Raw genomic sequence first — 72,089 nt, forward strand, 5'->3', positions numbered from 1 at the left:
GGACACGAACATGGTTGTTGGGTGAAGGATTGTACAAGTGGACGAGATGGTGGAGGACGGCGTTGTTTTGAGAACCTCAAAAGGACTTCGTTCTTTTGAACATTTGAATAGTCCAAACAGGCATTCCGATATGTCACATAAGATTTGGTTTTTGAAAAGTTTAGTTGCGGATAAAATTAGCTGAAATTAGCTGCAATGCCAAATTTCATGAGTTTTTAGTCCACTTTTTAAGTCTACAAGATAAAATATAGTATGACCAATTTTGGTGGCTAGTACACATTTTCCTAGCTTAGTCAAAGAAATATTGGCCCAGAAAATTGTGACTAAGATGTTAAGGGAGTATAATTAGTTGAATTTTTTATTTTGCACCTTGACAAAATACCAAAGTTGTTTGTTTTATGTCCATGTTGTCTAATACTTTTGATACCGACGACTATGAGCTCAATGATATGGAATAGATGACAAGTCGAAGGCAAGAGCAAGATGTCGACTTTTATAGATGGGCCGAAGATTATGACATGCTATGGAAGCACTAGTCTCGGGTGTAGAATGATATGACCCTCTCGGCCAGCGGCAACTACTCGATGAGCAGGAAGGTGCCTCCATCAACATGAACACGATGGGGGAAGAATAGCCGCCCTATAAGGACTAAAGTGAAAAAAAAAAAGCAAGGGAAAAGATTCGAGAATGAGAAGTAATTAAATAATTAAAAATATTCATATACGAGCATTATATTAGTAGAAAATAGTTATGACGGACGAACTATTGGTGTGGCATTGTAGTGATTAAAATGTCATTGTCGCTAGACTTTATAGTTTATACTAACCTCCAAATTCAATTGTTTATAGTTAATGACATGAAACGAATTAAAAAAGAGTTGAACAGAGCCACCCCACCTCTTGAATGCTTTATTTTATTCAGTGCTTGCTTTTTTTGACATAAAATAAAGCTTTGCTTAATTAAAGTATGTGAATTCACATCTCAACGGCTTTAATCACACACAAAAGGAGATGCGATTGATTCCACTCACTCTGTAGAGCACAAGTTCGATTCGCCAAGTTGAAGTCGCTGATTGCATGACAGTGTGATCGACCGAGTTGACCGAATCATGGCGTCGATTTTGGCTAGTAGAACGGTGGCGGCGTTTCCGCTGAGATTGCTGGAACAGGACTCTGCACCGGAGGCTGATCCCACCGCCGCGGTGCTATTCTTCGGGATCAGCTTAGTGTTGGGGATTGCGTGTAGGCACGCTCTCAGAGGGACGCGAGTGCCCTACACCGTCGCTTTGCTTCTTCTCGGCATTGGACTTGGCGCCTTAGGTTGGTTTATTTTATTTTCAGTTGCTACATAATCCAACTCTGCAACATAGGAGTCATTTTTATTTGCATGAATTGGAGTTCCAATGGTTACTCTTCCTGTGTTTATGTTGTTGTGCATATGGAGATTAGTGTGCCTTTTTAATTATCTAGTGCTATTTAGTTCGTGTTGCTCATCGATAGCTTGGAAATCTACTGAAATTTCTGTACTTATAAGAGATTGAGTAGTCTCAATCAGTAATTATAAGGATTTGTTGGTTCTCATTATTTAGGGACAAACTGTTGAAACACAAATTGGTGCAACAGCACTCTCCGAATAAGGACCTTGAATTATTCCAGTTTCAGAAATGCAGCTACTCCTTAAGTACAAAATTCAAGCACTATTCACACTTGACAGTGACAGCAAGGCAGAATCCGTGAATATGTAATAGTTGGCTTCTTTTGTTTGAAAAGGTGATATGGCCTCACCTTAAATTTTCCAACTTTCGGAATATCAAAATCACATTTGTCGTTATACGTCGATGTTGGGCTGCACATATTCATCTACTTGCCCCAGCCGCAGTGATGTTATTTCTTTCAGTAAAAGATGCATATGCTTTATGCTAAAAACAAGTACTCCATCTTTCAAAAAAGAGCCAACTGTTTCACTACTACAATAATTCTATACATATATGTATACTACTTCTTGTATTGGCAATGTGGCCACATGGGGACCAGAATCTGGTAATTAGTGAACTTCACATACGATTTTTTAATTTTGTTTATGTTTACCAAAATCTGATTTTGGGAAGCAAGTTCAAGCAGCTGATTTTTTGTTTTACGTCTATTTGCAGTTATTATACTAGTATATTTTTTTCACTCATGCTTGGGAGGTGGTTTTATGTGAATAAGTGAATTATGGTTCACTGAAAGCTTATATTGTTATGAACTACCAATTGTCCATCAAGGATGGGAGAAGTCAGGTTTTAACCATGCACATTTTTTTGCAGAATATGGAACACACCATAAATTTGGAAAGATTGGCGACGGGATCCGTCTTTGTAAGTGAAATTCTCTGCACCATCATTGAAGTCCCTAAAATGACTGCGGCAAGAAGAAAAACATATTTCTTGCAGTTTTTGGTAAAACATATTTTATGAACATTATAATCTGTCAGCTATTTATGAAATGTTTCTTGTCGCTCCTTGTGTAGGGGCTAATATTAATCCCGAACTTCTCTTGGCTGTATTCCTTCCCGCACTTCTCTTTGAGAGTTCATTTTTAATGGAAGTACACCAGATAAAGGTCTGCAGAAATTCTTCTGTAAATTGTATCTTTGTAGTATTTCGTTAGTAATTTAACAATCTACTACTTTCCTGGTACAATACTCTGGCGCACTAATATTATATCTATATCTGATGCTTTCATGTGTCAAGGCATATATTGTCTTGGAAGGCATTGCCAATACATAGCTGTAAGTCCATAGTTTTTTAAGCTTAAAGTTCTAAAAGTGTGTGGATTGTGATAAAGTGTCTATGTCTAGCAATCTGTATGACATTGACAATTAGGAAAAGTTACAATAGGTGATTTGGTGGTAAGTATTTCTTTTAATCATATGCATAAAAAATCCTTGTCCTCACCTCTTGACATATGATTTTCATTAAACTATGTAAATATTACTAGTAGTCCTGCAGTAGTAATGAACATCTAGAGGTGCTCTAGAAGTTTAAATTATATTTGAGCAATTTAGAATGATAGTATATTACTACTGAAGAATTTAATTTGATGCTAATGGATAAGCTTTCAGATATCAGAGCCAGAACTCTTTCGATCACCTATTTATTGAAGTTTCTTAGTGCAAAGCCTTAACCCAAAGTAACCCGCTTCACATGTGAGAGATTGTTGATAATAATAATTTTAATGTTACAGTTATACCTTCTATACTGTATTTGGTGTATTTGGTCATGTGAAAAGAATCGGCCAGATACAGGAAGGACACTCCATATGAGTAAGAAGAAGAATTAAGATGTTCTTCAGAAAATCAGCTTTGAGGGTGTGAAGAAGTTGTCAGCCATATGCGAAGCCCATGCACAGCAATTCCACCTTGACTGGATTTGCAGGCTCGTCACCCCTTCTGAAGTCCCCCTTCTGCAATTATGATGCACTATAGTTCTCCATAGTTCACCCTTACCACGACATTGACTAGGCAATGGTTTACTTCAGTATCACTCATTACAGCTTTTTGCATAAAACGCTTCCCTAAAAGCTATCTTGAAGTGAGTGATAGTGCCAGGAGGTAATAGCCACATCTGAAGCCTTAGTAATGCAGAACTTAAATAGGACTATAACAGTGATAGAAGTGTAGGTAATGTATTCTGGGTGTTGGGCTGGGGGGGAGGGGTCAGAGGTTTGGTGACTAGAGTAGGTGCTGGCTTGTGGGGAAGGGGCCTGTGGATTCGGCTGCTTGGTGGTTGCTAAAGAAGTAGAGAATAGTTAAGCAGAAAACAGGCCAGAGATCCAAGTTTTTGCTTTCTTTTTCTAAGAGTGGTTTTAGTCTTGTTGCAACAGGGAATGTTATATTAAATGGATTTTAACCATAAGCATGCAAGAGCCCAGTAGTGATCATATAAGGTCATGGTTAGTTACGTAAGATGAGATAGTAGATACAATACTTAATAATCTTAATCCAAATGAGGCTTCTTTTGTTTCCACTTGTGATGTGAATGAGTGTCAGATTCCAGCCTTATATTTATTTCACCATATTTCCAAGTTTCTTTTGAAGTTTTATCCAAGCAGATAAAGAAACCATATCATCTGTTGTATGTCTCAAGCTTAGACTACAAATCCCTTTCCTGGGTTGTTTTCTACTGAAATTCATTTTTTAGAGTTAATTTTCGCCATTTGGATGAGTTTCTAAATTTTCTCATTTATTATTTTCTAGTTATAACCTTACTTATGCTGCCCTCTATCTTTTCTGCATTCAGCTTTAGCTATTTTCAGTGTTTCACTTTTTGGTTGTAATTCAACGTCATTCAATAAAATGGATGTTTTTATGATTAGAATCATAGAATAAATTAACTTCTCTTTGCTTTCTCACTCAAGTGACTCAATACAGAGGTGTATGATGCAAATGTTTCTACTTGCTGTTCCTGGAGTTCTCATTTCAACCTTTTGTCTTGGAGCTGCTCTTAAGGTTTGAAGGTTTTGTTTACTTAATATTAACTTTTCTTAAGTATTCTGAATATTATAAATATGTAGCTTGCTTTCCCGTATGACTGGAGCTGGAAAACATCACTACTGCTTGGTGGTCTCCTCAGTGCTACTGACCCTGTGGCTGTTGTAGCCCTCCTTAAAGAGCTGGGAGCTAGCAAAAAATTGAGTACAATAATTGAAGGAGAGTCTTTGATGAATGATGGGTATATTCTTCAATAAATTTCTTGAGCAATAACTATTGTCAAAAGAGACTTTTGCTTAGGTGTCCTGACACTTCAAGTGGTTAACATATAAATATCGATGATTTGTTTTTCTCTCTTATTTGTCTGCTTATTTAATTTCAGGACAGCAATTGTTGTCTATCAATTGTTTTACCGGATGGTTCTTGGCTGGGATTTCAACTGGGGTGGCTTAGTCAAATTTTTGTCACAAGTCTCTCTTGGAGCGTACGTCCATAAACCTTTAGATTTTTAGACTCAACACTTGATGCAAATAGCTTAATTGTTTTTATCTCATTTGACAGTGTGGCTATGGGTCTTGCTTTTGGAATAGCATCTGTCTTGTGGCTGGGATTTATATTCAATGACACTGTTATTGAGATTTCTCTCACACTGGCCGTGAGCTACCTAGCATTTTTCACTGTATGTACCTTTCTAAACCTGTGTGTTATTATTGCGAGACACTCTGTTGTTGATCTGGGGATTATGTTGCATGAAGGTTCTTTTATCTTGCCCTTATAGATGAATTGTTGGTGTAATGTGCTCAAATGCGCTTTGATTTTGTATATTGTGAGACTATAATTGATTCTACACAATTCAACTCATGTGTTCTTGAATCTGGACTAGTTATTAACTGCTAACTGAAACTGATAAGTGATAACATACTACTGCTGCACATAAAGATCCTTCAGCTCAAGACAGTCATGCATTAACCACTTGGTAATGTTATTTTTAGGTCATTCTGAAACATATATAGAAATGTATGATCTTCAGTCAAAAAATAGACTTTTAGCTCAAAGAGTACAGCCATTTTACACCATCTCATTGTTACTTTTTTCTTATAGCTTACTTTATATAGTCGTTTATCCTGCCAATTCTACTCTCCTTTGAACCAAAACCAGTTTTAAGAGATTTACATATACATCTTTTTGTCCTTTGTCTTGTTCTTATCATGTTATGCGGTGATGCTTTGAGGGTTGAACCAGATTCAGCAAAACATTACTAAAGAAGTGATTGAGAGAAATCCCATAAGTTTTTTCTAACATTAGATAAATCATACTAACATTTTTTTTTGGATTTTGAGTTGCCATCGCGACTAGAGAAGCATGAGACTTAGATATAATTATGTGAAACCGAAAATTTGTTAATTCTAATGGTGAAATGTTAAAAAGGTATAAGGAATCCCCGAATAAGGAACAGGAATCTGAAAGAATTGATTGTTTGAGTAATTCTGAAACGTGTTATCACATTTCTTGTTTCTACAAAAATATCAAACACGCTACATATATCCTCTTAATAAGTTCACCTTTTTCTCTTGAGAATGTCATTAATTTTTGAAATCTCTGGATAACCATATATTCATTTATTTTCTCTCTTTATACTGTATGAGAGCATAAATGAGTACAAATGCTGTTGACAGGCTCAAGAAGGATTTGAAATTTCTGGAGTTTTGGCTGTCATGACTTTGGGGATGTACGTTTTTTTTATTTTCATAATTTAATCATACGACTTTCATAAACAGCTGCTTTAAAGAGAGACGTTGGACAGGTTCTACTCTGCTGTGGCTCGCACTGCCTTTAAGGGGGAAAGCCAGCAAAGTTTACATCATTTTTGGTATCCTGCTCGGTTACTCTAGTTACATATCTTTTCATGTCTAGCATTTTTTGGTACATTAAATATAGTAAGAATTGTTGATGTGATATAGCTGTCTGGATGTAGTATTAAATAATTCAGCCATTGTTAAAGTTTCTATGCATATAACTGGCAACATCTTCAGTGATTCAGTCTTTTCTCTGGCAGAAATGAGAATTTCCAAATTTTTATAAAGCCAGCAAGAAGCTTGAGATAAGCATTAAATGACATATACGTCACTTAGCCTTTTTTATCCCCATCAATCTAACATATTTACAGAATCAAAATAAAAGCCAGTGTGGTCAACTGTGAATATGGTTGCCATCTCAAAGGTCATTCAGTTCAATTAGTTTCTCATTTGACTTTTGTCTTGATGGTTGTGCTTGTTACTTCACAGTTTTTACATTTATAATTTTGAATTACAATATAATGGCTCCTGCTGATTATTCTTTAAAAGTCAAATATATTATTGCAGTTCTGGGATTGCTTTCTTATTTAGTGTAAACTTTGTTTCAGGGAAATGGTTTCTTATATTGCTAATACTCTAATCTTCATCTTAAGGTAAGAATGAATTTTACCATTCTCATGTAATTATTATTCTTGTCCTCTTCTTTTTATTTGTTCAGCTCATGTCCCTCAGGCTTTTTTGACTCCGTCATTTATAAGAAGTCACCTTTCGGGAAATCAATGCTTTCCTTGACAACTATGATTCAGAAGAAATGGAAACTTTTAATTATTGGAAGATGGGTTGATATGTCAAATTGGTTGGGGGGGGGGGCTTAATTTTAAATGAAGGATTTTTCAGATCTGCCAATGAGATTATGAATTTTGACGGGTTTTTGGGGAAGCCCAAAAGTAAAATCACTCAAGCTTGTGCTTCAATCAATTTGGACAATATCATACCAATGTGGAGTCAGCAATTGTTTAAGTGCTTGCGGACTCGTGCAAGGTTCAGAAGAATCAAATAATAAACATGTGGAAGTATATGTTTCTTTGTAGGAGGGGGTAATGCAGTTTTGTTCACGATATTTTAGTTACAACAGAACTCTGGAAAGCGGAAAAGCACAAGGGACTAAACAAACCTTTTTTGGTCCTTTTACATTTATATGAGAAAAATTGTCAGTGCACTCTCTATGATGTCAAAACTTTATTGTCTGCCATATTAGCGGTTTTTTCTGTGTAGCTAATCTTGATTAGACATCTTACTTAGCTTCACTTGCTTTACATCCTAATTTATTGTCATGATCCTAATGGCATTTTACTCTATGCAGTGGTGTAGTTATAGCTGAGAGTGTTCTCAGCAGCGACAACATATTTGAAACCCACGGTAAATATATTCTTTCTTCTACGTTGCAGACAAAGCACATGCATGAATCCATGTTTCACGATTCCTTAGAATTTGAAGTGGAACAAAACAGCTCACAATAAATTTTCTTTTTGTGAAATACATCCAATCCATTTGAGTGTAGATTCTTGATGGTCCATGTCAAAGGAAAAGGAATTAAGATCTTGTATTACTTGAAGGAAACTGCATGCACAGTGGGGATCACCTAATACTTTTCCTACACCATCCCCTACTCCACCCCTCACGTTTAGTAATGGGCCCACCTTGAAGGCATGGTGTGTTTCAGATTTATGTGCTTAATGTTGAAAATTATTTTGGATTGAAGTTCTCCTAATTGACAAAATTTGTGCAATGGATCTAAAACTAACTGGATCATAAGGATCACCCTCTCTTTGAGTAAGTAGAATCAATCTGTGCTTCCAGTTACCCAATCTTCCATCCCTTACTTTTGTCCTTAGTAAATGATTGTTGATGAAAGCAGGACTCTTGGGATCTAAAGTTATTTCATGTTTGGGTAGTAAATTGACAGTTACTTTCTGAACATGTAAATAACTTTAAGGTAGAGTGATATGGAAAGAGTCAATGTAACTCGGACTGGGCAGCTGTTGATGATGACTGAATGCTTGTAAACAGTATCCGGTCCATACTTTCATACTATTACTGAATGTACACAGTCGAAGTTTATTAGTTGAGTTTTCTCGAGTAGCAGTTCCACTTATCATCTTTGTCAAATTTGTTTAGAACGTGAGCATCTGTTCTCTATATTACATAATTTATATTAACTTGTATTATTTTCTCACAGAACATTCTTGGGGTTATCTGGTCCTTCTGTATGTTTTTGTTCAAGCATCTAGAGTGGTTGTGGTTGGAGTATTGTATCCATTTCTGCAATACTTTGGCTATGGTCTGGACTGGAGAGAAGCCATTATTCTTGTCTGGTCTGGCCTGCGTGGGGCTGTAGCACTGTCACTATCACTCTCTGTCAAGGCAAGTTTTTATCATCTTTGTTGCAGTTTCCTACCATGATCAATACTTCTAGCTCACATAATTTACTTTTGGTTCACAAAAATAAGAGCCGGTAAATGGAAAATACTGCAGTAGATTTTTAGGTAAAGGCAGATACAATCTTACTCATCAATATTCCTATTCCTATTTCTAACCAATTTTCCACTGCAATTCGCAATATTATCTGTCATTGTTGCTTATTTTTTTCACAGGCCGATTCTCAACTTCCATATGTTTTATTGCATCCCATATTTGATTGTCATCTAACTTTGAAATTTATTGGTGTTTCAGCGTTCCAGTGACAATTCACCATACATCTCTCCCGATACTGGAGATTTGGTACGTCGTATTAGAATTGTTGCGATTCAGCTGTAAATGCACATAAAGTATCTTTTAGTTGATCTACTAGAACAAGTGAAATATATAGGGATACTTTGAAATAAAAAACCTTGTTATTGTCAGCCCTTCGATTGCGAAGATCTATGGTGGATGCATCTCTTTGTTGGATGAATGCAACACCGGGTTCAAATCCCATTAGGGACAAAAATTCCGTTTTATTGAGCGCAGTTTCACATAAGCACAATAATAAGGTTGCTATTTTAAAGACACCATGAATAAATAAGGAGATGTTAAAACAAATACTCCATTTCTTATTGTGAGAATTGTGTGAACTCGTGCACTGAACCCTATAGAGTAATTGCACTGAATACACCAAAAATATTGTGAATTACCATTAGTTTCAATGACTAAATTATAGGTCTGTGCAATAATTCCCACAGTTTTCACCATAAGAAATTTTTATTTAAACCACTCCCATTATAATAAAGGGACAAGATCAAGTAGAAAACTCCATTCCCGTTACACGGAGCATGTAAAACGTAATTCGGATCATTACTATTTTTAGGATCTACATTTTTCATCAAATGATGCATTGCCATAATAGATAAAATGCATTATGACTAAGATGATAACCCTGGATTACATAAAGATCAGTCCAGGTTGAGTTTTACCTTCTATGGGAGGAAACTTTATATTTGATCCTCTACCTATATATCTATATATAGATTGTATGCAAATTAGTTGAATGTGCACTTATATATTTGCATGTCATATAATCCATCCTACCTTCTCATGCTTTTGCAGTTTGTCTTTTTGACTGGTGGAATCGTCTTTCTTACGCTTATTGTGAATGGGTCTACTACACAGTTTATTTTACATTTTCTGAAGATGGATGATCTTTCGCCAGCAAAGGTACAGTTATCTCATCTGTGTTAATCTGCATCTCTATTCAATGACTTTTGTATACTTAAATGCTATCATAATTGAGGTAAAATGCTATTGAAAATGTATAAGCAGCTTTTACTGACAAATATGATCATTGTCTTCGACATATTTAATATTTATTGATAAATGAAAGACATGATTGCTCTTGTGTGCTTTTTTGGCAGGTAGGTTTATCTAACACTGTAAAATTAAATAAATTATGGCAATAGTGGATCAAGTAAAATCCAAGCAAACTAGTAAACAATTTCTTAAGTCTGACTCCAGCTAAGCAACCAAAATAGGAGTTTTTGAATTATATTATGTAATTGTAGCTCGAAGTAAAATAAAACTATGCATTAACAGAAATAAGAGTGAAAAAATTGCAAATGAGTAGCCTAATCATGCCAAACTCTGGCCAAAGATTTCATCTAATTGTTGACTGGTGATATTAAATAGTATCAATTTTGCAATTCAAGCACTTAACCAATGCCTATTGTGATAGTCATAACTAATGATAACTTAACTCAGTAATCAATCCTAGTATTTGTTTAATTCTTAGCATCTCTTGATTAGGCATTGTTCCATATTTAGTCAGTAATATAAAACAGTTTACATGTAAATAGTTAAGTTAAAGCTTAACTATTTTTAAGTTAAACTCTGATCTTACCTTAGATTACTTATGTGTTGTGTGTTTTAACTTAAAATATAGCCCAATTCCTTCATAGATGAGCATAGGAAAATATATGCCTAATCGATTTGTCGGATTGATCAGATATCAAATTCCTGCTTATAATTCAAGAATATATGTGTACTTCAACACAAAGCAAGAAAAAAACTAAGCTTGTAACTCGAGTGAAATGATGGAGAGATCCTTTTGTTAGAAAATAGAGTTTGTTGTGGCGGTAGTGTTCATGATAACTAAAGCTGAATAAAACATAATTAACTGAAAAAGAACAGGTTCGGCAGCCAATATAAAGTTTTGGCTTCCTACTATGCTCTTCCTGATATGTTTTCAGGATTAACATTTTTTATTTATGTTATTGTTTCAGAAACGGATATTAAGTTACACAAAATATGAAATGTTAAAGAAAGCACTGGAAGCCTTTGGTGATCTTGGGGATGATGAAGAACTGGGACCGGCTGACTGGCCTACTGTTAAAAGATACATAACGAGCCTAAATGATGCGGATGGTGAACAAATACACCCTCATTCTCTATCTGAAAATGATAATAATCCGGACCATATGAATTTGAAAGATATTCGAGTCCGCTTCTTAAATGGTAAGTAATTTGTGTCTTGATCTCCTTAATTCTTAAGTCTACTTGTATTTTACTTTATTAATCTATCTGTTTATGGTTCAAATGGGTTATTTACAATTCTTGTAGCCATTGTCAGCACAACACTTGATATCTTAAGCTCTTTGTGATCTTTTTCTTTAGCTAAAATATAGCTGTTTTAGTTCTTAAGATGTACTTTTGGATTACCCAAGGCTCTGTTCTTGTTGCTCTTTGGCATGGAATCTTAAATTGCCGTACTGTTGCTCTTCAATTACCTTAACTTGTTTATTACTTGAGGAAACAGTTTTCTTGATAATGAACTAATATAACTAGTCGGTGTTGGGAAACATGTGATCAAATTGATAATATGAAATGGCAGCCAAGCAAGGAAAAGTTCAACAACTTTTGATTGACAGAGATGATAAAAGTTATAGATGAATTGACAATCGTTATACTTGTGCTAAAGCTGTGATGCTTGTTAATGTATTATTGGTTGAACTATGTGTGCAACTTTTCATGCGCATAACGTTGCTACCTGGTCTAACTTTAGGAAATTTTGGAATTTTAGGTGTTCAGGCAGCTTACTGGGTCATGCTTGATGAGGGAAGGATTAACCAAACTACCGCGAATCTTCTAATGCGATCTGTTGACGAAGCGCTTGATCTTGTATCTAGTGAAGCTTTGTGTGATTGGAAAGGTCTAAAATCTTATGTGAATATCCCAAATCACTATAAGTTTTTTCAGTCAAGCATTGTCTCTCAAAAGCTTGTTACATACTTTACTGTGGAGAGATTAGAGTCTGCTTGCTATATTTGTGCGGCCTTTCTTCGTGCCCACAGAATTGCAAGGGAGCAACTACATGAATTTATTGGTAAGAACTTCATGTGTTCATTTTCTTCAAATCGTGAGCATCACATGTTTTTATCTTTCGTCATCTTTGTATATAGACAAATAATTCCTGGCCCAGAGGATGTCTTCATAAAATTCGCTACTTGCTCCTTACAGAGTTTAAGCAAAAGAAATTTGTGATCAATGACTAACTTCTCTAATACTGTAGTTTACTTTCTAATATAATTCGAGTACACTTCTGCTTGAGTTCTTTTTTTAACTTTTCTTTTTTTAATTTTTCTCACATAAGCATTGATTTTTTAGGAGACAGTGAGATTGCATCCATGGTTATTAGCGAAAGTGAGCAAGAGGGTGAGGAAGCAAGAAACTTTTTAGAAGATGTTCGTGTTACATTTCCTCAGGTATATAGAAGGTAAATTTATTGCACATGCTGCAAATTATGTTCTGTGATATTTATTTTGACAACACCTTCAGGTGCTACGTGTTGTGAAAACAAGACAAGTTACATATTCAGTGCTGAGTCATTTGATTGAATATGTTAATAATCTTGAGAAGATAGGCTTACTAGAAGAAAAGGAGATGAGCCACCTTCATGATGCTGTCCAGGTAGATTACGATCCCCAAGTTTCTTATGCTTATGATTGTATAATGTTTTTGTTTGAAATCTTGATAAACAACTTTTAATATTCTGTACAGACTGACTTGAAAAAGCTCCTAAGAAATCCACCTATGGTGAAAATTCCCAAAATAAAGGATCTGATATCAGCAAATCCTCTGTTGGGAGCACTGCCAGCCACAGCACGTGAGGCGTTAGCAGGATCTACGAAAGAAATAATGAGACTATCTGGAACCACCCTTTATAAGGAGGGATCAAAGCCAACTGGTATCTGGTTATTGTCAAACGGAGTGGTGAAGGTATATTGCAACTATTTTTGCCCTGCAATTGCTAACTGATTTTCTTGTGTTATCCCTTACACATGGAATACCTGTGCTTGGCAGTGGTCGACTAAAGATACAAGCACTAAGCAGTTCCTGCACCCAACATTTACTCATGGGAGTACTCTGGGATTGTATGAAGTGCTTGCTGAAAAGCCCTACACCTGCGATATTGTGGCTAACTCTGTGGTCATGTGCTTCTTTATCGAGACCGAAAAAATACTCTCTGTATTGAGATCTGATCCCGCAGTAGAAGATTTCTTTTGGCGGGTCGGTATAAGTAGCCTGTTTTTTTCTTTTGTCCTTATTTTCACCTGGCTTCCTTTACTTACTTTACTTGCATTCTTCATCTTCCATCTTAGCAGTAAAGATCTCTTAACAATTAGCATCAAGTGGCAATCCAATTTCTTATGATCTTTCCTTAGCTGAAGTACTAAGGAACCCCTTTTTATGCAGGAAAGTATTATTGCTCTCGCCAAAATCATGCTTCCTCGCGTGTTTGAGAAAATGTCAATGCAAGACCTGCGAACACTTACTGCTGAAAGATCAATAATGAATATTTACATCAGAGGGGAGAGTTTTGAGTTACTCCCTCAATCTGTTGGTTTCCTATTGGAAGGTTTTATAAGAAAGCAGGGTGGACAAGAAGAGATGCTTACAGCTCCCACAGCTATTTTGCCACGTCTAGATCAAAGTTTCTCGCAATCAGAAACATTAGGTACACTGCTTGTCACTTGTCAGATATGCTGCTGTTAGATATGTCACTCTGGTGTGCTGAAAGAAGCAGTTATTTTATTATTAAAAAGTTGAAAAGATCGATTAAGTTGATTCAATATTTTAATTGAAACTTCAGCTAACATTCTATAATTCTCATATCACTACTTATCTGCTTTGTATTTAGCAGGCGCCAGAGCGGGAAGTTTCTATCAGCAAGTTCCGGTGTATCAAGTTGAGACGAGGGCAAGGGTGATCATATTAGACATCGCAGGATTTGAGGCTGGCAAAAGTCTTCAGAAGAGGACGTCTTCTCTGATATCACGTTCGGCTGATCGTCACTCTGGATCTTTCAGTAGAGAGCATAGTGGTCTTATGAATTGGCCTCAACATCTAATGAACTCCAGTCGTCATGATGGGGAAACTTCAGGTGAACAACACAACAATTTGTCTGCAAGGGCAATGCAGCTAGGCATTTATGGCAGCATGGTAGGTTTCTCTCTCTCTCTCTCTCTCTCTCTCTCTCTCTCTCACACACACACACACACACACAAACACTGTTTCTCAGAGTAGCTTGTTGACAAATGACAATGCGGTTTGATCATCAGATAAACCTACGAAGACGGCGCACTCGAAGTTTCCTAAGAAGTTCGAGAGTAAAGCCAGCTCACAGTCTTTCGTATCCCAGAGTTCCTTCGGTTCCTACTCATCGTCCAATGGTTTCAGCTAAATCAGAAGGGTCGACTACATTGAAACAGAAATTTAGAGTTCAAGATTATAAACAAGTAGGCAATGCACTGGAACCCGATGAAAGCCATGCAAGAAGGGACGAATCAAGTGATGATTCCGGTGGTGAGGAAGAACATATTGTCAGGATTGATTCACCAAGCAGACTGTCTTTCCGCCAAGCTCCTTGAATCGTCCCCGTAGCTGCTACTTTGCCTCTGTCTCTGTTTGTAGCATACCATGTACTATATCGCAAGCTATAAGATAAGCAAAGCTACAGTTATCGAGTGCGCTTATCGACTTGACTATATTTAACAACATCATAAAAAGATGTTGGTAGTTTGTGTACAGGGAATCGTTTTCACAATACTGTTGTTGTTTACGATTCACATATATGGTAGCATGGCATAATTTATATATCACTCCTTCCACGAAAAAAGTAGTTCTGTTTTTCATTTTGAGTTTATAATAAAAATAGTTTAGTTTTTTTCTTTCTAACGAGGTTGGTTCGTAATTTTCACGGATAAATTTCAATCATTTTTTCTATCTTTTACTTTACTAATTTTGCATTAAAACATAGTCCACGTTATGCGTATAATATTTCAATCACGTTTCTCTCTCTCTTACTTTACTAATTTTGCATTAAAACATGTGTTATATACAACTAAGACTAATTTTTTTAGACAAGAGGTAGTATCTTCTTTTGGCTCTTATGTTGGTAGACCCTTATTCTCCACATGAATTTTATACTATTACTCTCTATCCCAAGATAATTAAGTCGTATTCTCATTTTTTTGTCGTTCTAAGTTGGTTGTGTTATTTTGTTCCTTTTTTTATTGGCAAGAGACTTTATCAGCACTCCTACTCTCTTTCTCTATCCTATTTCATTATTTCTTCATTCTAACCTTTAAACTTAAATTTCTGAAATCTTGATGCTCAAAAGAAACGTCTCAACTAACTTGGGACGGGTGTAGTACATCGTTTTCAACTTTGAAGTCAGTTCCAAAGACAGTAGGAAGGAGGTGAGTCTGAAAAGGCGAAAAATAACCCAAGTGGGCGAAGAAAGGCGTGAGAAGGAGCACGTACAACATGGTGTGATTTATTGGGGTCTTGTCTTGTTAAAAATTTGTGGGGTTAAGTGAAAGTGTTCCCTCCCCACCATCATATCATATGCTCTGTCTATTCTCCTGTCTCCCTTGAAAGAATGTTCCCTTTCCCTCTCTTCACATACTTCCTCAACTAATTTGTTTTTAATCTATTTTGAATCGCTGGAAAATCGCCTATTATGATGGATGAGTTGTACTAGATGCTTTGTAACATACACAACTCGAAACTCAAAATAGGTATATCAATATGATTAAAGTATATTTAGGGGTTGTTTGACATTAAAAATACTCGTTACATCAGTAGTTATTAATAAAATGTGGGATGTAATTAAATGTAAACTCTAAATATTGAACAAACTCCAAACTATGATCTGAACCGTTAGAAAATCACAATAGACGACAAAATAATATAGTAACAAAAGATGTCAACGACGGGTGTTATATTGATATTTTTTGTTGTTGATATTTTGTCATTTTTTATTATATTTTCAAACAATCCAAATAATAGTTTAGACTTTAGACTTTATACAATATATATAGAGTTTGTACATAAAATATGTTTATTGAAGTTTGATGCCGAAAGAATGAGTTATTGAACATGTTAGATTTAATCATAGTATATTATAAGCATGAGTTGTTACATGATACTAACATAAAAGAAAATGTAAAACCGATAGTTTTTGTTTTTTAAGTCAAAACTAACGTTGTAAACTATCGTGGATCCTAATAATAATTATATCATGTCAGGCTATATGGTACGTGAAAATCCATTAACACGTCCATGATAAAATAAATACAGTATTTGTACACAACGAAATCATGGAAATAACAACTCTACGGAATTATGAGCTGACACAAATCAATTGATTTGCAAATGATACAATATTATTAAAAAAATATAGAAAAAAAACATGTGGGCTGCCACATAAAACGTCATTTAGATTTTCTTGGCCTTCCACCTGCACTGCCAGAATCATTGAGATTTTGTGTCAAACATTTTGAAAATAAATAATTTCAATTTCTAACAGCTGTTTCTCAATAATTCTACTTTCCAAGAGAAGTTGACGGCAACTACCTAATTAATTAAAGTATTAATTAAAGCACTAACATAGTGACCACCTAATGTAAATTTTAATTATAACTCTTTTACTAGCCACTTTCTCTATGCAGACAAATTGTATCCATTTTTTCCTACTTTGTATTCTTTTTAGAAAATATATGGATAAGTTTTTGGAGTTCTCCCTTAATATTATAACACCTAAAAATTAAATACTACTACGATTTTGATAATGTATCAGTCTTTGTTGATTGAACATATACATGACCGTATATATAATGGTTCTTTAACTGTTGATTTTTATAATAAGTAGGAGTATTATGATTATTGGCAAATTGAACTGAAATTAACAAAAGAAGAAATTGGGTCTTTTTTACAGATGAAAGTTGAATAGTGGATAGTTTCAGAAGATATTTAGGTGAAATAATTTTTTTTAGGCAATGGTATAATTAGTTATGACTTTAACAAATTTGACCCTGCGAACAAAACGACATACTACTAACCACTATGACTTTAATGCTTATTCTTAATTGTTGCCAGAATTTAATGACAGATCTGGAGTTTGCCATTCTTTCTTTCTTCATTTTGATTTATTCAACATAGGTGAATGATTGTTCATTGGATACATTTTCCAACGAATGGATTTCGTACATAGAATACAGTGATTAACAGCAGTTGTACCTTTTATATGAACTATAGTGGGTGTTTTAATAGGGATATGGAAATGGAATATATATTACTCCCTCTGTCCCACTTTCACGGTCATAGTTAGAGATTTTGTTATTTCGGTCTATCTTATAATAAGAGTCACATTTCATTCTTACTATAAATGGTAAGTAATCTCAAATGCCACTAACTCACTTCACTCGCATTCTATTATAATATAAATATAAAAAAGTGAACCATATATATTTCACTAACTTTTTCAACTCGCTATTATTTACATTTTTTAAAACCCGTGCCAACACCAAATATGACTCATATTATGGGACAAATGGAGTATTTGATATAAATAGCTTTCGATAGGCCCTCAATCGCATACTTAATTTTATTGTAACATTGCCTATATATATTACTACTACTATTCACTCGTCCAAAAAAAAAAATACTCCATCCATTCACTATTGGGAGTCTCATTTGAGTTCAACACAGATTTTAAAAAATGTGAAGGAAAGTGGGTGTAGAAAGATATTGGAATGTGGAGTTCATTTTTATACATTAGTTTTATAATAGAATATGAGTGGAATAAGTTAGTAGAAAGTGGGCTCTACCTACCATCTATAGTAAAAGTGAACCTGAATTCCTAATGACGGGCAAACTAAAATAGCACTCCTAATAGTGGACAGAGAGAGTAGTGCATACTTAGCTATTCTCAAATCTCAAGTTGTTTCAATTATCTTAACCTTTCTTTTGTGGACATTTATTTGATACTTTACTCTCATGGTCTCATGGATTCTATTAGATTGACAATATCTTAAATTGATAAATGACAACTATGTAAATAATCTATGTTAATTTGATAACAAAAAATATAAGTATGTCAACTACATTTAGTTGATATACAAATGTTTTCATATTGACATTTATAAAGTGAATTATTAACATAATTGTCGGTTATCAATTTAAAATAGTTATCAACCGATCATATCCTTCACCCTCATTTTATATAATTTATTTACAAGTACCATTAGGTACATTAGTTAACACAGAAACAACAAAATAAAGTTATTTTTCCATTCACAAACTATATTACTAGTACTATCCAACTTTAACTAAAATTTACTATGTTATAACTACGCGTGTGTTAGCTACTTCTAAAATGGATGAAGTATTATGCTCTCTTTGTCCGCGAGTAATAGAATCAGTTTGACTTATACGAATTTTAAGAAATATACTGCAAAATGATTAGAAAGTGATAGTGGAAGGATAAGCTGTATTTTTATATATTAATTTTATACTAATAAAATATGAGTGAAATTAAGTTGGTTGAAAATTATAAAATAAGACAATTAAGTAATATTTTAAAGTGTAGCCAGCCAATGTACCTTGTGTAGCTTAATTAGTCACATGACTCATCTATGTGCAAGAGACATGGATGAATTCATGGCATAATATAGTAATGCTAATTATACTCATACCCACAAAGCACAAATGTACATATAGAACAAAACAAAAAAAAAAACGCAATTTTCCTTGCTTGACGGTCACTTCAACTTTAATTTAAGTCTAAGATTTCAAATTAAATAAAAACAAATATACTACATACATACTTACGCATAATATCTACACATACTATTTCCCTTCTCTATCTTTTTGAATTATATCTCATTATCTAGCACATCATATAGCCATCGCATTGAAACGCACTAGTACATAGGTAGGATCCTCATCATACCCAAATCTTGCATGAAAATGTGTACATGAAATTAATTTATTGTTCCCATCAACCTCTTGTCCGAACTATAGTAATTGTGCCTCTCCCTTGTGTATGAATTCTTGTGAAGGCCACCACAACCTTGCCGGACAGACCTAGTCCGTCAGGCGAGACTAGTGGCCGACAAGCAAAGTCACCCACAGGGTGTCGGACCGGCCGCGTCGGGGGCATTAGGATTCTCTCGTTGATATCATTTAGCGTGGCATCCCCTTCGAATCCCCCCGGCTTCACTAGAGCAAATGGGTATACCACTTTTGCCACCACCCTCTTTTTCCTTTTTTCGCCACTACCACCTGATACAGTATTTACCTTGAGTTATGGAATTAATAAATTTAAAAATAATAATGAATGAATAATTTTGAAGCTGTTGACTTAAATACTCAGTTTTACATTTTTATAATCTCTCATATGAAAAGATAAATTGATTAGCCGAAAAGCAATACTTAAATAAATAAAATTCTTTTGGAATAAGATGTGAAGCAAAGTATATATGCCGACTTTAATTTGTATACGGTCATTCTTTATTAATTAAAGTCTCTCTCTTTATTACTTGTAATTAAAGGACAGTTCTTTGTGAGGAAAAGACAAGTGCAGGGAACACTTTGAGGGACAAAGATTCTTAAGGAAAGAAATCTAAGTCCAACAAAATTAAAAATGATTGTTAGTAGGAGTAATTTGTAGAGATAGAAAAGAAAAGTAGTTACCAGAAGCAAAAATATTGGGGTCTATGCAATATAGGTTTCCTTTCTCAGGTGATTCTTTCTGAGAAGAAGAATCGTAGGTTTCCGAAACAGCACCATCTTCAGGGCTTTTCAATTCTGCCACACTTTGTATTTTTAGTTCCAAATTGGAAATTTATAATAATTTGAAAAGTAAAAAGAGATGAATTACCGGAAATGGTGTCGAATTCGGTCATCAAATTTGACGTCCAGCAGTTCTGCGCATAATCAATTAAAAATGTTAAAAATGGCAATGCATAATTGCATATGTATGTATTGCCACACAAATACCTTGATGGAGGTGTCGATGGTCCTTCTTCGTTTGGAGGTGAATTGAAAGAGGACATCTTGGAGATATCCGGTGGAGAATTCATCGTCGATAAATGAGGATTGTAGGCTTGATCTCTCCATGTCTGATTAAATTAGGAACAATTAATTTAACGTTGTTGAGTGCATGCGTATTTAAAGACTAAAGAGAGAGTGTTTGTGTGTTTATATAGAATTGTTTGAGTTGCCATGATAGTGTGTGTGAGAGAGAGAAAAGCGAAGTAGGATAGGATAAATTAAAGGTAGAAGAGAGGAAGAAGAAGAAAGGGGAAAAGTGAAGGAAGAAGAATGAATACATTGAGACATGTCTGCGTTGAAAACTCCAAGATTGTGAGCTATGGATGACCTCTGCACATTACCACTGAAAGCTATGGACTCAAGTTCCTCCATCATTCTATCTCTCTTATCTCTCCCTCTCCCTCCTACCTATTATGGAGTAATTTATAGTATATTTATTCAAGACGGCCAAATTGCTTCTTTTAAAATTTGGTAATGTTCTAATAATTGTAATGAGAGATAAATTTTACTTACATAAGTCATGATGACATAAATTGTTGTCCATGTATTTTGATATATTCATGCATTAAGGGAATTAAGTCATTTTCTTCCACAGTTAGACATGGGACATGCTTGACTTCATAAAAGTACATATTGTTTATAGCAACTTCTAAAGGATGACTTATACTATTATCTTAATTTATTACCAATCGCAATATATATATATATAGATAAATGTTACTACTACTCTCTCCATCTTACGATAAGAAGAGTCATATTTTGTTATTTTCGTCCGTCCCACAATAAAAGTTATATTTCACTTCTACCATAAATGATAAGTAGACTCCACATTCCATCAACTTATTTCACTCACATTTTATTATAAAACTAATTTATATAAATGAGACTCACATTCCACTAACATATTCAATCTACTTTTCTTTACATTTCTTAAAACACGTGCTCAAATTAAATAGGACTTCTATTGTGGGACGGAGGAAGTATGTTACAGATATCATGCAACCATTATTTATATAAATTGCTCGCATCGCATTTAGACATTTCTTAAAACTCGTACCCAAATTAAATAGGACTTCTATCGTGGAACTGAGGGAGTATGTTACGGATATCATGCAAGCATTATTTATATACATGCTCGCATCGCATTTAGCACATGTTAGCTTAAGTTCTTTTTTGTTTTTTAGTTTAGTTTGATTCCAATAATTTAAAAGTTATCATTAATGTCGTTACTTTTACAAATTTCAAAATAAATAAATACTCAGTATAAGAATAAATAAAAAATTATTTTTTATTTAAATTTAGAAAATTAATGGCATCAACAATAAATTTTAGAGTATAATTTTAAAACCAAATAGATAAAATAAAAAATAATACTAACATGAAATAAACAAGAGCGGTATCACATAAGATCATGGGCGGACACAAATGCAAATTTCAAGGTATTGAAGGCCTTACTAGCTAGGATTATTTTTTAAAATTTATCAAAATTTGATGTAAATTGTTATTGAAAAAACATCTACTGTCAATTATATATATCAGTTAAAAATTATACTCCGCATTTAAATAAAATTTATAAAATATTGAATCACTCTACAACTTTTTTCTACATCCACTCATGCCTAAGACATGCAACATAACATCTCGTTCTATACATATTCATTATAAACATATTCTAATTTCTCATCGTCGTCCTATTAATTATTCATCATCAATGCATATATCCAGTAATTCACTTATAGTATTTATTTAAATTTATATGAATAAATTACTACTACTATTATAAATATTAATGAATTTGGGTAAGAAACGAAATAGATAATCGGCAGTCAACGGCTAGAAAGAAGAGATGATAAAGACGGATATGTTTTCTTGGGATTCGGAAAATATATATGCTTAACTTTTTCATATTTCTGCAAATCTTTATGTGGGGCTACAACATTGGTGGGGTTAAAGTGGGGGACTAAATAATTGCTCTTCTAATCATACCTTGTTTCCATTCCATACAATAAAGTGAAATTTCAAAACCTCTTGTGATACTCTATCTCTATCTCTATTGTATATTTATTCTTGGTTCGAATAATATTATCAACTTTGTTATACTAATATGAAGTTTCGAGGATAAATCATTAATAGTAGTTCTGTTACTAGTATAATTGGACATTGAACAATATCCTACAGTAATTAAAACATGATAATGAATCTATCATTTCAATTACCACGTGGATGCATTTGATTTGCAGAGTTCAAATGTGAATATGTATGAGAGAGAGAGAGTATATATTGACTGCATGGCGATAGGACACAATTCAAATGGGATTTATTTCTTTTTGATTAATGGTTTTCCAACTGTTTTCTCCTTTTGTTATTTGATTTTGGCGACTTTTTCTTCACTCCTACCGTGGTGGGCTCACGCCAATCTCATGCTTTTCTTTATCATTTTAATTTCAACATTTGTTGAGAGTATTAGTTATATATGGTCAATATATATCATCATAGCCTTGGTCAAACTTCTTTAAGGCATGTGTGTTTGGACCATGCAATGGTTGTTGTAATAATGTGATCAAAATTGGGAAAACAATGTCCTATTAATTATAATTTCCTTTTTTTTTGCCCCACATCTCATCTCATATGTATGCAATAATCCATCATTTTATAGTATATAAAAGGTATTCTATGCTAGAGCAATTAACCAAAAATATTTTGATAAAACATGAACTACTATGTGAAATCCATACCTTAATCAAAAGAGACACGTGCAAAACATGTAATGATCGGCAAAAATGGTTGTCTTCACCATTTTCCATCTTCCCTATAGCAATAGATACTGCATTTCAAAAACTATTAAGTGAAATAAGGGCAACTGGTGTTGAGTCCTGGACTCGAATGCTATTTTATTAAGCCTAAATGAAATGTTAACAATGGTTTAAGATTGGTAAGACATTATTTAAGCCCATATTTAAACACGAGTTTGGATCTAGATATGAATACTATATTTGAGATATTGAGAGGGTCCCACACAGAATTTTAAATTATTTTTAAAATAAAATATATAGATAAATTAATTCATCAATGATACCTTGGAAGAATCGGTTGGGTCTTCCAATATCAATAGGTTGATTGGTTCGCTCTTGTATCTTCCAAAAGGAAAAAAGATCTCTGAGAGTTGTTTCCTGAATCCGAAAGAGAGTACTTGGGTTCTTCCAATAACTAAAAAGTGTAGCATGCCTGAATCTAACTGGGGTTCGCGGTGGTGGAGGAACTAGATCGGAAAAAAGAGGGATTCTAGTTGTAAGATATCTAATGAAATCGTCACTGGAATTGAGATCTTACTCAAAGAGAAAGATATCAAATATTTGGAGTTTCTTTTTGTATATTATATGGATAGTCCGATCCGCAAGGACCGTGATTGGGAATTATTTGATCGTCTTTCTTTGAGGAAGAGGCGAAATAGAATCAACTTAAATTTGGGACCGCTATTCGAAATCTTAGTGAAACACTGGATTTCTTATCTCATGTCTGCTTTTCGTGAAAAAATACCAATTGAAATGGCTGGGTCAACTATTCAATCAAATGATATTGAGCGGGTTTGATACGGATCATTTGGTAATATTAGACTCACTAATGTCATGTTGTGGTAATATTTTAAGTAAATTATTTTTGTGTACCTAAGTTCAAACATTCCGATTGATATATGTCAAATTCACAATCTTTGGTTGGGTCCAGTTGGGAAAATCCATTGGACCCTGAAATATACTGTCTTGGAAAGTTCATACTTATTTGATTCGCTAGTCCATGCTCTAGAGGATTCTGGGCTTCATGTCTCAAAAGACTCAATTTCATAACTCACTCTGTTTTGTATTATGAAAAAAAAGTAATAACCTTATTAATAATTATAATATTAAATCTCAACAATTATTAAATGATGATAAAATTGGGAGAATGCTATAATTATATACTTCAATTTCAATGTCCAATTTATCTAGGATACTGTACCATTTAAATTAATTTCAATAGTATAATTTGAAAAGAAACCAATTAAGAGTGACAAGTGAAAATAAACCGTACCCAACATTGAGTTCAAGTTGGTTCGATTTCGAATTTCATTATGTTCAGCTTTAAAAAAACAATTTGAACATTTTCGAAAATAAAATGGGAAAAAATGTTATATTGTGTTTCTTCTATCATCGTAAATTTGTTAAATCACGACAACTAAAATTTGGCCATCAAATTTACGAAATTTTTTAGCTTCGTGGTTTTAAATTTCAGATCAAATCATTATGAAATTCATAAGAAATGAAAAGCACTCCAAATTGAACTCACATGTAAAAATGAATAAAGGGGGGAAAAAAGAAGAAGCTTCTTAAATTTCCCAGACAAAACAATATCAGGGAACCCTAACATACAAAATCAATTCAAAATTGAAAATTCCCCCAAATCTAAGAAGTCAGAATTCACCGTCCGATTCATTCATTCAATGGAGGCTCCGGGCTCATCGAAGAAGATGATAGCGACGCAGGAGGAGATGGTTGAGGCCAAAGTGCCGCTGGCGTACAGAGACCAATGCGCCCATCTGCTCATCCCCCTCAACAAATGCCGTCAGGCGGAGCTCTACCTTCCCTGGAAGTGCGGCTCCGAGCGCCACATCTACGAGAAGTGCGAGTACGAGCTCGTCATGGAACGGATGCTCCAGATGCAGAAGATCCGCGAGCGCGAAGCCCAGTCGAAGTCGCAGCCCATTCCCCTAATCCCCAAAACCGCCAATGCTTGATTCCACATTTTGATGATGATGAATGATCCTTTTCAAGGTCAGTTTTAGCAGGTTACTTGATGATCTTGTGGTTTTTTGGCTTCTTCCTATTTGTGCGTTCTTTCAATGGAATAGAATCTGCAACTTTGAAGCATGATTCTTTTTTCTGTTGACCCTGTTTGGATCTTGTATTTGAAGATAATCGAACGCATTGTATATGTGTCAATGTATATACGTATCCTGAAAGAGCTTGTTGAAATTAACCTAGAATTAAGTTCGTGATCCTTCATAACGGCATATATGATTGAAGTTCATTGAATTGTTTATATTGATGCATGGTAAATATGTGTGAATATTGGATTCTATACATTGTTGAGTGATTTATTTTTGCATCTGTATCTGCCTGAATTTGATGTTTATGTCTTTGGAGAAAATTAGAACGCTTAAGAGGTAATGCTATGAAAGAGGATCATATCGCATTTGTATGCCAAACATTGTTTTCTCTATGAAGTATGAACATGTTGTCCTCTGTTTTTAGGCTTCAGGGATGACTTCTGATTAGTAATATGGATGATTGAGATTTTAGAATACATTAGAAATAGAGTTCGTAGTGAAATTCTGTGATACATAATGTATCTTAAATTTTTTGGATGACTACAAAATGGGGTATGATATTCAGAGCAACTCTTTTGCAATAATTTTGAATTGAGAAGTGAGTGATTGGTAGATGCATATCTGCCTATCTGGTCAAATTACTTAGCTCCTTTTCACAAGGGCCTCTCTGGTCAAATTACTTAGCTCCTTTTCACAAGGGCCTCTGTGGATCATTTATAAACCAATAATTAGAGTTCATTGTCATCTGGATAAGGGATTGAAGAAAATTAGTTTCGTTGGCTGCAAGGATTTACCAATATACCTATTATCATCAATATCCTTGCTAGTTCGTTAAATTAGGCCTTAGGGTGGGTCAGGCCTTCATTCTGGGAACCCTACGGTCTGTTTTTTTCTTTTGAATTCAAGTTTAGTTGTTAGGTTGTTCCAAGCATGGCACACTTGGATTGAGTTTGTACTTCGTTTCACTGCTAGTATTGTTAGTCAAGTTCATTAATCCAGTGTCTATTCCTTTTGACCATTGACTGAACCAGTACCACCGTGTGTCAATAACTCTGTCAGTCTGTTGCTACCTTTTCTTCTCATACTGTACAAGAGCTGTACTTCCTTTGTCCCTCTGTAGTAGAGGCGTTTCTTTTGGGCACAAAATTTAAGAAAATTGTGTTAAGTGGGTTAAGAGAGTAGAGAAAAGGTAAGAAAGAGAATAAAGTAAGAGAGAGGAGATGTGTTGCTTTTTTCCTAAAAAGGAAATGACTTAGCTCTAGTGGGACAACCCAAAAAAGAATACGATTCAGCTAGAGGGACGGAGGGAGTAATGTTTGTCTTAGTCAATAGCCATTAACTAAGAAAAACATAGTAGAGCACCAGGCTGCTGGTTAAAATTCATTTCCTGTGAACTGCCATCTATTGCATCCAATTCATCGCTGCTATCTAGTATCTACTGATTTTAAACACTCTGTGTTCAGGTTAGTTATTGGGTCCGTATAAGCTAGGGCTGGAAATTTATGTAACTGTGTTAGTGTGTTGTGTAACATGTGTCGACCACACTATAAGCACATGCCCCTATATCAACACAATTGCTGTCTGTTAAGTTTAAGTGTTAACGACTTAGATACAAACATTTTTGTGTTGATATGACACTACACAATATGAAACAGTTATAAACTAATTAGATTTAAAATTTAATAGTAATAAAATAAATCCGTATTATTGAATCTCTAACTGGTTGATGATTTAAAGGATAGAAGCAGGCAGTAACATGCTATGTTCCAAGTAAAGTCTGTTGCAGCTTTAACATAAGACCAGCATCCGTCGTGGATGATGTTTTTCAACTTCGTATAGGAACTAGATATTACATATGCTAGAAACAACTTTGTCCGTCTCTTGATGAATATCGACATGTTTCTCTCCTGATGAATTTGAGTTTGAAAGAGCAAAATTACCTGGTCTCCACTACAACTGGATTTTACCCTGGCAAATCGCACTCATCTGTGTTAAAGAAATAATGTAGATGACATAGAAGTGTACAAAAGTCCAGTACACTTTCTTCTCTTGGCGACATACAAACAACCAGTTGAGAGTATCCTTTCTCCTTTTAATGGGAAACAAGCATTTCCATGTCATGGATTGATTTTCCTCTTCCCCATGGTTGGCTAGATATCATTCCAAGTTCACTAACCAAAGCTTGATAAAGGTAAAAACTAGATGACAGAGATCAAAATTCTGGTGATAAACTGAGGATTACTTCCTTCCGGTATTGAAATCAAGCTTGTTTGTATTGAAACATCTCGTGTTGGCATGCATGCTTGCCTGGTTTTTGTCATCTTCTTTCCACATTGCACCAATGATTTACATGATTTCACATATTTGGGCTGCAACCCTCTTCGCATTAAATATATTTCCCATGGTTGCTTATTTCTAAACGAATTACTCATCAGCTTTTACATGTCACATAGGAAGAAGCTGGAAGTATTGACAGTGGCAGAATGTGGTCCGAGTTTCACCAGAACTTTTCCCTGTTAAATTGTAAAGGGAAGTGGAATTTATAACTTTGGTTTTCTCAAGGTACACCAGTCTGTAATAAATAACGCATCTGATTGTGTTCCATGTTTACATATTTTCCAGTCTTTTACAAAATATCCATGAAACGAATGTGTTTTACTTCTAAATGTTGCAGTTTCATATTCAAGCTTTTAAAAGAATTAGATGGTGCGTTTGCTTGTTTTGATACTACTGCTATACATCAATGTATACTTTTATTCAATTGATTAGATGAATAGATATAATTACTAGTACTATGAATTAATGCTTTTCAGCTGTTGTTCAATGTTGAGTGGTTGCTTGCCATCACAAAAACATAAGCAAAAAATTCTTTAAACACAGAAAATGGCCGACACATAAATTTTTGCACAAATGTGACATCGAATAAATGCACAATGAATAGTTGCACAAAATAGATTGGAGCATTGTCTATTTATTTTCCAATTTCATGTTGGCCCACTTCAATGGGGCAGCCACATTATTATTTCACTGTAAACCTTTTGGGCAGACTTTGTATCTCAAGGACAAGAAGGAAAACAATTGAACTTTTAAATCATTATATAATAAAGGTTTACAAAATTATGTACTCCTATTCATCTTCTGGCAATTAATATACTTGGCCCAAATTTTACTCTCTTTGACCCATTTTAGGAGTCTCAGTTGAGTTCGACATGAATTTTAATAATTGTATAAAAAAATTTGTTTGTGGAATGTGATTCTCACTTTATTATACTTAATTTTATGATAATATATAAGGAAAATAAGTTGAGTGAAATGTGATGCCTATTACTTGTGGAATATTCTAAACTCCCTATTGTGAAACAGACAAAAAAAAACTGTGACTCAGTAAAATGGGAGAAGAGAGTTCGGCAGAGATAATATGGATATATAATGCAAGAACAAACTAGTATGAGCCCAAGAGATAAAATTTAAGATTAAACTAATACTCCACCTAAACTAGTTTCTTCAATGGACGACAATTATTTCAAAAAGAAATTGGTAAAATAGAAGAAATAATGGGAAAAAGTGGTCAAGTAAAAAAGGATAAAAAGTTGTAGGAGAGAAAGAGAGAAAAAAGTAGTTAAATAGGAAAAAGAAAAAAAAATGAATAAATGATATTTAGGATTTTGTTTTTTTTTTTTTTTTTTTTTTTAAGTAATGACATTTGAGTGTAAATTTTATCAACAGTGCGATTAAATTTTATGTTCAAATACGGTAAATTCTAAATGAGACGGGTGTGTTCACTTTGAAAGAATTGGGCCAATTTGTGTGTTCATTTTACACTAATTAATTGTTGGGGCCGTACAATTGAGGTGGGATCCGCACTATTCATGCTAATTGAAGAATAATTGAATCTTTTAAAATTGGTAAGATTTGTATGTGCATTGAAAAGTGCATCAAGAAATGGACTTGGTTTTACATATTTACCCCACCTTTTCACTTTTTCATCTTTCCACATTTTCACTTGGAGGGATAAATTTGTCAATCTATAATTTTATTAAGTCAAAGTCTTTATTTTATATAATATATTTGGATCAATTCTTGGGCCAATTATAGGATACCAAACAAGAGGGAACATATGAGATATGTGGCCAATTATGGCTCAAATCTTAACGCGCCCAAATTGGTAGAAATGAAATATGTGAAAGTGAACACCCTTAAACTATGACGGACGGAAATGATAAAATAGGAATCTTAAATTGGGAGGAAATAACAATTTGAACATTTTCAAAAATAAAATGAGGAAATAACAATTTGAACATTTTCGAAAATAAAATGGGGAATAATGTTATACTGTGTTTCTTCTATCATTGTAAATTTGTTAAATCACATCAACTAAAATTTGGCCATCAAATTTACGAAATCTTTCAGCTTCGTGATTTTAAATTTCAGATCAAATCATTATTAAATTCACAAGAAATGACAAGCATTCCAATTTGAACTCAAATGTAAAAATGACGAAAAGGGGAGAAAAAGAGAAGAAGCTTAAACTTAAGTTTCCCAGACAAAACAATAACTGGGAACCCTAACATACAAAATCAATTCAAAATTGAAAATTCCCCCAAATCTAAGAAGTCAGAATTCACCGTCCGATTCATTCATTCAATGGAGGCTCCGGGCTCATCGAAGAAGATGATAGCGACGCAGGAGGAGATGGTTGAGGCCAAAGTGCCGCTGGCGTACAGAGACCAATGCGCCCATCTGCTCATCCCCCTCAACAAATGCCGTCAGGCGGAGCTCTACCTTCCCTGGAAGTGCGGCTCCGAGCGCCACACCTACGAGAAGTGCGAGTACGGGCTCGTCATGGAACGGATGCTCCAGATGCAGAAGATCCGCGAGCGCGAGGCCCAATCGAAGTCGCAGCCCATTCCCCTCCTCCCCAAAACCGCTAATGCTTGATTCCAATGATTTTTTTCAAGGTCAGTTTTAGCAGGGCTTCCTATTTGTGCGCTCTTTCAATGGAATAGAATCTGCAACTTTGAAGCATGCTTTTTTTTCTTTTTCTGTTGACTCTATTTAGATCTTGTATTTGAAGATAATCGAACGCATTTTATATGTCTAAATGTATATACATATCCTGAAAGAGCTTGTTGAAATTAACCTGGAATTAAGTCTGTGATCCTTCATAACGGGCATATATGGATAAATTTCATTGAATTGTTTATATTGATGCATGGTAAATATGTGTGAATATTGAATTCTGTACATTGTTGAGTGATTTATTTTTGCATCTGTATCTGCCTGAATTTGATGTTTATGTCTTTATAGAAAATTAGAACGCGAAAGAGGTAATGCTATGAAAGAGGATCATATTGCATTTGTATGCCAAATATTGTGGTCTTAATGAAGGAGTATTTATTTGATGGTGAGATGAGAAATGGAATGATACTAATACGTAGAAGGGGGTAATGTTTAAGGGGAAAGAAGGCTTATAAAGAACTCACGTGTTGGTAAACAGTACAGCTTCTGAGATTCTTTTACTAAAAATCTATATACAGGAGGCACTTCAAGTTGTTAGGAGTATATGCATTTTAACCAAAGATAAAACCAAAAGTGTGACTGTGTTATCTAATTATATATTCATGTAACAAGCATGCTGAGCAACAGTGTGTAGCTCAAAATGTAGGGTCAACATGAATAATACTTTTTCATGTGCTGTTGTGATTAGAACTTGTATTTCATAGCTCTATATTAATGTGCCGAAAGTCTGGTCCCAGTTTTGTATTTTAATTTTTTTCTATTTTACTTGCCTCTATTTCTCTATGAACTTGTATGTCCTCTGTTTTTAGGCTTCATGGACTTCTGATTAGTAATATGGCTGATTGAGATTTTAGAGCACATTAGTAAGAGTCCGCAGTGAAATTCTGTGATACATAATGTATCTTATTGTTCTCCGGTGCCTAGGTGTCACATGTCATGCATCTCTTTCAGCTAAATGTTTTGATATGACACTACACAATACTCCCTCCGTCCACAAAAAATAGAGCTATTGGTGTATGGCATGGGTTTTAATGTAGAATTGGTAAAGTAAGAGAGAAGGGAAAAAAAGTAAGAGAGAAGGAGAAAAAGTAAGTGAGAAATAGTGTTAGGAATGATGTGTAGGGTTATTAATTGTTGACAACTTTCCATAAATGAATGTGCTCTATTTTTTGTGGATGGCCAAAAATGGTAAATGTGCTCTATTTTTTGTGGACGGAGGGAGTATGAAACAGTTAAGAACAATTTAAATTTAAAATTTAATATTAATAAATATATAATAAAATAAATCCGTTTTATTGAATCTCTAACTGGTTGTTAGCATGTTATAAGTTTATCATGTTTAATAGGGATTAGGGTGCCTTGAAACACAATACAAAAATTTTGTTTCAGCACGTTGTGGCTACGACAAGTGTAAAGTACATTAACCTGATTATCTATTTCATGTCAACAATTGCCAGGCCTACTATAGAAGAATTTTATTACTAAAGGAAAAGGCTTCGTTCTCAATAATCTTGTTAGTACCCATAAATTGCCTGGTTTTATTATCAAGTAGTTTTCCAAACCTAATCCAGAGCATATCTGAGCCTTCCTTGTCAAGTAGGTTACAATCACCCTATCCATTTCTCATTAACATTCCCTTGAAGACCCCTCTGCCCTGGCCACATGAACATGTGCTAGCATGCTAGATCTTCAGAAGGCTGGATCTGCAGGGATGGCATAATGGTCTGAATCCTACTCCTATAAGATAGTATAGCTGGTTCAGAACTCGTGGACATCTGCAATCTAAAATGACCTGGATCATTGCATGAGTTTATGCCCAAATAGTAATGTAGTATATCTGCTGCATGCATTTAATTTCAGCGCTAAGTACCTGCTGCAGATGATTTAAAGGATAGAAGCAGGCAGTAACATGCTATGTTCCAAGTAAAGTCTGTTGCAGCTTTAACATAAGACCAGCATCCGTCGTGGATGATGTTTTTCAACTTCGTATAGGAACTAGATATTACATATGCTAGAAACAACTTTGTCCGTTTCTTGATGAATATCGACATGTTATTCTCCTGATGAATTTGAGCTTGAAAGAGCAAAATTACCTCTTCTCCAGTACAACTGGATTTTACCCTGGCAAATCGCGCTCATTAGCAACCCTGTGTTAAAGAAATAATGTAGATGACATAGAAATGTACAAAAGTCCATAGGGCATTTGTTTTGCTATAACTAACCTGAACAATTACTCCAGTGCACTTTCTTCTCTTAGCGACATACAAACAACCAGTTGAAAGTAGCCTTTCTCCTTTTAATGGGAAACAAGCATTTCCATGTCATGGATTGATTTTCCTCTTCCCCATGGTTGGCTAGATATCATTCCAAGTTCACTAACCAAAGCTTGATAAAGGTAAAAACTAGATGACAGAGATAAAATTCTGGTGATTAACTGAGGATTACTTCCTTCCGGTATTGAAACATTTCATGTTGGCAAGAATGCTTGCCTGGTTTTTTGTTATCTTGTTTCCACATTGCACCAATGATTTACATGTTATCTTATTTCTAAACGATTACTCATCAGCTTTTACACGTCACACAGGAAGAAGCTGGAAGTATTGACAGTGGCAGAATGTGGTCCGAGTTTCACCAGAACTTTTCCCTGTTAAATTGTAAAGGGAAGTGGAATTTATAACTTTGGTTTTCTCAAGGTACACCAGTCTGTAATAAATAACGCATCTGAATATGTTCCATATTTACTTATTTTCCAGACTCTTACCAAAATATCCATGAAACGAGTGTGTTTTACTTCTAAATGTTGCAGACTTGCAGTTTCATGTCAAGCTTTTAAAAGAATTAGATGGTGTATTTGCTTGTTTTGATACTACTGCTATACATCAGTGTATACTTTTATTTTATTCAATTGAGTAGATGAATAGATATTTACTACTACTATGAATTAACGCTGTTCAGCTGTTATTCAATGTTGAGTGATTGCTTGCCATCACAAAAACATAAGCTAAAAATTCTATAAACACAGAAAATGGCCGACACATAAATTTTTGCACAAATGTGACATCGAATAAATGCACAATGAATAGTTGCACAAAATAGATTGGAGCACTGTCTATTTGTTTTCCAATTTTATGTTGGCCCACTTCAATGGGGCAGCCACATTATTATTTCACTGTAAACCTTTTGGGCAGACTTTGTATCTCAAGGACAAGAAGCAAAACAATTGAACTTTTAAATCATTATATAATAAAGGTTTACAAAATTATGTACTCCTATTCATTTTCTGGCAATTAATATTCTTGGCCTAAATTGTACTCCCTCCATCCCATTTTAGGAGTTCCAGTTGAGTCCGAGTCCTAATAATTGTAAAGAAAAATTGGTAAGAAAAGATAGTGAAATGTGTGTCACTTTATTACAATTAAAATAAGATGAATGGAATGTGATGCCTATTAGTTATGGAATATTTTAATGGAACTCCCTAGGGTGGAACTGATAAAAATAAAAATCATGACTCCTAAAATGGGAGAAGAGAGTATGACAGGGTTAATATGGATATTCTGTATAATGCAAGAACAAACAAGTATGAGCCCAAGGTAATTTAAGATTAAACTAATACTCCTCCTAAACTAGTTCCTTTGATGGACAACAATTATTTTAAAAAGAAGTTAGTAAAATAGAAGAAATAATGAGAAAAAGTGGTTAAGTAAAGAAGGATAAAAAGTTATTGGAGAGAGAAGGACAAAAAAGTACTAGTTAAATAGGAAAGAGCGAAAAGAAAAAGTGAATAAATGGTAGTACTAGTATATATAGGGTAGTGATAAAATGCAAACTTATATATTGTACAAACTCAAAACTTCTTAACACAGTTTCAACACACTTTAAATATAATATCAATACAGCGTAAAATTTCAAGATTTTAATGTCAACACAGTATCAACACAATATCAACACAACATCAATCATTGACTACCGTTGAAATTATGTTGACATTTTCTCGTTGATGCTTTTTATGATCTGTTGATATTTTCTAAAGGTGCAGATCTTAGTTTTGAGTTTTTACAATATTTAGAGTTTTCATTTGATCACATCCCAGTATATATAAGTTGTAAATAAGTACTCCTTCCGTCTCACTAAAGATGTCACACTTGTGGAACAACACGTAATTTTAGGAGATTTTGTTTTGTGTGTTAAATAGAGAGAGAAAATATAATTTTTATATTCATGTGAGAGAGATATTTTTCCAAAAAGGAAAATGTGACATCTTTTGTGGGACGGATGGAGTAAGAATATAAAAAGTTGATAGTTTTAGTCTTTTAGAGATTGTTAGATTGTTTTTAATTTTTTTGTGAGACCATTTATCGCGAACACTCAAATAGAAAGATGAGAATGTTTTTTTTGAAAGAACCAAAATATAAAGATAAGACTATTTTTTTTTGGACGTAAGAAATATTTTATGTTAAGTTGTTGTTTGTTGATAAAATATATAAAATAAAGATGAAATTAGTTTACCATTTGACTGACGAGATTATTTATATGTAAATTTACGTTCTCATCCTCCAATTTTTTCACTCGCTTTGGTACCAAAATCAACACCATAATTAAAATCAAACATCACTAGCTAAAATAAATAAACCTAGTCGACCAAACTCAGTATCAAAATAAAGAAACATGAATGAAACAATAAAATCAAACACCAATCCATCAAAACAAAGTCGGATCTGGTGTTACAGAATGGGCAAAGAAAGCTTTGGTCACAGCCTGGCTGCAAATCAAGGTTACATACTATGACTATCTATGAACATGCCATCTTTGTCGTCTCGCCAAGATACATGTTAACTTTTTCTATGATCATAAACTTGCTCAGAAACAAAGTGATTTTGCTTTTATATATACATAGATAATTCTTTCACTTTCTTTTTTTCATTTTTTTAGATTGATATTTTGGTGGGATAAAAAAACTGATGCTAGATTTCCAATTCCCAAGTTTAACCTTTGTCTTCTTTAAATACTCCATCCCGTCTACAATGAATGTCTTCACTTTGTTACGTGCTTTAAGAAATATAAAAAGAATGTGTGAAAAAAACTACTGGAATATAGACCGTACTTATATATACTATATATATATATATTAGTTTTATAAAAAAATATAAAAAAATATAAGGTCAGTTATCAAAACTGGTACTCCCTCTGTTCTAATGTAATTGAGTTATTATTTAATTTCTATTATTTTATTCTCTTTTCTAATTTATTTCCTCTCCATTTATCTACTCTACTCCTTTTTCTTACTTATTGCAATCTACTTACTATTGCAATCTACTTACTGTACATCCATTCCTTAATATGCAAAAAAAGAAAGTTTAAACCCTGATGGGACGAGTGAGAAAAATTAAATAAGATATTTAATATTAATGGACAATCCAACTTATCAATGTTAGATAGTTAATATATAGTGGACATAAAGTACAAATTGAATAAGGAAGATCCAAAAAAAGAAGATAAACAGTAGTATTACCCATTTGAAGAATAGGTTCAATTGAAATTTTTGAGATGATAGGGAGGTGATGTATGACTGCAAGAGGAATTTGTTTATTTCTTTGAAATAATTTATAATTTCTCTAATCCTCATACATTTTATTCAATAATATTGCTATCCGCATTACATATAAAAAATTTATTGTGAAAACTAAAATGAATAGTACTATCCATAGCATATACTACTAGCATAGTTTGTAGCTGTATCAAATCTTCATCAAATCAATGAATAACTGTATATGGGTAGTCCAAAAAATGGCATATAGCATTGTTTGGCCTTTAATAGCATTATATATAAAATACTGTATTAAAGGTCTGGCCATAAACTGATATTCTGGTGTATACAAATATATTTACAAATTTCAACATTTTACATGATATTTTAAATATCTGTAATATATTTTGTTCGGTTTATTTGAAGTTAATATGTACTATACTAGTTATCAAAATTCATGACATTTTAATGGAAAAGGCACAAAACCAAGATTTTCCTACCATTTTACGAAGTGTGTCTTATTCAACGGGATGAGATCCCCTGCTGTTTTGGAAATCATAGCACATTTTGCTGTGCTTAAAACGCAGACATTAAGAAGCAAAACGACACGTATGATACTTATTCCATTCTCTCTCTTTTTCTTTTTATATGTATATTTTCATTCTTCTTGTGCTGTTTTTTATACACACAATATTAAACATATAGTAGTATTAATAAAACATTAATAATGATTATCATGAAATAAATGCTCGGTTCATAAGTATTCGAAATTGAATGAAAAACATATGCCTTAATTTAATTTTAAACGTTAATTATACTATAAAATAATTAACAATGAAAGTAATTAAAAATAAGGATAACAGATTTTTGAAATAATAATTTTATTTCTGTAATGATGATTATAAATTATGCTTGCATTTTATAATACTTTTTATTTACAATATAAAGTAATGAAAGATAAGAATGAAAATATGCATATTAAAAGAAAAAGAGAGAGAATGGAATAAGTATCACATGTGTCGTTTTACTCCTTAATGTCTGCGTTTTAAGCACAGCAAATTGTGCGGTGATTTCCAAAACAGCAGGGGATCTCATCCCCTTATTCAACACCCATTCACTTGCAATTTCAAATAGTATGATATATTTAATGCTTCAGGAGTATTTTATTTCAATATCGACAAATAGTGTTTGTATATTTATGAACAGATGTTCTAAACTTCACCCATAAAGAAAACCTATACATCAGTCACCTGACATTTAATCATGAATAGAGTTAACCATGCAAAGTAAGTGTATCTGTCTATATATAAGTATGACTTTTTTTTTTCTAAAATAAAGCACAGTGTAATATATTCCTATGCAAACTATATTAATTAGATAGTAAAATAACACAACTATTTGAGAAAGGAGAACAGGAAAATGGTTGAGAAGCAGTAGCATTGAAAATCAAATACAATTTGACACTATTATTTATAATTAACTCTTCCGCACTTGATTTGCCATAAACAACAAGAATTCAACCAACATTTTTTTATTTCCAAGGTTTGAATATTTTTCTCAACTCAAGTATTTAACTTAATAATATTATTCCAAGTATTCAATTCCCCATATTAATTACTCGACGCTAGCAATTAAAATAGAATCAATAATTTGATTTGTGTAATTGAATAGGTGAAATAATTAAAGTTAAATGAATATCTGAACAGTATACTGAAAAGGGTAAAAAATGAATAATACTACAACCGGCGGGCTCGACGGTCAAGCCATGTAAAATGTAGGCTACCATGCCTACATTTCCAACCCTATTTGAAATTGACATCACTAGCTAGGTCAACACTCTCATGATACTAACTTCTTTCTCATCATTGACTTAACTACCCCCTCCTCCGTTCTTTGTTAAGAATCTCATTTAAATTTGACACATAATTTAAAAAATACGAAAGAAATTGAGTGAAAAATATAGTGGAATGATAAACCTATTTTTATATATTAATTTTATAAAAAATGTAAACAAAATGATTTGGTGAAAAGTGGGGTTAACCTATCGTTTATAGTAAAAATGAACTGAAACTTCTAATTACGAAAGAACTAAAATGGTCAACTACGACTCCTAAAAACAAAAGTTTTAATGTAGGGAGTAAGAAATAAGAAGAAAAGGTGAATAAAATACAAGAGATAAAAATAATACTACATGCATAATTGGTATGCGTGAGAGAGAATTAGAGAAAAGGTAACTAGAATATTGTTAATAATTTGTGACATATTGTCCATTTTTTGATGATTCTATTTTTTATGGGCATTCATAAAAGGAAAAATGAGATTTATCGTAGATGAATAAAATATTATTTCTCATTTGATTATCTCTTTAAAAGGAGATGAATATATCTTCCTATTAAAACGTAGTAGTGAATTTTTCAAACGAAGAAAGTAAATTAGAATTTATATACATATAAAAGTAACAATTATATTTGGTAACCATTTGTATAGAAAAAAGGTAAATATACATCTTCAAATCTGAAAAATATATAATACCTTTTCCAATATTCATCCCATTATCAGGGTTAAAAAATAAAGGATAAGTGTAGTGGTTATTTCTATTTAACTCCTCCTCGAAGATGCTTTTTGTAATTATTTCATATACATTCCTAGACATTGTTGATAATATTACATGCATGACTAGACATATTATATTAGTTAATACTCCCTTCGTCCCACAAAAATTATCTCACTTTGACCGAGCACGAGTTTTAATAAATGTAATGAAAAGAAAGTTGAAAACGTTAGTTGAATGTGAATCCTACTTTTATATAGTATTATTTTTATAATAGAATGTGAGTAGAGATAAGTTAGAAGAATATATGGTCCACTATAAAAAATGTTAAAAAATGAAATGGGATGAATTTTATGGGATGGATGAAAATGGAAAAGTTAGAACAATTCTTGTGGGACGGATAGAGAATGAGTAGTACCAGTAGGATGAATTTGAGGGGAAAATTAAGCTCAACTTGTCATTTTACTAATGCATGAAACCCTATAAGCTAAATCTTCATTTTCAAGCCTTTTTACATGCTCCTTTCGTCCCACAATAAGAGTCACATTTTACTATTTTGGTCTATTTCACAATAAGAGTCACATTTCACTTTTATCATAAATAGTACGGAGTAAATAGATTTCACATTCCTCTAACTCACTCACACCACATACTATCTACTGTAATATTATAAAACTAAGAGTATAAAAAGAAGTGGACCTTATATTCCACTAATTTTTTCAACTCACTATTTTTTATATTTTTTAAAACCCGTATTCATACCAAGTGTAATTCCTACGGTGGAACAAAGGGAATACTCAACAATCCGCTTTTTCATACACAATTTTCCTAGTGGTGTGGTATCTATTGTTGCAATTTACAATTACAACTTTCATAAACAATTGAATATGGCAATTATTGAGATATATTAGTACGGAGAACATCCTAAAATTCTTAATTTCTTTTTTTTTTTTTGAAAATTATTAGATTTATTAACTTATTATGTAACTGTTACCGAGAGATCATACATCTATACTATGGGGGTGTTCGATTGGCAAGACTAAATCTCATGATTAAATATGTATCATGTTTGGTTCATAAGATTGACCCCTCAACTTAATCATAGATGGATAGTCTCATGATAATTAGTCATAGCCTCCCCCTCCAACTAAAATAATCCTACAACTTAATCCTAGATGGATAGTCACATGATTATTAGTGATGACAACCGAACACCACCTATATGTACTCCGTATTTGATATCTTCATGAACTTTGGCAGAATATTATGCAAATTGCAAAGCAATAATGACGTCATATATTTAATTGTAGGAGTACTACTTAGCTAGAAAATTGAAAAATGAATACAGAGATATAGAGAGAGACATGAAACCTGATGCGTGCAAGAATTGCCTGAAGATAGGAGGACAGAAAGAGTAGGAGAGATTTGGCAAAAAAAATGGAAATGCAATTGGTTGATGAATGGTAAATACAGAGAATAATTAAGAGGAAAGACAAAAGGCATTACAGAGAGTAATAAATTAATAGTAGTACTACTGTATCTTCTGCAGTTTTCTTGGACATATTTATCATTTTCTGATAGAATTTCCCATCATTCTTTCTGCCACGCCCTATTTAATGCCACTTTGGCCCCCCACCCCCATTATTCATTTTTTTACTCAAAACATTTCACCATTTATCTTAATCACCTGATCAATACCAATATTAATTAGTACAAGTATAATGTTTAAGCTATTAAACGTCTAAATTTAATGTACTCTTTTCTTTTAACAATGAAAATTTAAAAATACTAGTACTACTATATATAGTGAGTTAAATAATATTAAAGCAAAGTAAAAATATGTAATGAGAAAGTTTTGTTAAAGAGAATAAAATAAAAAATAAAGTAAAGGAGAATTAAATTCTATCATTTCTATGTAATTAGTTAAAGTCCATTTCTATGCTAGTTGTATTTGAGAATTGAAAGTCACGTGCAAAGTCAAAATAATGGATAGTTTTGTGTCTAGATTTATTAATCCAAATGAAAAATATGTTGCTGAGTTAACTTGAATTCAAAATGAAAAATATGTTGCTGTGTATAAAATTTGCGTTGGTTACTTATTTTTGTTTACATATTCTGTTCTCTTTTCGAGTGCGGATGTTTATATGTTTAGAAATTTGAACTCTTATACTTTTTGTCATTCACTTTATTTAATACTCCACGTACTAGAAAGAAGAAAATATAATTAAATAGAAAAATTCAACATATTAATCTATTCATAAAATAATATTCGTATTTTAACATTTATTACATTTATGAATTGAAATTTCATTTTTTGACATTCATGAATTGATATTTCATTTATATAGACCCTATACTTCCTAAATACATTATATATAAAATTATACATAAAAAATGAGACTCTCATCAATTTTTTTTATCCATTTTTCTTTGTATTTCATAAAAAAGCATTTAGTGAGGTGAGATTTTAAATCGCTGTCAAACTGAATATTTAATATGCGGCGATATATACTACTACTTTCTTCGTCCATTAAAAATGCTATGTTTATTTTTTTATGATGTCTTATAAAAAGCGATATATTTCTTAAAATGAAAATAACGTCGATCTCTATTCGGTCTATTTTATTTAACTTTTTTTCATAAAATTACATTATACATAAATTACATACCGCAAAAATAAATACTCCCTCTATCCCAACTAAGTTTAGTCATATTTCTCTTTGGTATGTCCTAATTAAGGTGTGTCATTTCCTTTTTTAACGAAAAACAAAACATACAATTACTCTTACTTTATTCTATTATATCTACTTTATTCTCTTTTTATCATTCTTATTTTATTCTTCTCTCCTACTTTTTAACATAATTTCTTAATATTTGTATCCAAAAGTTATATCTTAATTTAGTTGAGACGGAGCGGGTACTAATTATTTCACATTTAGTGAGATGAATATGTTTGTTAGTTAATTTATCTCCGAGTAAAATGACAAGACTGCCTCACACATTTAGATTTTAGTCTTGACCAAATGATTATTGTAGAACTTATCATTACTTAGTTGATTATGACAATACAAAGAACAAGTTTAAATTGTCGCCTTGCAATAGGAACGAGAGTGGACCTATTCCTACTCCTACCCACACCAATATTTACTTTAAATGGAACAAAAATAAAGGGAGTTAATGGGCCTTTTAATTTCTAATAATATTCCAACATTTAATAAATTACTAGTATTAGAATAAAACCTACTACTTCACCCGTTTCAAAATAGTTTATTGGTTTTACAAATTATTTGACTTTATAAATAAAAGAAAGTACACAAAATTAGTGGATGTGGTTTCAACTTTTATATTCCCTCTGGCTTTATTAATTACCACAAGTTGATTTGACTTGAATTTTAAGAAATTAAAAATATGAGTGAAACTAGTCAATGGAATGTGATATCCAATACCAAAGATAGTAAAAAGTAAATATATCAAGTATTGATGGGCGGAGCGAAAAAAAAAAAACTAATACTACAACACAAGTAATAATGGTTAACGGGTGGAGTATATGGTTTTATAATTAAATATGAATGGAACTAATTAGTAAATATGTTGACTTACCAAAAATAGTACTCCATCCGTTCTTTATTAATTGAGTCACTTTTTTTTGACATGAAGTTTAAAAAAGATGCAGACATAAAATAAAGTAAGAGATATGGAGAGAGAATAAAGTATGAGAAAATATTGTTTTTTCTAAATATAGAAATGACTCAATTATCTTGGAATTTTTCGAAATAGAAATATCACTGCAAAAAACTTATCTTTTAATGACACAAAATTGAGACGCAATTGCGTTTGAAAGTTTTAAAATAATTAAAGACAATCAAGATGCAAAAGAAACATCCTTAAATTAAGGACAAATCAACTTAACCTTTAGTTTTTTAGGACACTTCTATTTGTGTATTCTAATTTTAGTTGGGACACCAATAATAAAAACGTTTTTGAAATGTTGGTGGTATATTTATAAAACACAAACTAGCATTTTTACGATGAAAAATTAAACAATTTTTGTATGTAGTGTATGACTCAATAAATAAGGAAATAGGGAGTCAAAGTGAAATTTTTTATAGCGGACAAACGAAAAAGAAATATGAGATATTTAAAGATAGAGGAAGAAGTTACAAGTTGCTTATCTATTTTTAAAATTTTCATAATTATTCCCTGATTGATATATTATGCAACTCAGATATTGTTCGGTTGTACTCCAACATGCTAAATGAGATGTTTATTGTAAATACGAAAATATTGGAACAAAATTGTGAAATATTGTAAGAGAGCGTGTCACATAATAAATGACAAGAAAATGATACATCATATTGGAAAATACTCAATGATTGTGATGAATTAATTATTGCCCAAAAATGAACCATGCAGCACCTAACTTACTTATTTTTAGAACGTTACGATAGGGATGGATGGACGAATGTCTTCTCTCAAGGTTACATAATTGGATCTATTTTTTTTTCTAAAAAAATTGGTACGCTATTTTCACATTATATAATGCATTTATGTTGATATAAAGTGTAAGCAATAGATATATAATGGACTTCTATTATTGCAACGATATTGACATGCTACTCCATAATAAACGGAAAATCAAGATGGTGGTTTCACATAATTTATAATGTCACATGTAACGAGGTAGATTGTTTAAATATCTATCTACTTAAACATTAACAAATGGCAGATACTTATTTCATAGATATTCTATTTTGTATTGCCCATCAATTAATTTCCATCAATAAATATATAGGAATATATTTTTTTTTCTTTAATGAGTGTCTCAATTTTTTTAATATCAACACTTCAATCACTTTTTTGTCTCAATCTATTTCTTATTTTATCAAACAGAGGCCACCCATTTATTTAATCTGTATTTCATTTATTAAATACTACTATGTGACTAAATTTATTATTTAAATACAATATAAACTTACAACTTAATGTCTCCAAGTCATAATGCAATATTGAGGTTAAAATAGTCATTTTAGATTGTTTTAGATTTTTATTTAAATTCATGTTATATTTATTTACTTTTTTACCCTTTATATTAAAGTATTAATTAAATATACTTATTTAAGGACATTGACACTAATTATGCGATTACAATTTTATTAGCATGCAATCCTCATATTTATGATGGCAGTTTTTTTATATCTTATTGCATTTATTTAAGGACACATATTTAAAATAATAAAATGTTATATTTCATCGAATCTATATATTTAGTGTACATTTATTTACCTATGAAATAATAATATATTTTATTAGAAAATGAACCATATAACAGATTTCTTATCAAATTAATTTTTACAAATTTTAATTTATATAATTTAATAAAATAATTAGCTCTACAAAGTATTAAAATTTGTTATCTTATTTTATAAATAGTAAAGAATTAGATTTACTATGGCCAAAAATAATTATTTTATAATTAAACTGTAATTTTTAATATTGATAAATTTAATTTTATAACTTTTTTATTTAGAAGATTCTTTATAAGGAGTATTAAAGCTTTTAGCTCAATTCACGATAACATGGTATGCATTAAAATTTGATATATAATGTATTAATACTAATTGAGTTTAATATTTTGATTTTAAAAAAATTTAGTAATATTAATATTAATTTTTTATTTTCTTTATATTCTTAAGATTTGGAACATTAAATTCGAGCCTTAATAAAAAAATGTTTATACGTTCTAAACTCATCTCTTTAATATGTTAAAGACATGTGAATTATATTTTCTGTTTTTCTTAATAAAACATTAGAGTTCTTAAATCAATTCACTACTATATGTGTTAATACTAATTGGATATACTATTTTGAATTGTACCGTTTCAATAAAAATAATCACATACTTAATAAAAAAAATCACGTATTTTTAATTAATCTATTTAATATTATAAAAATATAGAGTTAATGTTTTCTCTTTTTCTTTATAAATTATTAGAGTTATAAGATCATTTACTATATTATGCAATAAATTAAAATTTGATACATAGTATATAATAATCATACTGATCGAGTTTTTGGATATGATTTTAATTCTTTACGTTCAAAATTTAATTTATTTAATTCTTAATATTTAGAATGCTATAATCGAACATCTATAAGAAAATAATCACATGTTCTTAACTCATATATTTACTATTTGAGTTATTCTCTTTTTTCATAGTATAAAATATTATAATTCTTTGCTCGGTTCACTATATCATGCAAACAACTAAATTTTGATATATATGATAGTACTAATATTAGTTGAGTTCACGGTTTTGATTTAAAATTTTTTATAATTTTAATTTTAATTCTTTTGCATTCCGAAATTTTAATTACTTCAAATTATTAATTTTTTACCTAAATTCCACAACTAAATCAATCAATCACTTATTTTTAAATTTTTTAAAACGTGTGATTGTTTATATTCTTAAATTTTAACATCAATTAGTAGTTGATATATAATAGTAGTACACTAAAATGAATTAAAATGTGAATAGAAGTCTCATCAATTATTTTTATTTTAAACAATTCCTAAAATTATGGAATCTAATCTTCTTCTTTATTTTGGAAAACAATAGTAACATATATCTTGATATATACATGTGGGTATTTATACAACTTAAAAATTTAATAGCTTTTAAATGATAACACTAAGAAATTTGAATGCAAATTTATTATTTCGTTGAATGATAACACTAGGAAATTGAGTGCAAATACATGTAGTTATTTCCATAACTTATAGTTTAAATGATTATTTACGACTAATAAAATAATTTGATTTGAATAACTATTTTTTGTTGAATGATAACACTAAATATATATAGTCATTTATATAACATAAAATTTAAATATTACTATTTAATATCATTTTAATTTATTTAATATTAGACATCAAGTATTTTTTATAACTTACAAATTTTATAATTATTTGATAATAAAATAATTAGATGACAATGACTATTATAATTATAATTTACTTTTTATTTTTATAAATTAAATTTAGTTGTTTAGAATTTATGAATTATTTAATAATAAAATAATTATATATAAATACTCATCAGGTAGCGAAAATAGTTGAGAATTGGTTAAAATTTTGACTAAAAAATGTGAATCTTAATTAATAGTACTTACCATGTAATTAGTTATAGATAGTTAATTTGATTAGCTTTCCTTCCTTAATAAAAATAGTAGTTATTTCCTTTTATCTAAAATAAGGGTATATTAGTACATATTTAAATAAGATTATGGAAAAAGTGACATAAGGGTATTATGGCTTAGAGACATTATGTCTCTAAATCACTGCTCTTTATTTTATTTATAATTGCGGATGTTCATAAATAGTGCGGATATCGTTTCAGAAATAGAGGCGTATCTGTGTAGTTAGACATGATAGGAGATTGTCCCATCTTAAGAAATTTTTTTGGATGGTTTCAAATTCCAAATCAAATGAACTTCTCTTTCCTTTGTTGAACTAGAACTAATAGTATCTTGATTTCATTGTGTGGCCCCATCTACAAATTCAACTTTTTTGTCGCATAGAAACAAGAAAAAGCACAAGCTTAAGAAATTTAATTGTATGTCTAAAAGATAATTTTAGAGAGTATTTTGTCTTTTTTAGTTATAGAGTGAACTAGAATTTATATTGAGTGAATTATGAATTTAGTTTATGGACAATTAGATTTTAACCTTTTCATTATTTAAATAATTTTATTAGTATTATTAATTTTTGGACATATGGTATCATCATGTTAGACGAACTTGCATTATTCCAAGATATTTTTATTCTTTTAGCTATTTTTTGAGTTGAGGGACAAAATTGTTCATTGACTATATAACCACTAATATATGTCATTCAAATGGTACATGAAACAATATTAAATACTTCATCGGATACATTTCTTGTGATTTTGGTTTTAACCGTTTTTCACTTTTTTTTCCTTCTTTCTCATATTTTTATTTATTATTCTTAAAATATTAAAATAAATTAATTACAAAAATTTTAAATCGCAATTTATTTAAGCAAATTTTATCAATGTTTAATTTAAAAAGATGATAAATAAATAAGTGAGATAACTAATTAAATTATGCTCTTTGTTGCATATATTTTAATTGTGTTGATACATATTTTTATATATTTATTTTATTACAATACTACCGATATGATATACTCCCTCATTCTGTTATTAGCCGTCTTGATTGATCATTTTAGTTCGTCCACTATTATGAGTCTCGGTTCACTTTTATCATAAATGGTAGGTTGACCACATTTTCCACTAACTCGTTCTCCTCACATTTTATTATAAAATTAATATATAAAAATGGATCTCACATTTCATTATCTTTTTCTATTCACTTTCTTTTGTATTTCTAAAACTCTGTGCAGAATTCAAATAGGATTCCTAGTGGCGGACGGAGAAAATAGTTGTTTTTTGAATATTTTATTGATATGTTGAAAGTACAAGACATTTTTTTTAGAATCAAATAATTTAAAATTTAATCCAATAGTAACTCGTTTATTTAGGATATTAGATTAATAGGTATATAAAAATATATGAAAAAAGGAAACAAATAAGAAAAAAAAGTTGAGTGAAACAAAAATAATAAAGAAGGTAGCCAATGAAGTATTCCGTATAATTTAATATCATTTCAAGTACCCTTTGAATGATGCATATTAGTGGATATATAGTTAATGGATAATTTTTTCCTTAGTTAAAAACATAGCCAAAAGGGTAAAAATATTCAAGGATAGTGCAAAAGTTCCTCCAACCGGAATATATCCTATGTCCAGGAATTAATGGTGTTGATAAAATTAATCTGGTATCGGATGTTATTTTACTCAATTGGCCAAAGACTAAATTTGTAGTTCAGTCTTTTGGGTTTAAACTTTGAAACTATATCAAACGCAATACTTAAGCTTTAAAATTATCTTCACACGTCCCTGGACTTTGATGTAATATTGTTAGAGGTATTTTTGAACTTTTTTTTTTTCCAAATCACCATTCGGTCCTTACAGGACATTTTAATTAGTCTATTTGTGATAGGTCACCATTTCCTTTATTAAATCATTATTTGTAATATTAATCCTACAAATTACTAATTAACAATTAAACTTCAAATAAATGAATGCTAATACGACATGGGAAGTAAAAGTATACCTTCCTTCCGATTATTATTCAAATTTTGTTTTGGGTCATTACTCATTGTTAGTTCCACGAAAATACATTTTATATTGCCTACAATCTTTTATTGATGAGCGATATTACTATTGTACAAATAATATGATAACTAAGGGTTCATATGGAATTTTACTTATTATTGTAGACTAAAATAGATATATCTATCTGAGCATGAAAAAAAAAAAGAACTGAAAAGTGGATAGTTCAGTGGTTGCGCAGCATGCTCGATTTTTTCAATGATCCAATGAAGCAGGTTTAGAATAAATTTGGTTGCCCTCCATGCACCGTCTATCTTTTTGTACGCACAAAAAAAGAACTAAAAGTGGAGTATTTATTTATTTCAAGTACCAAAGCAACTACAAATAATTGCGCAATTGAAAATGGAGAAACAAGAAAAAGGTAGTCCGTAGTAGCATGGAAGAGTTGTCACAGAAAAGAGGTTGTTCTTGGTCCTACGCACCCTACTAGGCCTCGTCACTCAAGGTCATACGTGCACCCAGAGTTTGAAAATGCCGCTCGGCGTCTCGTTGATAGTTATTTATCCGATGAGCCAGCCGCGATAGGAGCCAATTATATTTGATCGTTGTTCCTACGCATTGCTATCACGTCGACATAATGTGGTGAATACTTCTACCAGCACTTCCATGATATTGGACGCAAGAGACTCGTCGTGCAGAAAAGTGCACAACGACCATTCATTATCAACGCAACATGACCAGATTGAGCCAAACGATTCTGTCATGGGGTCATCGAGGACTTTTACGATACATATTTGAGATGACTGATGATGCAGAACACTTAATTAATGATAAATATGGTTTTGCGGGGTCACAACTTTCCTTGTATGCTAGGAAGCAAAGATTGGATGTGTAGTTATCTCATGGAATGGATGGACTGCATACAAGGACACATTCAATGATCATCCTCTAAAGAAATGATGACCAACGTTTATAGATCTAATTAACATGAATATTTTGGTGCGATCAAGTTGAAGATGACATCAACGTCCTAGATTGACCACTTGTCTGCAACGAAGTATGCAATAGCAAGTTACTGAATATCGAGTTCACGACCAATCACCAAAAAATATGATATATGCTACTACTTGGTCGATAACATTTATCGAAGATGGTCAGTGTGAGAATCAATTAAATGGCCTACTTACCTAGAAAGGGCATTATTTGCTCATAGGAAATAGGTGGCCTGAAAGGGCGTTGAGCAAGTTTTCGGTGTACCCCAAGCATGTTAGACGATTGTAAAAGGTATGCTGCGTATGCGCTCTCAATCATCTATTATCGATGAGGGTCAGGTATGTTGTGTACAATGTGATTATCGAAGGCCTAGACCAACCTAGTCTGGCTGGCCCATCAGAGACCTATCGTATATAATTAGAAATTTCTGAATTTAATTAAGTAATTAATTACTAATTGTCTATTTCTCAATTTATATGTGTCACTCTTGTGCATGACACATGCTAATTTTCTGTACTGTTCTAATTTTCCATATTTATGCAACATTTAATTTTGGACGGATTCAATTTTTTATATACGGAGTATTTATTTATCCAAGATGTAAAAATAATGGTAGTATAGTACTCCCTCCGTCCGCGATTAGGAGTCCCAATCAATTTTACGCACCCGTTTTATAAAAATTATAAAAAATAGTTAAAAGTGGAGAAATGGTAATGTAATAGAGAGAATAATGTTGACAAGAGTCTTCTCAACATTATTCTATTTTTTACTTTACTATTTCTCCACTTTAACTATTTTTTATCATTTTTATAAAATAGGTGCGCAAAAGTGACCGGGACTCCTAATCGCGGACAGAGGGAGTATACATTTATAAATATTACTCATGTCTTGGTATTCAAACATAATATCTAATGAACAATTATAGGATTTTTTGAATTTATCATAGTTACTTCATAAGTAGTACTTTACTCTCTTCTTTTTTTTACTTTATTCTTTCTCGTACTCTTTTTTTTTCCATTCAACTCGTTAATTACAACTTTATTCACGGTCGAAAAAATGCATCAATAAAGTGGAACAGAGGGAGTAATAATAGGAAAAAAATGATGTTACTACAAAGTCAACAAATAGACTTTAAACATATGTTTAAGTTTAAATTTAGTGAAAATCAGACATAATACATGTTATATGGTATTTTATTTTTGTATATAATATTTTTTAGCACCAAGTATACTTGAAAAAAATAAAAAGTAAACAAGGTTTGTGGCTCGGCCTCTACCTAGGCTGACCTTAATGAAATGACAGTGAAATGTATGGTCTATTATCATTTATAATAAAAAGTGATCTAAGACTTATATTTGCAAACAAAATAAAATTGAAAAATGTGACTCCTATCAGCGGACGGAAAGTAGTAGTAGTAATAATAATAATAATAATAATAATAATAATAATAATAATAATAATAATAATAATAATAATAATTAGTTGTGGATGTCATTTATAAACTTTTATATATTTATACAAGATCTTCACCGCTTTAAACAAATTATGATTCCACTGAAAATTCTAATACTACAAATATACATACGCATTTATTATAGCATAAAATTACCTAAAAAATTGAATGAGAAGTAAAAAAGGAGTGGTTATAGAAATGAAGAAGAAATTGGTGTAGTTTAGTGATGATGGCAAAGCAATTAAAGATGGTAGAGAGAGAGAAAATAGTCAAAGGAGGAGCAGAGTGTTGCAGCGCAGCAGTTGGTATTTGTATTTTGGTAATGATTTCGTGCGGAGAAGAAGATCAGATGCCTCGTGATATTCCTTTTCTTTTCAATTCCCTTTTTGCTTTGCCGCATTTCCTCCCCTTCACACATATACATACACTTATAGATACATATACGTCTCTCTCTCTACACAGTACAGGAATTTTGCAGCTGTAGCTCTGCATACTCCTCTTCCTACCCTATTTATTTTATCCACGCCTTCTCCTTCTCTCTCTCTCTCCTATTTATGAAATTGATTATTTAAAGTGAATTGGGGTCAGAAGAGGCGAGAATTCCTTCCTTTTGTTCCCTTCGATTAAAGCAGGTCGCAATTGAAGTATCCCAATCCTCAGGTGCCAATACTAATAAAAATCAAATCGAGAATCAGAATCAGAATCAGAATGGGTAGCGGTAGCTACGGCGGCGTTGGGAGGAATAATGGCGTGAGGCAGTACGTCAGATCAAAGGTTCCGCGCCTCCGATGGACTCCCGATCTCCACCACTGCTTCGTCCACGCCGTTGACCGCCTTGGCGGCCAAGACAGTGCGTTACTCCGATCCTCTTCTTCCTAATTGGTTGTGATTTAGTTTAATTTTGGTTTGTGTGTGTTTTTGCAGAAGCAACTCCTAAATTGGTTCTTCAATTGATGGAAGTGAGAGGCCTCACCATATCTCATGTCAAAAGCCATCTACAGGTTCAAATCCACCATCTTAATGTACGCATTTTATTCATTTGAGTTTAGTTTCTCATCTCTTCTTCTTGTTTAATAGATGTACAGAAGCATGAAGACTGAAGCTGCCAGACGAGGTATATATATATATATTATTGTGTGTGTTGAATAATCTTCTGAAAATTCAGTAGTACTCCTGCATATGCTACTATCTTTTATGGAAATGGAATTGGGAGGGTGTAACCACTTCATTTATGAATAACATCCCATTTTTATGGCATTTCATGTGAAGAAACACAGTCCCACCAAGTCTTCTAATAAAGGCATATATCCAAGGAATGCTACAACCCTCATTTATTCATTTAATTCAATTCACACCCTAATGCTATTATTAATTGTACTAATACACACAATGTCTCAAGTTTCAAATGTGTTCCCAGAGATGAGCATTTCACAGCAAAGGAAACACTGTTGCGAAGAACAAATGTTTCTCTCTCCTGCAAAAAGGTGACCTCTTTTTATCTCTAATAAATTATGTCGAGAAAAACAAGAAGGATTTGGATTTGGATTTGTGTATCAAGTTCCTTTTCAGTTATAATTACAAATGCTGTGTAGAGCGAGAGTGGGGAAAGTGGAAGAATGCAGCCAAAGGAATCCGTACGGAGATGATGATTACATGGGTGAGAAAGTTAAAGAAAATGAAAACCCTTCTTCTGCCACTACTGCCGATGTACTGCTCCTGCATTCTGACTTTTTCAAGGTATAATCAATGACCTCTCTCTCTCTCTCTCTCTCTCTCTCATATCAAAGGTTTGGGTTTGAAAAGGAGTTGGATGAAGTGCATGAACCCAGCAAAGTTGGTTTTGGTTGTTGAGGATGAATGACTTCCTTGCATATATATGTGCATATTTCTAAAGTTGGTACATTATTTATGAGCTTTGGTCAATGTTCTTTATCTCGTTTTTGTTGCCATTCTCCATCCTTTTTTGCTTCTTTCGCTACTAATTAATTAATTTTGGAAAAATACATAATTGGAATAAGATAATAGATAATCAATGCAAAAAAAAAATACTTAGGTATGATACAAAAACTAATAATTCAATGAAGGATTTTTGGGCATGTTGAATTTGTGTTTCATTTTGTTGCATGGAGTGTACTTGTACATCATGAAATTTTAAGTTAGTACTCATATAACTTTTATTTTAAGTTCTGTATAATATGTCTCGTAACAGTATTAGATTTAAAAATTTCATACTTCATTTAATGCAAAGTTTATTGACGTGGTCCATAATTTGGTTGTACTATCAAAATGGTATGTTAATGCCTTTATAAAAGTTTATGAATTCAAATAATAAATTATATCCATGTATAAACAGATAAATTATAGTATATGAGTTCAAAGTTTATTAAGAGTTTCTATATAATCTTGGCCTGCATGAAAAATTGAATTAGATACAAAAACACAAATACCATAGTTTTTTGCCTTATATATATTGCAACATACTAAAATGTATTACCAAATTATCATTTAATTTTAAAAAGAGATTGTATTGTAGATGCATCAAAACTTATTAGTAGTAATCAATTTTTAAAATAGTAATAGTTGATTCAATTTTGGGGAACATTTTGAGGTAGCTCAATCACAGAATCAAAACTGTGCAATATATTGATTTTGTCTCCCTTCATATATGAAGAAATAAATAAGCCATATATAAACCTTGTCCCCCTCCGTGCAGTTTGTCTGCTGAAAATACCAAATGCTAAAAAAATAGGTGGTCTTCGGTAGCCCATTTAATACACTGAAATTCGTACTACTATATTAATTTAAATGGACCATCAAATAAACACCCATATCCCTATTAGTTTTACTCATTTCATTTTTTTTTTAAAAAACATTCAATCATCTTTCCTATTTTTTCCTCTCTTCTTACTTTTAAGCACAATTTCTTAATCTCTATGTCTAAAAGTTTTGATTCAACTAAGTTGAGACCAAGGGAATATTAGTAGTATCTATTAGTACAAGATTTATTTATACCTTCATCAATAAACTCACTAGGTAAAACTTTTTAAATTCTCTAGCTTTGGCTAATATTTTGTCTACCTGTTTAGGACTATTCTTTTAGACATGTACTTTTGGATAAATTATAGCTAACCTTATTTGGTGGTTGTAATTTTAATCAGATTGAAATTTAAAAATATTACTCCACTCCGTATCTGTTTTGTTAATACACTCATGTAAGTAATAGGTAAAAATGCACTCTAGGTTTTTAAGTATTTTTCTATTCTATTGCATATAACAATGTAAATTTAACTAAGTAGTAGTGGTATTATTTTTATTGACATTATTCCACCACTAACCATTTTATTTTCACTCTTCTTTACTTTATCAGCTTTATCCGCTCATCACATATTCACCTAATAAATTTTAAAACTGGTGTGTAATCAAATGTGATGAATCTTTATTTGGACTGGATGGAGTATCTCTATTACATATGGAAATAGTGGGGGGCTTATTTATTCTTACATTTCGTCTATGTTCTTGCTATATTTGGGTGTTCATACTTTTAAAATTTTAATTTTTTGTGTGTAAATATAGCTGCAGAAGGGGATATGCAAGATGGAGCAGTTTAGTAGTGGGAATGAAGATGGGTGTGAATTGTCACTGTGTCTGGCTTCGCACAATCCAATTGCAGATAACCTCCAGAAAAGTAATGTGTCTGTGTCTTGTACCACTGAGATCAGTGATGCCATTTCTTCTAATTCTTCTCATGAATTCCCTGGAATAAACCTTGATCTATCCATTGCTTGACCTTCCTTTAATCAAATTTCCTTTTTATTTTCTTTTATATTAGTATTTCACAAGTTTTTTGTTTATTTATACTGTCTTCGAGTTTGATGTGACCAAGAACCAATGTCTTCCAAGTTAAGAACCCAGTGCTCCAAATATACTAGTACTTCGTATAAATCTAATGAGGAAATGTTGCTGAGGTTACACAACATTTCGAAGTTAACATTATAAAGTTACGATTTGGAGTTGGGAGCATGCAAATGGGGATGAATATTTGTACACACTTTGACTGGGGATTTCAAGACTCAAGTCCCTAGCCTCTTGGTACCACATTCAGAGCAGAACTTTGAGGTCTCCCTGAGATACGGAACTCCACATTCGTCGCAGAACTTTGCCGGACTTGTTGGCTGAAACCACAACAAAGAAAATTCCAACATCAAGTAATGCTCTTCATGTATAGTAATAAAACTTCTCCAAAATCAAGAACGGATTGCATGTTGCACCACAGAAACCTAGAGGAAGTGTTTACATGTATGAATTATCTTATTACCATAGGGTTAGCAGTAGTCGAAGGTGTAACTTTTTATGGAGACAACTACCAAAGGCCTGCGTATCCCTATGGTCTATGGTTCAGATCAGTTATAGAAAACAGTTGAAAGATTTTAGTAGCAACAAGAGGAGAATGCATTTTTATGGGTAAATGAATATGAATGTAAAGGGCTGCGCCACGGATAACACCCGAGACCTTTGGTCTCGGCATTACCTCTTTACGAACTCACACACAGAGAGGAGGATGCATTATTAGAAAACATAAATCCAGATAAACCAAAGTTAGACAAGGCCATTGTAAACTTGAATATTAGGTGGAAAGTGGAGAAAAGTTGAGTAACAACGAAACTCACCATAACATGCAGACGTCCACCAACGTGACCAAGAGACTGTAGAGAAGCTATATGGTTGAGGGCCGATGATGGCTGCTGGTTGTGAACCATTTCAGGCAACTGAGGTGGGGGAATACACTGTTGGCTGAGCATATAGTGAGTCGAATGGGAACTGTGATTGATAGAATTGTTATGCCCCTCGTGCATAGGATGAAACTGAGCCTGATGAGCAAGTGATTACAATATTATCAGACAATTAATCCTTGGCTAACGAATCAAATGAAGACATTAACATGAAGATGTTCTTTAACATCTCTGTATAAAGATAAAAAGCAATGACAAAGTCTTTTTCTAATTGACATTAAAGCCAATATAAGGACAGATATAGTCGATTAATTTGAAGGGAATAGAAGAACTATAAACAGTACTTGCTCAAAGAAATTCTCATTTATACATTTTCATTGAGTGACGGCATTATACTAGGATATAACATAGATCTTTGTATGATAGTAAATTAACATTACTGTATGATACATTTTCATTGAGTGACGGCATTGTACTAGGATATAACATAGATCTTTGTATGATAGTAAATTAACATTACTGTTCATCTTTGGTTAATAGATAGATGCATCTGTTCCTCATGTGGTTTTCCAATCAAAAGTTCTACCAGAATAGGCTGATTTAACATCTTCTAAAGCTTTAATTAGACAGTACATGTATATGGAAATAAACAATACCAATTCATCATATCATGATAATTGATTTCACTGAAATACTTTTTACTATCATGCTTCTTCATCATCCTCCAGATAGAAAAGAAGGCTGAAATGAAGCACTAACAAGAGCCGAAATGGTACAGCACATACATCAAACTCAAGTCACATGAAAAATGAATGTACCCCAGTTACCAATATAAAGAATATCTCACTTCGTTTGCTGCTCGATAGCCTTGAGAAGTCGCCATTGAAGAAGAATTTTCAGGACTAGGGAATGCCTGAAAAGTATGTTTGGAGTTTAAATTTGATACTACAACCATTAAAATGGTGAGGCCAGAACCAGCAGTTTAACTCAAAGAATTCTGTATAGCTTACAGGCAAACAAGGCATATTGGAGTTAGAATTTGACACAGCACGCCTATATTTGTGCCTTGGAGCATAAAATTTGTAGTCTCTAGCAAAAACAGCAACTTCATTTCGTCCAGTCAGCCTCTTAAACCTATTTCAGATATTGTACAGTAGATGGTCAAGACTTAAGAGTGACTGTCATTATTCTCAAAGCATACGGAATATTAGGTACAACATTTAAAAGTAAGACACCAGGATGTGCTACTGAATAAGTACAAAAACTGAGATCAATTCGAACCATTATAAGTATTTCTGAAAAAAATTCATGTAAATTTATACCAGTCACAAATAGCGAACAATAACATAATGAATGTAAATGTACTGTAAGGAGTTCCAGTAACCTCACATAGTAGATCAAAATATGATTTCACTCAAACCAAACAAGCTTCAGTTCAACTTATGATATTCAAATGATTTTTCCCATGATGCATTGAAACCATTTCTTTATTCAATTCTAAGTTCCTTAAAAATATCAATATTCAAATGAATTTTCTTATGATTTTTCTCATGATGCATTAAAATACTAAAATCTAAAGTTTTCAGTTAGTCTAGTCCTCTGCCCTGTGCTACTTCAAATGATTTTTCTTAAGATTTTTCTCATGATGCATTAAAATACTAAAATCTACAATTTTCAGTTAGTCTAGTCCTCTGCCCTGTGCTACTTCCATCTTGGGGTGCTACCAGACAATTACATATTAAAGGCAGGGACAAGAGATATCACTCAGCTTCCCATATAATCTCTCCCCTGATTTTGGAATTCAAACCAATTTAAGAATTTCAACATAAAGAATCAAATTCTTTCAATGAATAATTTTTCAAGACACATTTATTGTGGAAAATCAACTTTTGGTTACTTACTACACAAGCACAAGGAGCTTTTGTTTTGTTGGAGAAAATTGTGGTTTTCCATCATTCAATGATTTTCCTAATACTTGTTATTTTGATCATGGTTCCACAATATACACTTTTATCATGCATTCTCAGTTTCAAACAATTTCTTATCAATTATGGGGCATGTACTACATTTTCTAAAGTTTTACTTATACCATAACATATTACATTATGTTATGAACCAGAAGATGCATCACTTTGTCCCTTACTTATATCCAACAAAACATTTTGGAAAATAAGGTCTATTTACGTATTTAACTAATTTGATGAAACTCTGAAAAACCACTCTATATTCAGTGATCTGAAAAAGAATGATAAAACTATTGAAAACCAACTAAATTTTAAGCATCCAAGATCGTAAATGCAGCCTACGTGTTCAGGTAATGACAAATTAATCCTTGAAAGAATATCTACCAGTACTTTAAGTAATTTATAGCTAGACAGGGTAAACACATCCTTTCTATGGATAGAAAATACTAGTATATGGGTCAAAGAAATATACCACATTTATCAAGATCAAAAAGCATAGCTGGGACTTAAAAATTGACCAGAACTAGTTTTCCTAGGGCAGGACAATTAACTGATAACATACCACTCAGCATCATCAATACCAACTTTGGTTGGTTTTTCAACGATAGCTAAGCCATTGACCACCACAAAGCGCACACGCTTCTCCTCCTGTATCACCAATTCGGGAAACTTTGATCTTGTTTCAAATGAAGTCGCTAGCTCCCTTCTCTTAAAAATACAAGTACCTACAAGTAGAATATCAACATGAGACAGCTTCCAGGAGTAGCAACTCCATAGTTCTCCATCTCCGAGAGAGAAAGGCCAGTCTCCAAACATTAAAAATAAACCACGTAGGAGTAACAGGCATGTAAATGTAATAGTCCACTATCCAGCTCTCCTAATTCACATAAATAATGTTCTCTTTTTTTGAACTCTTGGGAAGGAAATGGCCTATTCAAACTGCAGCCTGTAAAAAAAAACCTCCATATATCCGGTACATCTATGCAGCAGATAAGGATTGTAGAGAAGCCAAAGACGCTATGGAACATGGAAATGAATTTAATACACTAACTGGCAACTTCTCAAATTTCCAGAAGGAAACTTCAAAATTCGGTTAATTCTAACTCGTAAGGAGTAAAACAAATCACACCTTTTCTAGGAAATTTCTTTGCAAGCTTTCTATACAATCCACCAGCAGCTTCAAGGGCCACACCAATGGTCTTCTCGCGGATGCCACTCATTGATGATAATCTCGTGTTAACTTCATTCACTAGTGTTTCATATAGATTAGCAATATACATTAGTGGCAAAGCATAGCGTGCATCGCCTTCATATCGAATCTCTTTGGACTTCCTCTTGCTTTCTTGTGACGATTGTTGTACCATGTAATCAGTGTCATAATCTGACATCTCAATAACATGTGGATCAATAAAATGATTCACGATGACGTCCATAAACCTTGCCCTAGCGGTTTCAATAGGCGACACATCTGGCAACAGGGTACTAGTGTTAGATTGACATTAGGTTATCCTAAATGACTTCAAATACTTGGTAATTATATGGTACACAAATGTCACCATCAATTGTCAAATTTGAGTAGGGAGCACATGATGACCCATTATTTTCAAGACTACTCCTCTCGTCCTCCACACCCATGCTGTGAAGTGGCAAAGAGCTTTGGTAAGGCTCGCGCATGCAATCCTACATCAACAAAAAATGAGAATGTTGTATAGTGAATTCAAACAGATAACATCATAGTCAATTCAATATTATGATAAATAAAGTGAGCAGAAAAGAGCTTGTCAGTGCCACAATAATTTGATATACACACGAACACTTGAACAAAATTTGTTCATGTGAAACAGCATATATGTTTTAGCAGTTCAATAAACTTTAACGAGAATAAGGAAAAACAGGGAGTCGATATGGTGGTGGAAAAAGAGAATCTTCTCCATGAAAATTGATTTCTCGTACATGAGTTTCCCAGATGAAATTCACAGATTAAACATTATCATCATTGAAAAATAAAAGTTAAATTGAATAAAAACGGTCCCTTTTCACGAAATCGAGAATGGAAGAAGTCACATCACGACGACCAAAAGAAATAAATCCACTAGTTTAGTACTAACACTGGCGACAGCGGAGGAGCGGTCGTCGTTATCGTCGGTGACATGATCGGCGGCGGCTTCATCCCCGGAATTGGGATCGTGCAATGAGGTGCCGATGTAGGAGTTGGCGGCGGCGGCGGATGACAAATCGTAGTGCTCCACGGGAAGTCTGCTCCCCATCGGCAGCAGCTTAAAACCCTAACAGCGGAAATCGGAGAAAATGGAGGGAAACGAAGGGGGGAAAAAATTTAACGGCTATCCAGATTAGTGAATGAGTGTCTACAAGTGCAGGTTCCGGGATTTCCGAAGCTCAGTCCGAACCTGGCGCCGCCGAAACCCTCCTGCCTTCCAAGTTCCAAACCAGTAGGTCGCGAGAGGTACGGTGATTCGCTATATATGCCTTATTGAATTAAATAATATTTTCTTTTCAATTTTCCACTTATTACTACTCCTTTGTCCCACCAAATAGACTTATTTCTTCTTTTTTTTTTTCAACCAAAATGACTATTACTGAAAATTAAAATATATACTCCCTTTGTCCCAGTTTAAAAGTCACATATTGCCATAAAAGTCCATCCCAGTTTAAGAGTCACATTTAGAATTTTCCATATTTGAACATAAAATTTTGCTCCATTATTCATCAAAATTACACTCAAATGTCGTTATCTACATAAAAATGAACTAAATAAATAAATAAAAAACCAAAAAGTCAAACCATCTCACTTTCCACCAACTCACTTCATTTATTACACACTCCACCAATTTCTTAAAACCCGTGCCATAATTAATTGGTACTCCTAAACTGGGACGGAGGGAGTAATATTTATCTTTATTTTATTTTCTTTATTTATTACACAAAATAAAATTGTAGTATAAAATTTTTTTTCGCCCAAGAAACAAGTCATCTTTGTTGGAATGGAAGAAATATAAATTAATAGAGTGAAATGAATCAGTGACATGTGAAGTAAAACAAAAAAAATATATAGATTTAAAATTTAAATGTTAAATATAAATTTAAATATTACAAATGAATTTAGACTAATTATACTTTTACGAGGTTTATGGGCAATATAGGAAATAAAAAAAATTAAGAATAACTAGCAATGTGATATAGTAATTAATTTGTACAAACTTATGATGATATTTTTTGAGTATAGCGACCTAAAAAGTGTGAACTCCATTTTTCAGGGAGCTAATTTGAAGTTCACTCAAACTAAGTACTCCATATGTCCCAGTAAGAGTGAGACGTATTCCTTTTTCGGTCGTTATGCTATAAGTGAGATATTTTCTTTTATGGCAAAAACACAACACTATATAGGAGTATACAAGATGATCAGAGGCTAGAGCAACTCATTCAATTAAGTATCTGAAGTTAGTTTTCTTCGCATAGAAATGAGTGTAGAACCACAAAGAGACATCGTTTTGTATCAATATTAAATCGAGTGTTCGAGTGATACATAGCATGGCTTTGATTCTGTTCGAGCAACGGTTTTTTAATTAAGCTAATGCATCTCTAGTTGTTGAATAGGTGTGACTAATAAAGGAAACCTTAACCAAACCACTCACATCCTGTGTTCTTGGCATTCTTTCCTCAATGTTCTTTGTTCTATATTTGTTTCCCATCAAGTTCAGTGGTTGCTCATGCTACCTATAACAAATCAATCAAGAAAACAATCGGCTGAGAACCAAAAAATGACACAAGAATTTACGTGGTTCGATCATTCGATCTACGTCCATTGAAACAGGAGAAAGGATCTTTATCTGTATCTATATGTCACAAAAATTACAATGGAGAGCTAAAATGTATGTGCAACAAGAATTCAAAATGAAACGCATAATCTAATTGCCAAGTTAGGCTTGATATCAAATTGAATCTTGATTTTAAACTGAACTTTGCTTATTCTATTTTCCTGAGCTTTATATCCCAACTCAATGTAACAGTGCAAAAATAACAAACTAACCGCAATTGCAACGACTAGTTTCCAATGGTAACAAGCTGCACTCAACTCATGTCTCGAGCTCGAATCCTGAGCTCACGACTTTTGAGCTTGTGTGTTCACTTGGGGCACACTCTTAACACTAATCATCTCATTTGTTGGTCGTTTGGTTTCACATTTTGAGTTAGAAAAATTCATCGACCCAAACACTTGCTCTAAAGATTGATTTGAAGACCTACGAATTCTTTCTTCATACACGGGAAAAGAGCTTGTGAGATCATGTACATGTTAATAAAATCCAATGTAACCGTATTTTGTTGGAAGACTTGAAAGAACTTTTTAATTACGTATTTTTCGTTTTTTCAATCACTTCTCCAAGTCTTCTAATTTGATTAACGATTTTGGCTACTCGAGAGTAAGATAGATTTGGATAGTTTCACCATCTTTCTTTAACATTGTCGTAATCTTTCTGTCAGTATATTCCAAGCTTATTTGGCTCGTTTGGCATCATGAATCATTGAATATATGAGTTTATCCAGCCCTTAGTTGAATGAATCTCACGACACTTGCATCTTTATTCACGTTCTTCTTGTAGTCGTTATGTTGATTTTGAATCCAACCCCCTTCATATTAGTTGTGGTGGTGGCTATAGAAATCCATCTTTCACCATAAACATCCTATATATCTTGAGACAAAAATTTAGTCATTCTCTTTCAAATAACAAAACATGAAAATGTTTGGTGCCATGTCGAATAATAAGACTACTGATGCTACAATTTGTTGGATACGGGCAGGGCCGTGTGGCAAATGATAATAGTATTGTAGCACTTTAATTATGATATATTAATTAGGTAGATGTGAAAATATGATTATTTTAATTGAATAAAATGATAAAATATCTAAACATGAATCTAGTTTGAATTTGATATACATGAATCAAAAAATAAACTAAAAAGATACATGCACAAATTAAGTTGAACATATTGTAACTGAAACAGATGATCAAGTTTTTAATAAAATCCACAACCATATAGTACTCTAAAATAAATAGGAAATTCTGGGTTTATTAAAGTTCAAACTCTGGAATTTAGGTTTGATTCCCCAAAAACATAGATAGAAGCAGCATTGCGAAATTCATTGATAATAATCATAATATCTTGCACTTGAAGCAATCCTCATCTTCCCAATATATAAAGCGCATTACAGATTCCAACTCTTCATAGCTAATGGGTAGTCACGAGGAGGAGAGATTGCTTCATGTAGAGGTGATTCGCCTTTATTTTAATGATAATTCATTTTCTACATTAAGATGTATTGGATTGGAATGGAATTGTTTGAGTTGAGGGTATTATTCTGTTTCTGTTAGGCGGGGGAATTATTCCCAAAATTGAAATCAAGGGAGGTGATGATGGGGGCATTTTTTATCCTTTTGTAAAATCAATTGATCAATCTTAATATACTTGGGTAGTTGACTTGGCAAGTGCTTCTGCTGGTTTTCTTTATTTTTACTTCTTTTCCCGCAAATTGAATTATTAAGATTGGAATCATTGGACCTGAGTCCTGATGCTAGGTCTGATTTGATTTAAAGTTGTCTAATTGACTGCACACTGTAATTTTGTGCTGTTTTTCTTGTAGAGTGGAAGTGATGGACTACATACTGGCGATGGTTCTGTCGACTCTAAGGGGAACCCTGTTCTGAAGAGCAAAACTGGGAATTGGAGAGCATGTCCTTACATTCTAGGTATCAAGTGCTGTAGTAGTTAGATACTAGTTGTTACTTCCCAGTTCTCATCTTTTATGTGTATCATATGTCAGGGACTGAATGCTGTGAGCGTTTAGCATACTATGGGATTGCCACCAATCTTGTTAGTTATCTCACCAAAAATTTACACCAAGGGAATGTGTCAGCTGCTACAACTGTGATGACATGGTCAGGCACCTGCTATTTGACTCCCCTTATTGGGGCCGTCCTAGCCGATGCTTACTGGGGAAGATATTGGACAATTGCTGCCTTTTCCACTCTTTACTTCATTGTGATTTCCTAACTTCTTTTCATCATTTCTTTTATGTACTTCTATTTCTACTACTGGATTTATTGGCTGACTGGCTCTCTCTTATCTCTAGTGTGCTAACCATTGTTGACTGTGTCCGGCGAACTTTCTTCCATAATCTAAGTTTGAAAATTTAATTAGGAAAGACTTTTCGCTGAACTTTCTCCTGTAATTGTTATGCGCCAACTTTGGCAAGTAGCCAAGTAGTCGGCTCTCTGAGTAAACTAAGAAAGAAAGAATTATTCTTGCAGCTTCTTAGAATTGATATATCCCAGCAAGTAATAAAACATGAAAGACATTACAATATCCTCATTTGTCTAGAAACTGAGGGCAGGCCATCATATGGTTTTCAGATTTTCACTGTCAACTATCATCATACAATTATATAACAGAATTTTGGAATGCTTTTGGGTGGTGAAGAATGCCCAATACAATTTAAGTTTAAGACATGGGCTTGTTTTGTCTGTCTGTCTAACTTTTTAAGTATTGTGTCAATCTGCTGAAGCAATTAGAGATATTGATCCGGTTGCCTACTAAGGATTTAACTCAAAGCATAAAACAATGTTGGTTATTGCCTGAATATGCTGGAGATCTGCAGATTGGAGCTGTTTTTAGCTGTTCTAAGGAGTGGTAAACTATGTTATTATTTTCCTCTAGACTCCAGATGCTTGCATTAATCATGTAAACTTTTATTGACCTAGATGATTTATTATCCAGCATTAGTGTATTGCTATGTCAGCCCTTTTATTAACTTGGTATTAATATTGTTTGTAACTTCTATGTTCTCTGCATACATTCTTTCTTATTTGGTTGCTCACATCTATTTGTTCCTATCTTTCTCTTCTCTTAGGGAATGTGCACTTTGACAGCATCTGCAACTATACCATATTTTAAGCCTCCTGAATGTGTTGACTCTGTATGCCCTTCTGCCTCAGATGCTCAATATGCAATATTTTTCTTTGGGCTGTATCTTATAGCACTCGGAACAGGAGGGATCAAACCATGTGTTTCATCTTTTGGGGCAGACCAGTTTGATGATACGGACCCTGTAGAGAGTGTTAAAAAGGGTTCTTTTTTCAATTGGTTCTATTTTTCCATTAACATTGGTGCCTTGATATCAAGCAGTTTGATTGTCTGGATTCAAGATAATGCTGGGTGGGGCCTTGGTTTTGGCATCCCTGCTTTGTTTATGGGAGTTGCTATAGTAAGTTTCTTCTCGGGCACCAATCTCTATAGGTTTCAGAGACCAGGAGGAAGCCCTATTACAAGAATGTGCCAGGTCCTGGTTGCATCATTCCGCAAGTGGAATTTGAATGTCCCTGATGATAGTAGCCTTCTGTACGAATTACCTGATAAAAGCTCTGCAATTGAAGGAAGCCGGAAATTGCTGCATACTGATGAACTAAAGTAAATTCTCACTTTTTCCCACTTTACACGATTGATGAACTTGCGTTGATGATTAGAACTTATAATTCTTCTTACAGTTTCTCAAGATCATTGATAGTTACTGCTTTATATTCTGCAGTATGATCAGAGCTTTAACAAAACTTCTTCATTATTGCTAATTCATGGAGTATGATATTCTTCGGTAATGCAGAAGCATTTCATTCGAATTTCTGGAACAAATGAAATAACCAAATTTAGTTTAGCATATGTGCTCCTATATACCTTTATATAGATTTACATTATATACGCACATTGAAATATTTCCATATCATCAGAAGCTTCGTTATTTCTGTTTCTCTTCTAATATATGAAACTGCCAACCATTGCTTTTCGTGTCCTCTGATAATGCTCCTTTCACCTGAAGGTGCCTCGACAAAGCTGCTGTAATTTCAGATGTGGAAAGCAAACACGGAGATTACTCCAATGCTTGGAATCTCTGCACCGTGACACAAGTTGAGGAACTGAAGATCTTGATACGGATGTTTCCCATCTGGGCCACCGGTATAGTGTTTGCTGCTGTCTATGCTCAAATGTCAACAATGTTTGTGGAGCAAGGCATGGTGATGGACACCTCCATCGGTTCCTTCTCGATCCCTGCAGCCTCCCTATCGACTTTTGATGTCATCAGCGTTATCTTCTGGGTTCCAATGTACGACAAAGTCCTCGTCCCGCTTGCCAAAATGTTCACTGGGCAAGACAGAGGGTTCACTGAGCTACAAAGGATGGGAGTCGGACTATTCCTCTCGATTCTATGCATGTCGGCTGCTGCTATTGTGGAGGTCTTCCGTCTGTCATATGTGGTGGATACAGCAGTTGCTGCACCAATGAGTATCTTCTGGCAGATACCGCAGTATTTCCTGCTCGGGGCTGCTGAAGTTTTCACGTTCATCGGGCAACTGGAGTTCTTCTACGATCAATCACCAGATGCCATGCGCAGCCTGTGCACAGCCCTGTCGCTCCTCACTAACGCACTGGGAAACTATTTGAGCTCATTCATCCTCACCGTTGTCACGTCTCTGACGACGCAAGGAGGACAGCCTGGATGGATCCCGAACAACTTGAACGTCGGCCATCTCGACTATTTCTTTTGGCTTCTCACAGCTCTCAGCTCCTTCAATCTGGTGGTATACGTCTTGTGTGCCACAATGTACAAATTCAAGAAAGTATCATGAAATTCAATCTCTGTATTTTGTCGCTTTGAGCAGTAGAATGAAAATAGTAGGACATATCTATGTAGTTCAATCTCAGAATTTGCTTACTACTATTAGTTTTGTCAAGGTTGTAGTCTTGTAGATATGTAGGTTTCATGAGAATTGGAGCTTCATGCATATCTCTGTATTAGTTGGGGTAGGGATAATTAAACATTCATACAAAATGTTTTATCAATGTTTCAAATTAGTACAAGTTTTAAGTTATCATATATCATACGAAAAGTTTGATTAATGTTTCAAATTTGTACATTTCGTTAAAAATCACTAACACCGTTAACTTATCTTATTTTTTATCCTATTCACTCCAAAATCATGCCATCTAAAAACATGATTAGAACAGATAAATATCTTGACGAGGAGTTTGCAGAATGAAATTGGAGTGGAAGAAGGCCATTTCGGTGCTGCAAGTCATCCGAAAACAAGCTACTATATAGTTGCCGCAACACATCATTTTCTATCCTTTTTATTTGGGAGAAAGAGATTGAATCTCTGTGTGTTTGTTTGTGAAAAGAAGACTAAAACCAATTAAGAATAGGATAAAGGAAATGAACAAAATTATGTGGTCAGCTAGAAGGAGATGAATCATTAACATATCAAAGAGAAGGTGGAATTGTTTTGTGCGTGAAGTTAGGGAGGATGAAAAATTGGCTCAAAATTATTTATATAGATTAGCTGCAAATATTAGCAGAAATGATATGCATATCTACTGCATGATATAAGATGCTTATATGGCAATATATGGGTTATTATTTGAAGAAATAATATCATGCGAATAAGATGAAAAATAAGAAATAATTTTGGAGAGAATATGATAAAGAATAAGATAAAAGTAACGATTTTAGTGATTTTTAATGGAATGTACTAATTGGAAATACTAATTAAACTTTTTGTATGATATATGTTAACTTAACTTTTTGTATTAATTTGAAACAATGGTGAAACATTTTGTATGTTTGATGTAACAACGGGACGATGGGTTTGATACACCCATCGTGCAAGGAATTAAAATAAAATACAAATAAAAAGTGTAACTCATTTAAACTATTGTACATTTTGAGACAATAAATGTGAATATCGAAACCAGATTTCGGGTATCGATATAATAATAATGTATTGATAACGTAGAGTAATTAAATGATTAATTAATCCTAGTTTATTGGTTGATACTGAGAAATATGGGAAAAGTGCATACACTTTAGGAGGCAAGGCACTTGGAAGATTATTGTATGCATTGCTTCATGCATTGTGGAATCCAATGTTAATTCTTTGCTGGAATTTCTTTTGGACAATGATTCCCAAATCAGAACTTGTCACATGCAATTATAAATCTTCTCAGAATTTTCAATAATACACATAATATTATTGCTCTTCTGTTGAGCTAGGTGATTCAACTTTTTGAATGTGAGTATTTTTTTTTTCTTACTTAAGATTTGAGCCTAGTAATTACCCCAGCACGCCACACACACAAACACTCTCCGTAGCATATATACTTATTTTCTTGGTTTTTAATTTAGATCGAGGCAGTTGAACTCCACAAAACCTTGCCATAAAATTTTCTTGTAATGACGTTACATTTGACTTCATGAAAGAATAGCATGATCTAATTAAAGTTCAAATTTCCGATAATTCATCATGCTATTAATTTTGAATCTTCTTACAAGAATAACACTATCATTTAATAATAAAGTATAATAACAAAAAAACTGAGCTAGATAGTTCGTAGTACAAAAAATAATAATAATATGACGCTATTGTAAAAAGATTATAAATTATCTCCGAATATGTAGCTAAAAAGGATTTTGAGAGGATAGAAGACAAAAGTTGACAAATATATTTTGGTCAATTTTAAATTAATTATAGTTCTCTGAAAAATTGATTAAAGATTTTATTCCATTTTTGCACATACCAGAAAGATTTTAATGGAGCTAATGAAGGGGAGATTTTTTTTATTATTAATTTATAATTCGTTCTCTTACTTTTTGTTGGGGGGCAATTTAAGTTTCAATAATTATATGACTATTTATGATGTGTAAAGATGCATGAAACTGAGGCTGCCCCGCCACCAACCACCGTGGGTCCTTCCCTTCTTCTCTGAGTATAGCATCGCTTATCTTATTACCGTAGTTTTAGTTTTCCTATATATTATGATTACTAATTTATCACCATGCATGTATAAATCCATACATGGTTCACTTGTTTCACACTATTATCTCAATTATACAAACTGAAATTCTTTAATGTAATTCAATTTTATTAATTACTAGTTACGTACGTACGTGCAGATTATAAAAACGATAATAAGACTTTATTTATCTTTTTAAAAATTAGATGTTGGATTTAATTATTTGTTGATATTTAATTTGTATGTGTAGCTAGATTCTAGTGAACAAATAATTTTAAATTAAACAAACACGTATAGAACAAATATCTTTAATCTCTACTAAAATAATGCCAAATTAAATAATTTCAATCCGGGTCCAAACACACACACCTAGCTCTAAAATACGACGGAATAAATATAATTTGATTATCATTATGTGTTCTTGTGAGAATCGAGTAGTTAAGTATTGCAACTATAGCTGATATTGTGTTACGTGGGAAAAGTTCATTAAGATAATCCAAATTATATTATTGACAGATAACTTTTTAAAATTTTAAAGTATCGATTAATGACTTATTACAGTACTTTCTAAATGATTTATCTATTAAAATGTTAATTTGTGATTGCCTCAAAAATGTTAGTTTGTGATGGTTGAGAAACCAAATGTAACATTTCACACGGTTAACATTAGTTATGACTTATTTGAAGTCTCAAATCAGAAGAGATTAAATAAATTATATATCTGGAAATGTGTAAAAATAATACTCCATTGTAGTAGTGAAACTTGTATCAGTGTATACCTTTGATCTAATATTGGTTTGTGTGTGATATGCATTGCATAAAGTACGAATAGTAACAAATTTAATTATTTTTAAGTTTAAACAGAGTGAAAGAAAACGTTTAAGTCATACTACTTGAGTTTAACAGGAATTAACTAATTAATAACAGTAACAAATTCACTTTTTAGTTTAATTAATCAGAGTGAAATACAGTAACAAATTTAATTTTAAGTTTACACAGATATGATTCACTTAAATTGTTATTGGTATGAAACAGAAAAAATATGCGATAATGTGACAAACGACAACTGTTTCATTTCGATGAAAAATTATTTCGTGACTGTAGTTTTTACTATATTTCCGAAATATTTGTGCATTTATGTAACCATACAGTTCCTGATATATCAATAATGTATTAATTAGAAAATACCATTAAATAAAGAGGGAAAATAAGTTTTGCAATTACAAATAAAAAGGTGTATATTCTTTTCCCACTTTCTCATCTAGATATATTGCAAATTCAAATAAATGTGACAGAAAGGATTATGTTGGGCAACCTCAAATCTTACCTGGATATTAATTCTACCAATCTGCAACTTTGACTTCATTAAGCCAAGATTTTGAATTCGGCATTTAATAAATTTATTAAAAGATATATACAAAATTGGCCTTACAAAAAATAGCAAAAGAACATATATTAGGGTTTGTGCACAGTGCATCTATCTGAACCTTGCTTATTTTTATATATAAAAAAAATACTATATTTAAGGTTTACCGGAGACCTTGGTTCTCTACATATCTGAATTAACTTCAGTTTTAATTTATAGTCGAAATTATCTAATGATGCCATTTATTTTAAATTTGATTAAATTTTTTGAATCAGGAATGTGAATTGAGATAAATAAAAACCATAAGAAACAGTGAACTTTTAATTCTAAAAAAGTGTTTATTTGAAGGGAATTATCAAGTGATGATTCAACTTTTGTTGATACTTTTTCCAATCCATGTATGTCCATTTCATTTATAAAAATGATAAAAGGGAGCTAGCCTAGGTCTTATATTTTTAACTATAAAATGTAAAGTATTATAATTAATTCATTATTTAACCTATTAAGCTACCAAAAAGATTGGATATAATGCCGATGAACTTTTGTTCCACATTATATATGCTTTAATATTTGCGATTGCTTTGGAAAAAATTATGTCTTGTGATTATTTTCATGAAATTTAATATCATTGCACTTTCTCCTAATGCATTTTGCTCTACAAATATAGAAACTAATTATGGATTCCCACATATAAGTAAACAAATAGGTCCTTCTACTTTAATACTATTTGTAATCGTCCTCAATATATTTGACAGAATTAGGTCCTGGATTTTTTCTTAGTATTACTATTATTAAAATGAATATCCATAATTATATTTAGCTATACTAATATGAAAATTTAAGAAGTCCACTAAATTTTTAAGGACCCAATTAGAATATAACAATAATTTTATATAGGTCAATGAAACTGTAGTTTCTTAATTGGTTACACTAGCTACTTACCTATATTATAACATAAAATATAACTGCATATATGGAACCGTAGTATACCTTCTTAGTTGATTTCATTATTGCCCAATTAATAGTTACTAATTAAATGTAGAAATTGGCGAAATTTATTTCTTAGCTGAATGTATATGGGATTTAGATAGGCTGTCAATATTAAAAATACGAATAGTTTTAAAAAATTAAATTAGTTATGAACAAATAAGATGACTCATGCCATGAGAAAGAGAAAGAGAGAGACTGGTATTATCGTATTGACATTGGTAATATACATAGATGGCGTTCAGTTGCCATGACGAATAATCATGAGACTATCAATCTAGGATTAAGTTGTGTGATTATTTTAGTTGGAGGGGGAAGGCTATGACTAATTATCACGAGACTATCCATCTAGGATTAAGTTGTAGGGTTTAATCTTATGAACCAAACATGATACATATTTAATCATGAGATTTAATCTTAGCAATCGAACATCCCAATAGTTGACGAGTTATCAGATTAACAATTTATGATAGTTAAGAATTAATCATATATATACACTATTAATTTTTGTTGTATATAAAAATATCATGTCACACACATGTATATGTCTTATGTATATGTGTGATGTATGTATTGAAGAGGTTGAAAATTGAGATTGTCGATTTGTTAGTACTCCTATAAAGATTAAAAATGAAGTCTTTGCGAGACGTTGGCATGCTTCTTTGTCACTAAATGCACTCTCTCAATTCCTACCAAAAAGTTGGTTGCTCTTTCGCACCCCTCGACAAAACTAGCCGTAACCGAACCTTTATTTCTTCCACCACGACTCTCTCTCACTCTCTCTACGTTATTTCAATAAAAACAGTTTTTTTTTTTTTGTTATTTTCCTTTTTCTTTCTCTTTTTATTTACATATAATGATGTTTTGAGAATCATTAAAGATGTCATTTTGTACATGGATATGCAATTGAGAAATTTTAAAATTTAAGTGATTTAATATGCATTTTTCTAATCTTATAAGACTGAAAAAAATGACCAAATTTCTTAATTTAAATGACTATCATTTCTTTTTAAATAGTATTCTTTCACTATATATAAAATAGGAGCTATTTACGGTTCTTAGATCATGAAAATTAATTACTATGGATTCGTTGTCTAGTTGAATGCATTCATGGTTCGAATCGCAACATAGATATATATTTTTTTTGGAATTCTTATAATTTACGAGCAAATTCATACATTCTCCAATGCAATTTCATGATTTATGGTTCATATTTTAAAAGTTGAATTTATTATAACACCCCAATATATGCACATTTATACACGCTAGCTATCCTTTATAGTACCAACTATATCACCATTCATCATATTCTTTCAAATGCATTAAATATACCATCATTTAAAAAATTTCTAGTGTTCCTGTATTCAAGTGTGACACTGACAGTAAATCTCTTTGATGTTTGATTCATACTATTGAGTTTTTATAAGTTAAAATTAAAGATGCTAGATTTTCTGCGTCAAAAGAATCCAATTTAATTCAATATTTGAATAAAATGGATATGGATCTACAAATCATAGTAAGTTGCATCTTTGAATATGCTTTGTTTGATAATTAAAGTCTTGTACTATGATTAACTAATCAAGTTTAATCCCGATGGAAATATTCAAAACCCACAAATTTTTAGACACTTTTAAAATCAAATTCTGTCCTAAATGAAAGGTTAATCTATATATAGATAATAAATTTTTAGTTTGGTAAATGATTCTGCTCCTGGGATGTATATTACTTATGATGTATGACATCTAGCTAGCTTAATTTAAGATATAATTTTATCGTTAAATCTAGAATAACAAAAGGAAAAAAAAAAGGATACACCTCTCAACCACTCATGTATATATATTATGATTCGCCACTATAATTATATTTATACAAACCTAACTATAGAATTCTTCCAACCAAATTCACAAATAAAATAGTCCACCAGGCGGTATTGTTTTTTTTTTTTTGCAACATTAGGTATATAATATAGGGGTCTTATTCTAATGCTTATAGCACCCTAATCCAAAATCAAGACTAAATCTCGACCCTTGGATTTTAAAATGAGTGGATGAGATTAAAGCTCACAAATCTCAATGAATAGTAGACAAAATATCAACAAAAGGGTAATATCGTCATTATGTTATCATATGATAATTTTCGTGGGTGTTTTTTTATATCAACATTGTGTATTACAAATATCAACAATATGATATAAGAATATCAACATTAGTACAAGAAAATATCAACACATATTTATTGAGATTTTTACATGGTTTTATTGAGATTTTTTGATGTATTTGTTGATAAAAATCTGGGTATCAACATTTACGAAAACTACAATAAAAAATATCAAATTTCATCATCTGAACGTCGTCGGAACATATGCAATTGAGATCTCGTTGGAATCCTTATTAAATTATCTTTAATTTGATATATTTTTTGCGAAAAAATAATTTAAATTGAGAGAGTTACGTAAATTT

General features: G+C 32.4%; 6 protein-coding genes and 1 pseudogene across 13 annotated transcripts; 5 read left to right on the top strand and 2 right to left on the bottom strand.

Annotated features, from left to right (window-relative positions):
• The first annotated feature begins 885 nt into the window (after positions 1–885).
• Positions 886–14,896, top strand: LOC125214155 (sodium/hydrogen exchanger 8-like). Of its 4 annotated transcripts, none has more exons than XM_089068014.1 (23): positions 886–1,319; positions 2,306–2,356; positions 2,509–2,600; positions 4,411–4,488; positions 4,554–4,711; positions 4,853–4,954; positions 5,032–5,149; positions 6,147–6,199; positions 6,275–6,340; positions 6,875–6,919; positions 7,630–7,685; positions 8,506–8,690; positions 9,000–9,047; positions 9,852–9,959; positions 11,021–11,252; positions 11,818–12,120; positions 12,402–12,499; positions 12,573–12,704; positions 12,795–13,013; positions 13,098–13,304; positions 13,491–13,752; positions 13,936–14,237; positions 14,357–14,896. In XM_089068014.1, exons 1-23 carry the CDS (start codon positions 1,109–1,111, stop codon positions 14,663–14,665), a joined length of 3,435 nt encoding a protein of 1,144 aa, XP_088924140.1. In that variant the 5' UTR covers positions 886–1,108; the 3' UTR covers positions 14,666–14,896. The 4 variants fall into 4 exon arrangements, with proteins under 4 accessions (XP_088924140.1, XP_088924141.1, XP_088924143.1 ...); XM_089068015.1 differs by having other exon boundaries at positions 887–1,319; positions 13,939–14,237; XM_089068017.1 differs by lacking the exon at positions 886–1,319 and adding an exon at positions 1,690–1,769 and having other exon boundaries at positions 4,398–4,488.
• A 3,907-nt stretch (positions 14,897–18,803) lies between these two features.
• LOC125216552 (uncharacterized) lies at positions 18,804–20,542 on the bottom strand. The gene is made up of 5 exons (XM_048118297.2): positions 20,414–20,542; positions 20,082–20,203; positions 19,963–20,008; positions 19,776–19,889; positions 18,804–19,364 (listed from the first exon to the last, which is right to left on the bottom strand). Exons 1-5 carry the CDS (start codon positions 20,508–20,510, stop codon positions 19,081–19,083), a joined length of 663 nt encoding a protein of 220 aa, XP_047974254.1. The 5' UTR covers positions 20,511–20,542; the 3' UTR covers positions 18,804–19,080.
• Positions 20,543–24,481: 3,939 nt separating this feature from the next.
• LOC125210949 (NADH dehydrogenase [ubiquinone] 1 beta subcomplex subunit 7-like) lies at positions 24,482–27,662 on the top strand. Of its 2 annotated transcripts, none has more exons than XM_048110600.2 (2): positions 24,482–24,940; positions 27,454–27,662. In XM_048110600.2, the coding sequence occupies exon 1, from the start codon at positions 24,610–24,612 to the stop codon at positions 24,901–24,903; it is 294 nt and encodes a 97-aa protein (XP_047966557.1). In that variant the 5' UTR covers positions 24,482–24,609; the 3' UTR covers positions 24,904–24,940; positions 27,454–27,662. The 2 variants fall into 2 exon arrangements, with proteins under 2 accessions (XP_047966557.1, XP_047966556.1); XM_048110599.2 differs by having other exon boundaries at positions 24,485–24,940; positions 27,450–27,662.
• Positions 27,663–29,518: 1,856 nt separating this feature from the next.
• LOC125210741 (NADH dehydrogenase [ubiquinone] 1 beta subcomplex subunit 7 pseudogene) lies at positions 29,519–32,915 on the top strand (annotated as a pseudogene). The gene is made up of 2 exons (XR_016136364.1): positions 29,519–29,954; positions 32,600–32,915. The product of XR_016136364.1 is annotated as an NADH dehydrogenase [ubiquinone] 1 beta subcomplex subunit 7 pseudogene (transcript).
• Positions 32,916–49,971: 17,056 nt separating this feature from the next.
• On the top strand, positions 49,972–53,552 carry LOC125217048 (uncharacterized). 2 transcript variants are annotated; one of them, XM_048118875.2, is made up of 6 exons: positions 49,972–50,579; positions 50,654–50,730; positions 50,807–50,843; positions 51,129–51,213; positions 51,322–51,466; positions 53,303–53,552. In XM_048118875.2, the coding sequence occupies exons 1-6, from the start codon at positions 50,438–50,440 to the stop codon at positions 53,513–53,515; spliced, it is 699 nt and encodes a 232-aa protein (XP_047974832.1). In that variant the 5' UTR covers positions 49,972–50,437; the 3' UTR covers positions 53,516–53,552. The 2 variants fall into 2 exon arrangements, with proteins under 2 accessions (XP_047974832.1, XP_047974833.1); XM_048118876.2 differs by having other exon boundaries at positions 51,147–51,213.
• An 89-nt stretch (positions 53,553–53,641) lies between these two features.
• LOC125217047 (uncharacterized protein At2g02148) lies at positions 53,642–58,895 on the bottom strand. Of its 2 annotated transcripts, none has more exons than XM_048118874.2 (8): positions 58,532–58,895; positions 57,980–58,103; positions 57,553–57,891; positions 56,986–57,148; positions 55,470–55,593; positions 55,287–55,372; positions 54,397–54,597; positions 53,642–53,901 (listed from the first exon to the last, which is right to left on the bottom strand). In XM_048118874.2, exons 1-7 carry the CDS (start codon positions 58,688–58,690, stop codon positions 54,444–54,446), a joined length of 1,149 nt encoding a protein of 382 aa, XP_047974831.1. In that variant the 5' UTR covers positions 58,691–58,895; the 3' UTR covers positions 53,642–53,901; positions 54,397–54,443. The 2 variants fall into 2 exon arrangements, with proteins under 2 accessions (XP_047974831.1, XP_047974830.1); XM_048118873.2 differs by having other exon boundaries at positions 55,307–55,372; positions 58,532–58,892.
• A 2,597-nt stretch (positions 58,896–61,492) lies between these two features.
• Positions 61,493–65,326, top strand: LOC125211042 (protein NRT1/ PTR FAMILY 8.3-like). The gene is made up of 5 exons (XM_048110721.2): positions 61,493–61,712; positions 62,083–62,188; positions 62,263–62,480; positions 63,349–63,905; positions 64,309–65,326. The coding sequence occupies exons 1-5, from the start codon at positions 61,674–61,676 to the stop codon at positions 65,114–65,116; spliced, it is 1,728 nt and encodes a 575-aa protein (XP_047966678.2). The 5' UTR covers positions 61,493–61,673; the 3' UTR covers positions 65,117–65,326.
• Positions 65,327–72,089: the final 6,763 nt, after the last annotated feature.

This window comes from Salvia hispanica, chromosome 3, assembly GCF_029641045.1.
Source record: "Salvia hispanica isolate PSC_SH4W2 chromosome 3, Shi_PSC_v1, whole genome shotgun sequence".
Lineage (NCBI taxonomy): Eukaryota > Viridiplantae > Streptophyta > Magnoliopsida > Lamiales > Lamiaceae > Salvia > Salvia hispanica.

Coding starts and splice junctions, on each gene's coding strand:
- LOC125214155 (XM_089068014.1), top strand. CDS start 1,109: ATGGCGTCGATTTTGGCTAGTAGAACGGTGGCGGCGTTTCCGCTGAGA. Junction 6,200..6,274: donor GCTGTCATGACTTTGGGGAT/GTACGTTTTTTT, acceptor GACGTTGGACAG/GTTCTACTCTGCTGTGGCTC. Junction 12,500..12,572: donor TTCGTGTTACATTTCCTCAG/GTATATAGAAGG, acceptor CAACACCTTCAG/GTGCTACGTGTTGTGAAAAC.
- LOC125211042 (XM_048110721.2), top strand. CDS start 61,674: ATGGGTAGTCACGAGGAGGAGAGATTGCTTCATGTAGAG. Junction 61,713..62,082: donor AGAGATTGCTTCATGTAGAG/GTGATTCGCCTT, acceptor TTTTTCTTGTAG/AGTGGAAGTGATGGACTACA. Junction 63,906..64,308: donor CTGCATACTGATGAACTAAA/GTAAATTCTCAC, acceptor TTTCACCTGAAG/GTGCCTCGACAAAGCTGCTG.
- LOC125217047 (XM_048118873.2), bottom strand. CDS start 58,690: ATGGGGAGCAGACTTCCCGTGGAGCACTACGATTTGTCATCCGCCGCC. Junction 55,373..55,469: donor CCAATATGCCTTGTTTGCCT/GTAAGCTATACA, acceptor CATACTTTTCAG/GCATTCCCTAGTCCTGAAAA. Junction 54,598..55,306: donor GCTATCGAGCAGCAAACGAA/GTGAGATATTCT, acceptor CTTGCTCATCAG/GCTCAGTTTCATCCTATGCA.
- LOC125217048 (XM_048118875.2), top strand. CDS start 50,438: ATGGGTAGCGGTAGCTACGGCGGCGTTGGGAGGAATAATGGCGTGAGG. Junction 50,731..50,806: donor ATGTCAAAAGCCATCTACAG/GTTCAAATCCAC, acceptor CTTGTTTAATAG/ATGTACAGAAGCATGAAGAC. Junction 51,467..53,302: donor TGCATTCTGACTTTTTCAAG/GTATAATCAATG, acceptor GTGTAAATATAG/CTGCAGAAGGGGATATGCAA.
- LOC125216552 (XM_048118297.2), bottom strand. CDS start 20,510: ATGATGGAGGAACTTGAGTCCATAGCTTTCAGTGGTAATGTGCAGAGG. Junction 20,009..20,081: donor CCATCGACACCTCCATCAAG/GTATTTGTGTGG, acceptor GATTATGCGCAG/AACTGCTGGACGTCAAATTT. Junction 19,890..19,962: donor CGAATTCGACACCATTTCCG/GTAATTCATCTC, acceptor AAAGTGTGGCAG/AATTGAAAAGCCCTGAAGAT.
- LOC125210949 (XM_048110600.2), top strand. CDS start 24,610: ATGGAGGCTCCGGGCTCATCGAAGAAGATGATAGCGACGCAGGAGGAG.